The sequence below is a fragment of the Apteryx mantelli genome, chromosome 2 (assembly GCF_036417845.1).
Source record: "Apteryx mantelli isolate bAptMan1 chromosome 2, bAptMan1.hap1, whole genome shotgun sequence".
NCBI lineage: Eukaryota > Metazoa > Chordata > Aves > Apterygiformes > Apterygidae > Apteryx > Apteryx mantelli.
The window spans coordinates 48,217,742-48,289,830 of record NC_089979.1 but is presented as its reverse complement, the minus strand read 5'-3'; the positions used below and the strand labels follow the sequence as shown (position 1 = coordinate 48,289,830).

Sequence of the window (72,089 nt, the reverse complement as noted above, 5' to 3'; positions counted from 1 at the left end):
CTTGGCTATTCAGGCTTCATTAAGTGTGTCCCATGGCCTTCAGCCACGTGATGATTTTAGAAAGTCAGCTGTAGAAACTGTCTTCTTGCTTAATGGGTAAAACTGGATAATTGTCTGAGCATTTGTAATGGCACTTTCAGGATTTAAAACATTTATTTAGAAATAATGACAGAAGGTATTTGGTTTGTACTTGGAGAGAGTAGATGATACATTCTTCCTAATATCCACCTATAGTTTCTAGTCTTACAAGAAATTAAGTCAAAGATTGAATAGATGCAATATAGGGGGAAATCATGTTTTCTTGATAAAGTTAAGTAACTAGCATAAGACTGGAGAAGGACTCTGCTTTTCATATATTTATTGTTTGGGTAGTAGGAGCTTGTCTCTTTCCTTCCCTCTTCTTAATCACTCACATATTAATAACTAAAAAATAGTTCAGATAATTCTTTGATATCTTCCCTGATCCAATGCTTGTCTTTTATAGAAGCCAGTATGAAATATATATAGACATATGTGCATGTTAGGGTATGATTTACCATCTCCTTTACAGGAATATCACCACTTTAAGTATTGACTCAATTTGATTTTGATCTTCTTATAATATTAGGCCAGCAATGGTAGGAACACCTAATAAATGCCTTCTTTCCATTATAAGAGCCTTACTTTCCTCACAAGATATTAGATTTAAGGTGGAGACTGTCATGTAATGCCTGTGGGTTTTGAGTGGGAGACCCACAGACATAAAGAAACAATCCATAAAATATATAAATAACAGTTATGTTTATCTTTTAGCTAAGTGGGAATAATAAGGCTGTGTGTGAATATGCTATCCTTTTCCTCTTTTGAAATGTGACCTTTGATCTTTGGTAACTACTCCCACATAAACACCACAGTGCAAACATGTCGCAGAGAATGGTGTAAAGTTTCTCCCTCCTAGTGCTTTGATGCCTATAAAGCCCCTTATTTGCCTGCACAAATATTTTTTGCATGTTACAGGCATTTGCTCTGGCACGTATATTGCATATTTTCTGTAGCAATTTGGCTCCTGTATTTCATTAATTATGTTTTAGCGAGGCTATTCAGAGCTTATTTGGGTCCTATCCAGCACACCAGCACAGGGAAAAGGAAATAAATAGTTTTTTGCTCCTGATGCTTTTTACAACAGGGATTGCAGACTCTATATGATGTACCACTGAGCAAGTGGGCAGCACAAAATGGGCAAGGTTGAGAAATAGCTACCAGCATGACAGCAAGTGAAAACTGATATTGTTTTTTTCTTTACTGTAGTGACACAAAAACAAGGCAGGGAATCACAACTCTAGCCATGGAGTCATAGTGTCCTTTGGGGCTTGATCCACCAAAGCAGAGCTGCCAGGTAACAACTGAGTATGCCATCTGCACATATTAGTTAAGAAAGTTGTCCAGTGTCCTCTAGGCAGATCATTACATATCAAATTATTTAGCCCTGTCCAGGGGTAACTGATAGTTGCAGTTATGTATCAAACCACTAATCTCAAAACTTTTTATACCACGTCGCTGGGTGTGGTCATGGGGGTCCACCAAGTTTCTCAGCATCCACTCGTCTGGGCAGACCTCAGGGCCTTATTGTGATCACCTGTCCAGCACAGACTCCTGACTGGTACAGGTTTATGGATATGGGACTTCCTAGCCCAGCCAGATTAAGCTGGACCCGGTTCCCAAATACTTGCTTGTTCTCAGAGCCTTAATCTCAAAGGCTTTAAGGCCTGTATAGCTCCTCTTTTAAAGGGCAGACTTGATTTGGAGAAAGCAGGTACATTTTTAATAAGGATTAAAAACTCATCTATCTTTATTTTATCAAGCATAAGCATGATAGACATATCCAGACAAAACAACAGCCACCTACATGTACCTCTATCCCTTAATTGCTGGGCAGCTGCTGGACTGAGGTCCGAGGTGATGTAAAGCTCTTTCCTCTCCCTCTATAACGACCTTTCTCCCGAAACATAGAGTCCTGGCCCACTCCAGCAGCAGACATTGTGCTCTTTCTCATCCCTAGTTGTCAGTGAGACACCATCAACATAACCACCATCCACCCCCTTTAAAAATGAATGACACTCCTGCCTCAGCCTTCTCAGAAACCTCCCTCAAGGAAATCCACTGTTTGGTTTCCTCCCCCTTGCTAGGGTTCACACTAGAGAAATGCATGTATCCCATACAGAGGCCAAATCATTAAGGGCAAATAAAAACATTAGCAGAATGTAAAGAAAAATATATAATTTACCCCCAGGAAAAGTATAGACAAAGGAGCCACACATGAACCGGGTAGCCATGTTGCTTAATGTAACTAACTTGGAAAACCGTCAGATGGGCACAGCATTGAAGCATGAGAAGATCAGAACCGTTTAAAAAATTGTCAAGTATATGGAATGCAAGAAGTGATTTAATTTCAATCTAATTAAATTTTCTGGAGGTTCTGTATTGGAAATTCAGATTTATTTTAGTTTCAGTGGAAAAGAAAAAGCATTATGTCAGTTTTACTAAGAAAGACACTCCCTAATTTATCATACCATAACCAAATTAAGCTTGAGAACTACTAATCGGTAGGTGTCTATTATACAACAAAGCATTAGCCTTAGCATGTACAATGCCTTAGGCATTCAACAAGGCATATACTGGAAATAAGAATTCCTTTGTCATTTGGCCAGGAAAGCAATTATCTTCATAGTTCATGATTTGTATAATAATCAGGTAAAATAAGGTGTGTCATCTGCAGAAGCTCATGAAAAATTAACGTTCTGGTTCTTATTTACCAGCTTTAACTTCTTAAATATTTGCAAAGTTCCTGAAAACCCTAAGTTTGTGTTCATATAGCCCACAGTTTCTCTTTTTGCATTAGCTTTTTTCCTCCTCTTCCCTGCCAAATACATAATTTTAAAAGAAAATCAGAAATCTCGAGTCATATTTGAAGACTTCAGTGTTCAAAATTCCTCACAGTTTGATTTTCTGTCTCTAATGTCATGTATGCACAAGTGAGCTATACATGCCCATATATTTACTCATTACATCAGTGGCTCCTTGTTAGCATTTCCATATGAGTTTGACAAACATTTCAGGTCAGATCTCTGAGCCACGGATGGCCAGTGAGCTACAGCTCACCTGAAGGTACCCTCAGGAGGCACTGTGTCCTGGAGAGAGCTCTCTGCTGCCTCTTCCCCTCCCTCCTTTCCCTTTTCCCAGAGGAAGAAGTGATGTATGTGCTGTGGACAACATCAGTAGCAAATTGTGTCATACTGTTATGCTGTTTTATATGTTGTTTATTTAGAGTTATTTACACTAAATAATGTATATGCTATTATAAAAACTATTTATTTAGTGTTTACTTAATTCCCACCCATCTCAGTGGTGTTACCAGGATGCAATTTACAATATTCCACATGTATGTGAGCCCAAAGTCAGGTAGTTCATATCTAGCTTCCTTACTTAGCATGCACTACAAATTAGTCCAGCCTTATGCTGCTAGATAATATCAATAAAAGCCTTCACTGATGATATGACAACAAGTGACAGCAACTCCTTCTATACAGTTTTTAAGTGAGTAGGTTTTATTGAATAAAAAAATACTATTAATTAATATAAAGTAACTAATAGTCTGTTATCAAATTTCAGATCACTATCCATATGACTTCTTCACAAGACTTTGTATTTTAAACATCGAGAATTGCAGGTGGTCATCAAAATCCACAGTAACAACCTACATTGTCACTATGAAACCTCCTGACAGCAGTGATTAAATCTGTCTTAAGCATCCACCGCTCACAAGTCTCACCTCACTCACAAGACCCAAATAGTTAAAAACAAGTTAATGATATCACAATCATGTATTCAAAATTCTTGTTGATTTCAAATAATATTATTTATCTAACCCAAGACTGTGTTTGATTGGATGGAACCCTGATCTGATGAATCAAGCTAGTCTCATGCACCTTTTCTTAAAATTTCAGGCAACTTCATTGTCCAAGCTGCTGTCACTTAAAAAACAAAACAAAACAAAAAAAGTTTTGACAAAATCATGAGGAATCTTTTTGAACGTGTTTTCCAGAGGACTTCAACAAATTAGTATTCTCGCCAAAAACTCAGCTGTAGCATGGTGAAGTGAGTGTGTACATAAACGTATGTGTAAAAATGGGAGGGAGATTAAGTAAGAGTTCTTTTGTATGATATAATTGAACTAAAAAAAAAGAATATAAAGATACATTGGTCTTCTCAAAAAGTGTCATCCAAAGTTCAGTAATATGGTATTTTTCCAATTATACAATGCATAGATCTCTAACTTTGGGAATCTGAGAAGAAATGAATTCATCCGTAGGTAGGAAGGGATCTTTGTGGTCTTCTAATCTGATACAAATACAAAGGGAAAAATCAAGCCCTGAATCAGAATGACCTGAAAAAGTGTAATTTAATTTATTACAACGTTATTTTTACTCTGTTAAAAATATATATATATGTATACACAAACCTTTCTCACTGATGTCAGAAGTCTTAAATGCATTGACATTTCGACACAGATTCTGTCTTCTCAAAAGGCTGAATCCTGTGAAGTCACATAACACAGAAATGGTTTCTGTTTTCCTATTCATGGGTGTTATAACCACCTAATAAAGTTAAGTGGCTAAAATATTGTTTTTGCGGAGGGAAAGAGATACTTGCCTGCCTGCCTTAAAGAGGAAGCCAGGCTTTGGTGGTCTGTGGCCTTACAAGAGCATCCTGTCCAATGACCCAGTCAGTGTGTCTCTGTCCAGGGTAGCCCTTAATAAGTGGACATGTTATTTTATGGCAGGTGTAGTTAGTGGACTGAACACAGTATTAAAAACTCAGCCTTCCTGGTCCCGGTAAGGGCTTATATAATCACTCATATATATTTCTCTTTCCTCTAATAAAGTATCTGCATCCTGAAACAAGCATAATGATACCTTCCTCACAAGAGTATTTAATTAATTGATGTTTGTAATATTATTTGAAGACGAAAAGCTCTTCAGATGTCCTCTTGTGTGAAATTGCTACTCATTTCTGAGTCAGGTGGAAATTGTATTATCTTCTGGAAGAATTTTTACTGAGTAAGAATCTTATCTTTTACTGTTAAATTCAAATATCCATGGAAATTGACTGTTCATTTATCTCTTGAAAACTCTCTATGTGACAGATGCTAGTACTTTTCAACACTATCAAGACTTTTCTAAGAGCTAGATATAGAAGGACCTGTGCAGTGAGGAGAAAAAATGCAGTGTTTCAAAGGAGCAGAGGCAGGCAGAACCAGTATCCCCACAATCTCTACTGCTAGGGAAAAAAAAAATCTATTTAAATAAACTACTGAAAACTACTTTAATAAATGCGATGTTACTACTGAGAAATAAGGTTAGTGTTTTATATAGAATTCTTGCTCAAATAATTGAGCAAGGCTCCTGAATCGTCCAATTAAAAAAATCTGGAACAAAACATTAAACAGATCCAGAGCACTGCAACAGGAAGCGGGACTGTCTTTTCTACTTTAGCCTTAAGTTGATGCCCATGACAGACAGTTTTTGTCTCTATAAAGTGCCATTGTTTTCCTTGCTAATCCTTTTAGCTATGACAAAGATAGATGATTGTAATAACTGGGTTTTTTTGGTTTTTTTGGGGGACACACTGGAGCAGTCTTGATCACAGTTGATGAGTTATAAGCAAATAAAGATATAGCCTGTCCTTAAAAAAGGTCTCTAAAAGATATACCTTTTAACCTATAATGACACTTGATGCATTCTTAAAGGACTTCTGTTGTTGTTGTTGTATGTAGTGTAATGCTTCACATTTCTTGGTGATGTTCAGAATATATGTTATTTAGTAGGTTTGCTTTTTATGAAGGTAGGAGTTTCAGTAGGCTCTATGCTATTTTGTTTTTTGCCCATTCATAGAAATTAGTTTTAATGAAAGCTCAGTGTGAGCTAAAGTTTATGGAAACTCCTATTCGCTTCTGGGAAAGAAAGCTATGTTAATGTGTAATCTGCAGTTGGTCAAATATCTCATAAAACCTGTGAAATTGTTTCAGATGCTGTAGTGTGTCACACAAAATAGCTGAGCTTAGGTAGTGTCTTCTGTAAAATGTCTACAAGCCGAAAGGCAAACCTGTTAGACAACTTTCTAAGGTGGGGACTTTTTGTGAATAATTAGCCTTGAGCAATGAAACTCTGGAGCCACACCTGGTTTGAATCTTTGATCTGTCTTTATACAGCTAGAACCACGTTATAGAATTTGTGCATTATCCTGATGTTGCAGGCGATAAAATCATTACTATTGCATACATACTGCAGCAAATATACGTGTGCATGTATATATAATATATATATATAGCATGTATATGTTATATATACATATGTTAAACTCACCATTTAATTATGTTGAAAATGTAATGTTTCCCCATTGTTCATTTTAGTGTGGCTTAATCGCTTTTTTGATTTGTTATTTTTTCCATGTTCCATCTAAAAGATGAAACTCAGTGACACATTCTTTCTTGATAGCATCAGTTATAAGAACGATATGTACAATAATCAGTGTGCTGACAATGCAAAGTCTTTACATGACCTATTTAGTAGGTACACTTTTATCAAAGACTGTAAAATGTAGTAAAAGTTAATTCACTACTTACAACATTTGTATATTAGTTTGATTTTTGCACATCATATCCTTTTTAGACAGATCTTACTAAATAAGTGAAAGGGTCAAATAGTCTCATGTATCTAATGCAGCCCCATATGGTCTTCACCGGACAGTCTATAGGAAGCGTGAACTGAATGATAATCAGTTTCTCCTGTGCTTTAATTCTTGATGCATTTCCAGCTCTATCTGTGGCCTTGGGCAAACTTCTCTGTCTATCCTATACATACAAGAAGAATTATAATAATATAGAATTAATTAGTTATGTGTTTGTCATTCTGAAGATTATTAGCTTGATTTTTCTCTTGTTTACACCAGTGCAATACCTTAATTGAATGAATTTGTGACTATGTAATTTAGAGAAAATCAAACCCAGTTCCTCCTAACTTGTTTCTGCCCTCATATTTAACGTTGCAGTAGACCTCTTGTATCATTAGGTTCTGCAAATACACTCTGGATATGCCCATGTTGTTAGGAAAATTGTCAAGAATAAAAGATTTTGCTTCCTCCATCCTGTGTAGCAATAATTAATTCTGCTATTTAAAAATAAGAATTACATGCTAACTATCTATTAAAACTCTAGAACAAGTAGAAAAATTATTCTGGCCATCACACAAAATCATTAGAAACGGGGTCTCCTTGCCCACAGAACACAGAAGTTCACCAGACCATTGTGCATTCAGCTAACAAAATAGGCCCATTTCTGTGGAAACACCCTCTCTAGTGCTAAAATTTTACTATCCACAGTTCTTCAGTAACATCAATATATATCTGCATGTCACTGTAGGCTGTTGAACCTGCTTCAGTCATACTCCTCACATGAATATTCAGATTTATTGAATTGGTGCAGTTGATATCAATAAGAAGTTACCATGTCATTAGTGGTTAAATCAGTAGCCAAATATCTGTGAACTGCAATTCTTCCATATCTTTTAGAGTGCTGAAGGAGTCAGGCTTACTTGCATACCTAAAGAGAAATTCAAGAGGAGGACACTTTTATCTCATTTTGCTTTCAATATTGGCATATTCAAAGAACAAGACTTTTTACACATTCTGACACATTTTTGAAATTACTATTTTATTATTTTAAACATAAAATGTATAAGAGTTAGAATAATTTAGGATAGAAAATATTACTACCCTTCTATATTATTCAGAAGTTTTAGCAAAATAAATGCTTTATAAGCAGATAGAAACAGCTTTTTAGCTACATTTCTTGAGTATTTTATAATGACCATATTATAATGCATTTGATAAAAATACCAATCTATTTTTTATTACAAGCATAATTAAAGAGTCATATACTCCTATTATATATATTTATATATATATTTATAAATTTTATATATATATATAAACCACAAATATGCTCTATTTATGTGTGTATCTTCACTTAAGCTTCTATGAAGCTGTTTCAGAAACCCAGCTTGGTTTATTCTCTGACATCAGATACAGGAAATTCCATTTTAAGCCCGGGCTAAATGTCTAAAAAGGGATCAAGAGATAATGCTCCTTTAACTTGTTAAGTTTCACCTTTATTTAATAGATCCAACTCAATTGTTTTGTCCATTTGTATCTCAAAAAAAGAAAGCACATTACTAAGGATGAAACTGATCTTCTGATCCCATGGATGCAGAGAGGTCCTGAATTTCCCTATTTTCAAGTCTTTCTCTATTTTCAAAACACAAAAAGTTATGAATCATTCTCATTGCAGCCCTCCTGAGCCAAAGGCACTCCTGGTTCAGGGATATCCCCATCTCCCTCTGCCTGAAGGCTGAGCTGGCTCCTTTTTACCCCATGGCTAATTACAGAGGCCCTTCATGCTGCAGGTGAGCAATCAGTCACTTCCCTTCTGTACCTGGCTGAATATCCAAGTCCTCAAGCTTGAGCTCAGATCTGAACTGATTTAGACCATGATGCTGTTCAGTGAAGTACAGTCTAATCATTTTATTCACCTCTTCCAGCAGACAGAAGATAAAAGTGTGGGAGAATCAACATCACCACATTAGATACATTTGACCTGCGCAGTTTTACAGCTCCAGCAGCCTGATACTTTTAGTTTCTCATTACCTGGGCTTGTTTTTTATGATCAAACTCACAGCTGGTTCTCTGAGAAAGTCTGATGAATCTCACACCTGAGTGAAGCTTTCGTCAGAACTTCACACAGCATTTTTCACCAACAATGTTTACAATGCTGTGGTTTCCACTGAAGACTGAGAAAACAAATGGGCAATAAATTTTTTAGGAGCCTTGCAAAGTAGGGGAATGTGGTTTGTGTCTGGCTACATGCTGTCTTTCATGTTGAGATATCAAATAACAAGCTCAGTATATGGTTTCTTCTTAAAACCTACGCAAAATACTTCTGGTAAGCTTTTAGAGTGCTGAAATCCACTTCAGTTAGCTTTTTACTTTGGGGCTTATATATTCAAGCACTCTAAAATTTGCTAACTGAGTTGGTGGCAACAGAATCAGAGGCCTGACTAATACGTCAATATATAGCTTAGAGCTAGTGTGCTAGTTAGTCTCCTAATTACTCTTATTTCCACTCAAACTACACTTTTTTTTTTTAATTCTTCTGATCATTCTGTGGGTACAGTGGGCTTCCCTCTATGTCAACTATGGTTTTTAAAAGCTGTGGATCTATGATTAATTTTTCACTTGCATGCTCATGAATCACAACTTTTTCCTTTCTTGCTCATTTGCCCTGCTCTGCTAAACCTCCAGCCTGTGAACTTTTACTTCAGAATGACAACGCTCTCTGACACGAACCCTGAGCAAAACACAATTCACAGTTCTTTACTGGTCTGAGAATGAGGATGGCTGTCAGCAAAAAAAAATATATATATATATATATATATATAAAAGTGGGAAAAGATAAGAAACTTCTCTGATCAGAACACAGGAACAAGACAACAGACCACATAAGAATTTCTTCAACCTCAGATTTCCCATAGAGTCAGCAAAATTGGGCCAGCATCAGCTACTGTAATTCACGGCTGAGTGCATTAACTTAAACCAACATCGGTTTTGGTTTAAGTTAATATGCTGGGCTGTGAACGGCAGTGGTTGAGGAACTGGTTCCCATTCACCTGTGCGGCCTGGCTGCGTGGAGGCAACTACTAGTAAAAAGGTGGGGCAGACATCTCTACTGCTATCTTTCTAAAATGTCTTGTCATTTATTTTAGTATTAGATTCTTGTAATTATAGAACTATCAAACATTAGAAAGCACAACAGGATTGAGAAAACCCAGGAAAAGAAGATTAAGCTTTCATACTTCAATGCAAACTTTACTTTTCATTCCAAATAAAGTAGAACTAATTAAACTGCCTCTTTGTCCCAGCTGGTTTCTCTGTCCATAACATTTGAAATAAAATTCACTTAAGAAGGCTGTGATTGCTCATAATTTGCTGTGGTTAACTAGGTTACACTTCAAAGCTCTTCTTTACCTTTTTTCCTTTGCTCAGTGTTAAGATCAGTTTTTTAAACAAATTACACAGATGATTTCTAGGCTGTGCTCAAAATGTTGGCTTTTTACCATTCATAGGATGCTCAAATTACACCTGTGTGGTATTAAAAACAGATCAAGCATGCCCGGGATGAAAGATTTTAAGTTCATGCAATGTTTTCTTTCCTTATGTGGTATAACCTTCAGACAATAACAGTGCACTGTTCATCTAAGTTAGCTGAAATAAGAAATAACTTTTGTTTGATTTGTTTGAAAATGCATCTTTTGTGGTTTTGGATTTTCTATGCAAATGCGCAACATGTATGCAATATATGTTTGTATACACATAAAAACAATTATTATTATAGTCTTAAGGGCTATTGCACTGGTAGTCATGTGACCATCATAAAAATACTGCTTTTATTACTGAGCAAGAATCACTTCTTCTGGAAGTATTTCTGTGTAGTCAGGCAAATTAAAGGTCTTTGCTGTTAATATTATTTTACTACAACTGATAATGTAAACAGAATATCTATTAATGCTCCTTCCACCCCATTCCCCAGGGTAGACACAGTCTTCATGTTTTCACTGAAGTACATGTCTTTCACATCCGGCTTCAGGCAACACAGACTTATCCTATCCCAACTGAGGTGCAGACAGCAAGGTTCAGAGCATTTTAGCTGCTCTGTGACCTAATGGTTTTATTAGTCCTATGACAACTAAAACTCTACATAAAATATGTACAGGGATAGGTATTCTGTAGTGACAGCTGGAAAAAAACAGAGCACTTGGCAAAACAGGAGACAGGATGTTTCTCTTGTCAGTACTACTCCAACTTTGCAAAAATTAAAATTCATATGAATAATAATCAAAGCATTTAACTGTTTTTGAAGACTGGGTATTTTGTGTAAGAATATTATGCTAGTCATTCAGGCAGCATATGAAATTACAGTGTTTCTACAAATGCAAAGTTGATAGCACTGTGGCTCTTTGTGAAGTTTTGCATTGTGCATATCATTTACAAGGGTGCTTTTTTCCTGATAGATCTAATGTGACCATCAAATTCTCTGGGCTTTTCGTCTTCCAAGATAAATGGAATGTGACTTCAATTTGCTGTCAGTAATAAAAAAAAATCTGAAAAATAAAATTTATATTACCTAAATAGGTAACAACATGTTAAAACGAGCTCACAATTGCAGTGTTTTGTGTAGCTTTTTTCACTACTTCATACACTGTTTTAAGGTATAATAATAGTAACCTTTGATCATTTAGAGTAGCTATCTCCTCTTTTTATCTGTAGTACCTTTTCAAATTCATTCTTGCTGTTGTATGAGAGATTCAGTGATCAACCTACTTATACAAAACCTTTAAAATATTGAACTGAGTGGTGAAGCCTACATTTACTGCAGGAAATCTATCAGTCTCTTTAAGTCTAATATTTGCTTCCTGTCAGATATTTGAAAGATAAGGTATGTTTGTCTAAATCTGTTTTTAGTGTTTGTCTGGTTACCACCCAGCAGTATTTCAGTGCTTACCTGTTTGTATATTTTTTGTCCATCTTTAACTACAATTGTTTCTCAGCTCAGTCTCATGGGACAGTTTTGATACTCACGGTAGTATCTCTTTTAGCTCCAATCATACTAATAAACAAAACATTATTCTCCAAGTGTCACAGCACATTCTCTACAAGTTGAAGCCAAAAATGGCTGATGGCACAATCATTATTAAAGCTTTGCAAGGCGTGACTGATCTTAGGAAATAATACACTGTTAAAAAGGTTGTATCATAAATATAATACTTCATTTAACTCTGTTTATGGTCAAAGAAGTTGTTTTATTTTTATTTTTAATTTAATTTTTATTTTAATTTTTATTTTTAAAATGACTTCTGGGAAAGAGTAAATTACATCTGAAATTTCACTAACACGTTCCATATGAGAAATATTAGCTATTTTTGTCCTTACTTTAGTATAGCTGTCTGGCTTAATGCCTATCAAACAATTTTGAGCCAGCCAGGAGCACGGTTGTTCACACTTACTTTATAAGCGTGATCACATTGTATGTCATTGCCCATAACAGTCTTTCAGACAGGAAATGCTTTGAAGGGTAAAAAAAGGAAGATGCCTCCAAAACAATTTAACTCCATTTGCAATTTCCAAAAATATTTTGATGGACAGCCAAATGCTACAGTTATTACTCAGTCAAAATGCCCTTTAAAATGAAGAACTCTGGCTTATGTAGTCATTTTTGCCCATGAAAAGTGTGCAGAAAACAAGTGCAGTTATAAAGACTTGTAATATGAAATATATAATTGCTACTTCTCACTTTATAAATGATTGTGCAAGGAAAGATGTAGTAGAGAATTACTACTTAATGGCACCATCTGTAAGCAACTGTGAATACAGTGGGCCTTGTTTCCTAATCATTGCACCTTTTTACGTCTGCATAATACTGCTGATTTTAATGAAGAAGATCTTGATAGCATTGATAGTAATGAAGTGAACTGAGAAACAATCCTACTAACTATTCCTCAAAAATATTAATATGCATGATGAAACACTTTGGGTTGCATTCCAGTCAAATAGAGAGTAACTTGTCAAGACTATTTTCTGGTATTTTCTTGGGCTGCTTTATTCAATCAAAGCTGAACAACAGGCAGTATCTCGTCCTCTGTCTGTAGGCCACAGGGATATATACAGTCTCTGAAGTTCTCTAGAACTCACTGATACATTTCTCCATATTTTACCACATTTACACTTCCAAAACCACATCAAACCTGAAGAAGACAGCTTGTCCTTTTCCTTTGATTACTTTTTCCTGGTGTGTTTATCTACTTTCAGATAACCAGTCTCAAAGTCCATGTAAAATCAGACTCAGATCTGAAACACTCTGATGTCCTTTGTGCAGTACAATGAAATCCAGGAGGAATGATTTAACAAACCAAAACTACCTTTAGCCAGTTTTGACCACCCTTACTCTATTTTTGTGAAAAGCCAAATGAAAACAATATTCTGTAAATGAATCACGTTAAACAGCAAATGTATTCCACCTTCAGAGAACTGCGGAGAGTAAAAGCTTTCTTACCAGTTTAGGCTTTCTTTTCAATCTTTCTTCTTCATTTTCGGAGGCATATAGGTGTGTTGTTCTCTTAAACAAGGCTAATAGTTACTGGAAAGGCTAAGGAATGCTCTGATCCCTATTAGTGGGATGATAAGAAAACCAAGCTGTCACATGCATCATGATATACAAATGTTAGTAGTGATTTATCAACATGGTTTCCACGTGCTCAAGCCACATTAACACATGCAAACACAAAATACACATTCATTTGTTATTTCTAGAAAACTTGTACTTGTGCAAACAAATTCTACTCAGCCTAACAACAGTAGGTTCAGCTCAATATTATTCAGTAATATACGTAGTTTATAAAATTTAAAGGAGCAAGTAAGGAGCAAGGTGGAAACCTGGGGGCATTATTATGTCAAAATATACTGCTTCTAGATAAAAATACTTAGCTTCATAAATATGAGATGGAGAATGACTATGTGACAAATCTGCAAATAGGCTCTAACAGTTCTTGAGAATCACAAGCTGACTTGCATCCAGTGTTTCCAACTACTGCAGAAAAACAACTGACAGGAACAATAAAAATATCATTATCCTGATAATCCTGACATATAAATAGAAGCACTGTCTGTAAAACATTCAAACCAGTTTTCTGACCCCCTAATCTCCGATAAGGCTTCATCTGACGTGAGTCATTTGTAAGATGCCTACAGGAGAGCTACAACAATGATCAAAGGCTTAAGAAGCTTGGTATCACTTGGCCTAAAGCTTAGGGTAGGGAGGAGAAGACTAAAAGAAGGCTCTGTAACCACGTTCAAAGCTGCTGCAGGAAGACAGGAGTAGGGGGGGGAGGTAACTTAAGATAAATGAAAGGATCTTTGGGAAGATCCCTGTGTAGAGGTAAGATGGTCTGAGACAAAACAGAGGGAGACCTTTTCCCATGCCATTTAAGAACATCCCACAGCCCCTCAAAGAGGGCAGTGTGCCTGCCTAGCTTTCTTTCCTTACCTTCACCATCCCGGACCACTTCTCCCATCACTTCTCTCCCAGAGAGGCAAAGCTCTCCGAAAGTGCAGTGACCCCTCTCAGATCCCCTCACTGTGCTCAGCCCTCTGCTCCAGGAACAACCAAGCCCTCACAGCCCTCCCCACTGCCAGCCCTTTTCCCTGTCCTGCTCCTGCACCTGGCGCAGCCACCACCACGGGACTGCATTTTGCATATATTTCCCAAAAGCCCTGAACTAGCTCTGTGTGAAGGCCCTCAAGGACTTCACAACTGGCAAAAAAATGAAGCTTCGTATTACCCATAGGACACTGTAACTTGCAAGCATGTTTTAGGGGAAGTCTAAAGTATTATAGAAACATTAACTACTTTAGCACTCACAACAGCTTTTCGAATACAGTTATACAGTCAGTTCATTTTTAGAAGGAGAAACGGTGTGTCTTCCCACACTTCTTCGATCACAAAAGTAATTGATGTCAAGGGAAAGAATAAAACATTGGCACTCCTGGGTCTTGGTTTTTGGCTATGGCTTCTAAACTGATGACAGGAAATTCATCTGTCTATAAAAAAGAAATATTTTCTTATTTGGTAGACTTATACTCAGTCCATACTTTTATAAATCTGAAAGCAGATCTGGAATTCATATAAAAAAGAGATTTATTTAAAGCACCTCTACATTTGGACTGATTTCAGCGTTAACTGTTTCTACCAATTTATGTCTATATTAAGATTATCTGTTCACAATAAATTATTTTGTCCCACATAAAAATGCAATTTAATTCTTTATTTTTTGAATTCATCACCCTTTTTTTTTAAATAAACAAAAACAGGCCCCATGTTTCTATTGGATGCTGATTGAACGGCAGTTCATCCACACACACTCTGAGATTCATAAACTTAAATGTACCATTTCACCTTCCTGCCATATCCTTTTGTTTATTTAGCATTGGCTTAACTAGCAAGACTTACTTACTAAAATATAGAATTTGACTGAATTTTGCATTTTGCAGTTTGAATGAATTTTATTAGCTTTCTAATAGACATATTGTGTCTTTAAAGAAGTGTGCAAAATGTGGGGTTTTTTTCTTTTTTTTTTTCTGGCGAATGCAAGAATGAGTATTTCCTCACATTTTAAATGCAGTACTCATTTCAGTTATGACTGCAAATATCTAAGCTTTAAACTTGAATTGCCATACAAAATGAAATCTCTAACAATATCCTTTATTCTTCGTTCTAATGTTTTTATTTATAGTGAACGTGATTGTTCCTGTTCTTGCAAAGGGAGAGAGAAGGAACTAAAAAAGAAGAAATATTTGTATTCCAAAGATGATGGACTGGAGATGGCATTGCATCAGGGAACCCTTGATGCATGAGATATTGCGTATGTTGACAATATTGGGACTGCGAAATCATGTTGTTCAAGTAATTGACTGTACTCTATGGGACAAGACGAATATTGGAGGTCCAATGCCTTTTGCAGTTTCTTAGTGGATATTAATGAAATTAGTCATAGTCTCTGATTTCATTACAAATTGATTAACAAGGTGTTTATAACAAGCAGTCTGGCTTAAATTCTGGTTTTTTCTGCCTTCTTTTTGTGTTTCAGGATATTACTCATTTTATGAATTTGCTCTGAATGTATCCCAGCATAGATGAACTTTTTATTCATGCAAATGATATTGAAAGTAGAAACAGAAGTAAATTCTTTATTTGTATCTAAATTAGGGAATTAATGGGTTTCACTTTTTTTTTTTAACTTAGGTATCTTTCTTTCTAAACCCACTAGAGTAGTTGGATCAGAATATAAATATTTTTAGGGGAAAATACTTTAACACTGACCTCTTGTTTCAGTTCTGATTTGGAGAGTACCTTGCGTGGATCCTTTACTTTCTGTTGGACATAGAAATTAGCCCTTCCCACAGTAAAATTATTATTATTGCATGTAACTGTGAAACCAGAGGGCCTTATTCAATGAGTCAGTTCATATTCAAGCTTATTAGCACAACTTTCAAATTCTTAATAGAAATGAAGAAAGATTCTTATTTATAAAAATGCACATAACTTTTGGTTTTGGAGTTTTTCTGGGTTGTCTTGTTGCTTTTGTCATTATCATACTCTTCCTGTGGATTATCATATAAAATACAGTGACTTAGAAAAGTGCGATCAATCAAAATTTTCTTTTGGTTTTGGTGAAGGCAAAAAAATTGACCAGTAGTTAAAAAATGTTTCACTCTTTTAGAAGATACTGAAATGAAAATTGTTATTATTCCACAGGCCTTACAACTGATCTGAATTTCGCTGCCATTTTCACCCTCATTCACACTATTTTTCTTTATTTTTTGCATGCAAAAGGAAAGAAAAATAGTGTTATACCTGAGATGTAATACTGCTGTAACAGAAGTTGAGGTCAAATGATAAAGGAAAGGGCAATATTTGAAAATGTATACTGCAACCCTTTTGCTTCAGATTCCAAAGGGCACGTATTTGATGGTAAGGCTGCATGCATGTATTTACTTCAGCAAGACTATTTCCTTGCTGTTGAAACTAACTCTCCAAACAGATATCTGTCTCAGTTTCCTATCAAGGCAAAGTGGTTGATGGCTGACTGCATCCTCTCTTTTCTGGATCCAGTCCAATTACTACTGAAGCTGTTAGAAAAAAATCCCTCTGGCTTGAGCAAGAAGTTAAATTGGGCTCTCTTGGGTTTGTGTTATAGCCTTGGGCAAGACACAAGCCCTCTGTCCCATAATTAATTTATCTGTATTCTACCTTCCAATATTATAGCAAGCCAAGTTAATACTGCATTTAGAGTGTGTAATTCTTTATGTTGTATTTCAGGCAGTTCAAAACAAAGTCATATTTTAGCTACCTATATATAATTATGAACTGAGATCATCAGATGTTAGAAGTAGATTAAATCTGTAGGGTACACAAGAATATTATAGAGCTGTTTTTTTTTTCTTTTTTTCTTTTTTTCTATCAGATAAGTGACTTTCTGTTTAAGGTATTATCTGGAATATAGACTACATAAGATGGGGACTGTCTAACAAAGAATATTATTGTTTTCATGATTTTTGCATGTTATTTTATATAATTTTTCCCTTATGGTAGTAACTTTAAAGTTATGATACACTAATGTCATTATACTATGTTATCCAAAAAAGTAAAAGTAAGGAAGGATGGATGCTATTTCTAATATGAGAAAAAAATAGCCTTCATAATCTGAAAGGCTTTTTTATGTCATATACACATTTTTAGGCAGGAAATTTTAATTTTTCTAAGCAAACTTATATGAAAACTACACAATAAAATGTATACATACATGTTTTTATTTCAAATGAAACATAGTTTAAAGGGCAGCAAAAGATCTGGGAAATTTTGATTGGAAACACATTTTGAAAATACAAAAAAATATTCTACATGGTTTTCTAAGTCAATATACACAGTCCCTAATGGACACTGAAGGAAGTTTTATTCACCAGTCATCAGCTAAGGCAGTAGGTAAAATGCAAAAAAATGAGTAATAAATTAGACTTTCTCACATTCGGAACCGCAAGACCATTTTTTCTGTGCTTTAACAGAGCGTTTAAATACAAGCTTAACCTGCTTCTTAACACAACACTTTCATCCTTAGAGTTGAGCACATCCTTGCATCCTCAGCAAGTTAGAAACCAAACATTTAGTAAAAGTTTTTGAATGTCTCTCCTCTGCATATATAGGCCATGAAAGGTGCCTCACACACAAACCCGGACTTCTTTAGGAGCCGTCCATGAAAGGGTGAAGTGTCCCTGAATGGTTAGAAGAAGAGGTCTTCTCTCCTGAGAGAGAGGAGTGAAGGGACGCAAAGGTTAGGCTCACTGACTGTAGTGTGTCTCCAGGCTCTCTGCCTCCACACCAGCTCTATGAAGAATGCAGGCTTTACCTCCTACATAGCTGGAATAATATGCATTTACTATTATACTTCTTGGGAGACATGGTTTTGCATTAAAGCTGGCCAAGAACTTTCTGACAAAGGTAGTGGCAAAAAAGGCTGATTTGTCAACTCTGAAACTCTGGACGGGAACTGAAATCTAAATGCCAATTTTAATATCCAACAAGGTTTTTCTTCCTTCAGAACATCATTTATCAGCAGGGAGTTTCTCATTAGAATAAGGTTTGCAGGCCAGCTGTTAGACTGTTGATCAGGGTCTTTAGCAGGGTGTTACAAACCCAAGCTGAAGCTATACCCCACAAAATCAGATCATAGAGTCAGGCTAGCTGACCAGTAAGTATTTAATCATTTTTACAATGTGTACCAGGTTTGATAGGTTAGAAGGATATGAGAAAACTAGTAAAGGAAACATTTAAATTTTGTTCCAAAACATGCATGGTAAGTACCATAACCAATCCATGGGATTATTTAATGTGGGGAATTGTGTGAGATTCATCTAACTAAATACATGTTTACAATACAGACACAAACATGTGAGCTTATTTATTTTTATTTTTTTTCTTTTTAATAGTCAGTAGAGATCTAGCTAATAGTTGATGGATATGTCTCATCCTAAACTAGATGCTACTTGTGGTCAGATGAATTGTGCCCTGTATGGCATTGATTGTTTTTATTCTATTTCAACTGACCATAAAAGGTGACTAGGTGACACCTAGGTTATATATAGACATCTACATCACAGACACCAAAAGTCAGATAAATTAATTCTGGCCCTTGTGATACTGTTAACAGAGTTTTATAGCAGACTCATTCATATGTTAATCAGATCTAATAAAAGATCTTGAGCAAGGCATAGTCCAAAATAGCCAGCTGATTAGGTTACTTTCCCGGAATATGAAAGACTTTGTGACAAATCTCTGTTTTTAATTATTCAGAGAAAGGGCTGAAGCTGGGATATTTTACATCCTATCAAAGTATATTAACTATGGAGCTACTCACTATTCTTATGTGAATGGTGTTTAAACCTTTGGAAGATCCCCTTTTCATTCTAGTGCACTACAGGATTTATTCTGAATATTTTAAAGGGATGAAAAAAACATCTTTTGTTCATTTATGTTCCTTTTTTTTTTTTTTTTTTTTTTTGCTACAGGTCATGCTTCTAAGGCACATTTGAACCTAACCCTTTTAATCCATCTGGTAGAATATAAACAGAGAGCAGGTGTAATTTAAAAGGGGAGTCAACCTACTTTAATTTACATTTTCCTATAGCTTTTTGCTATCTGCTTAACATGGCACACCCTTATTTGGTCCCTTGGCACATTAACTGAACCAGCCTTAAATTGCCTCAGAATTTCTTAGCCTTAGACCATGAAAGCTAAATTCAGAGATGATCTGTCAGATGAACAGGGAATCCAGTGTGGATCTAAGGTGGTTTAAAAGTGTTTATCTAAGTGAATTAGATAAACTTAGATTGCTTCTAGAGTTATTGCTCTATCACAACTGCAGTTATTTTAAATTTACATAAAACTTAACTCCTGAAGGTGGCAGTATCATAAGTAAATCTATATATAGCCTTCAATGCAAAAAAAAAAAAAAATAATAATAATAACCATGATATTATAAGTGTTAATTTAACAGTAGTGTCACATATGACTTAAGAGCATGGATAAGTGAGAATAATTCTGTATTGGCATTTGGTTAGAGATTTTCACTGAGTATTTGCAGTGCTTTTTTCATGAGTCATAAAATTTAAAAAGAATATCCTTTCCCTTAGACGCCTTTTAGCATTTCATGCTATTGATCCCCATGAATTATTATAAGCATTACATACCAAAAATGGTAAATTTTGGAACATTTTTGGCCTGATTCCTTGTTTTGCAAAGGTCATTTTATATAACACAGGCATTATTAAAATAGTCACAATATAAATGTAGTCTATCTACTTTAAAGTCCACTTCAGAGTGCTATTCTTCATAGTTGCTAGTTGTGTCTGCGTAGGCTGATCACAGAAAAGAGGGGGATAAGAGCTGCTCTGTTTCACCTGTCCATATCCCATTTAGGGATGCCCATTTAGGCATAAATCACCTTGAGAAATCTTTCTAAAATCTGGTATTTCTACATAAGCAAAGTTTTTTAAAATTGTCTATGGTAGCAAATAATTGAGACAATATTGTAATCAAAGGGAGAAAAATATTCCATTAAGCTTAATAATTATGGAATAAACCTTTAATTTACCTAGACTGAAAACAGAGAGAGCAAAGAAGATGTACAGGTCACTCCTGCAAAGTTCCTGTGACAGCCAGAAAGAATCTCACTCTGCCCCCAGAAGAATGTAGCCTTTCTCCTCCCCTACCTCTTTGGAGAAAGCAAGCTTTTCGGAGAGGGTAAGCGCAGCCTTTCACACTTGGGTAAGCAGGGTGAACCACCACGTAGGGTGGCATAGCTACAGAATGGTAAAGGCAGTATGTAGGCACATTCCTCAGTGCTTCTGGAACGGAGAATTTGCATCATTCCTTAATAATGGCTACACCTAAATGTTGCAAACTAGCCCTTAGTTCTGCCTACCTATTATCTAGAACACGTAGCACGTTATCCAGTTCAACAGGACTCTCTCCCACCCACTGTAACGCGGGCCTCTGCTTGTCAGGTTCCTGGAGCAGAAACCTCCAGATTAATATTTTATATTTTGCACTTGTTCAGCTCACAAGAGTGGCCTGGCTTCCCTGCATCACTCTCCCTGCATTCTGCTTTCTCAGAGGTACCTTGTAACTGGCCAGCTCCATAAAACACATACTATTTAATCAGAAAAAAGCATTTGAGAGAAAAAGTGTTTTAAAATGTTGAAATAGCACTAATAATAATACTTAGCTTACCTGCTTGTCACGTTTTCCACATAGAAATCCTTTAGAAGGTTTGCCTCTGTCTTGCTCAGTCTTACATCTGTCAGCGATCAGGCAGGTAAAATGCCTTTTCTCTCATGTCAGAACTGAGATTCTCTGCATTTTCAAGTCCTCTGCCTTCTGAAGCTTCCTAAACCTGACCAAACTAGTTTAAGCTAGTTCCACAGGGCAATACTTCAAAAGGATTTTTTTCTGCTTAATTTTAGTATTAGGATTTACCCTCATTGGTTTTAGTTCCTACAGCAAGCATTCCTTAGTTTACCTGATAAGCCAGGAAGACTTTAACTAACGACTCTGTAAAAATGTGCATATAACCTCAGTGAAGTCAGGGCAGCTGCTACTGAATATTGCAGATAACAGATATACGATTGTAGATATACAATAGCTGCAAAATTAGCAAAGATAAAGTGACACTAGCGCTGACAGTCTGTTATTTTTGTTGGGGAGTTCCTGATGCAACTTCTTTAGAATTTCACTCCAAAAATATTTTTATCAGTTGGTTCTGGCAAAAATGCAGATGTCAGAGGTCTACTGCATTGCCTCTGGCCCCACTTCCCTCAAGGGAGAACTAGCTCGTCACTGGTGTGGTTGCATTATAGTCAGTATTATAACTGTGGCTTCCTTTTCACCTGGGCCGCTTGCACTCCAAACTTGCTTGTAGTCTGAGACTGAGACAAGAAGACATGTCAGAGTGTATTGCAAAAAAACCCTGAAATGGCTGAGTGGTATTACCTGAGGTAATGGAAGGCGTTACTTACCTGCCATTCTGAACAATCTACAAAATAACTGATAATAATTACAGCAAGATTAAAAAATATATATATAACAAAGGACAAAAGTTAGACTGGGTGGAAATGAGGCCTGTGACTCCCTGCTGTTTCTGAAATAAGCTTAGTCTTTTAGAAGAGTCCTGAGTATAAAAGGCTGTATAAGCAGAATCACGTCCACCTAAGGCAAGGTCACATAGAGCCATCTCTCTAAAATGCCATTCTTCCTGTACATCCTTCTTGCAAGGGCAGTTTGTCTTTACATCTCTTTCCTATCTCTATGTGCAGTCATCTCCGGTGACTGCCAGACAAAGAAGGCAGGAATCCCAGCTCTTTATGCCTCCTTCCACTCCTTTTTCTCTAAAGAGTAATACTTTCAGAAATCTTTTTGTCCAGTTTCTACCTCTTGCTGTGATGCAGGCTATGACTATATAACCAGGAATACTTTGCAGAGCATTCAGATATAGCTGAATGATAAGAAAGGGCCACCTCATTCCCTCCTCCACTAAAGTTCTTCCAGTGACTGATTTCAAACCTTGTATTTTTAAGTTAATTTAAAGTTTTGTCTTTTTTATACATGCCACATGAAAGTATATCACATATTTTGACGAATGGAAATGAATCTGTAATTGGGGGAGAAAAAAGAAAAAAGCCAATGCAATTGCAGACTGAGAGCCTTGGAGCCTTGCCAGCATTCCTAGGTTAAAGACATCCAGGAGTGTTTTATAAAATTGTAGCCAGAAATTTGCAAGATCTTTTAGTTAAGCAGTTAAGAGTAAAAGGTTTTACCGTTACATCTGGTTGCTGTGCATCCAGAAAATATCAACAATATTGTTCGGACAATATGAAGGTGGCCGGAATTCATCACAGAGATTTTCTCCAGTTAAAATTATAAACAACACCTGGTGCACAAAGGCATTAGAAGTACAATGCAGCCATCATATTGAAAACCTCTTTAATGTAAAACATGTCTGTGCTTGATGATCTAATGCAAGTAAATAGGTATTTTCAATTTGTAAATATTTAATTTTATTAACATAGAAAGACCAATGTGTGTTGCACAGGGATTGATATGTTGTAAAGCATGTTGGTGTTTCTGCTTTTATGGATTTTTCTCAGAGAAATCCTCCAAATGGTGCATTTCAATTGTTTCTGAATCTCAGATTAGTAAATAGACATCAGGATTTCATGGGAACGAAGAGCTTCAGAAAATTATTTTTAAATCAGTGTTACTTGGCTTGGGAGTTTACTTTGGCTTCTGTTCAAGCAGAAAAATCCAAAAGAGCAAATTACACCTCCACGCCCAGTTAGAAAGTCTGCAGGTATTAAGTTGTTTGTTGAGTAGAGTCATTGCGTTAGTAATTTTAGCTGTGTTTGTTCTTTGTGGAAGGCAACAGGCTCTTCCAGATAGTTTCAAAATATGGCAGGGCAAAACTTGATCTTATTAAAACTAAGTTTCTGCTTGAATTGTTGTTTCTTACTTTGCAGATTTCCTCTATTCTTTTCAGCCAAAATGATTGCTAACATATCTTTCCCTGTGAAATATTTTTTACAAATGTCTATCTGAAATTATATTAAAATCTTTGCTTTAGGGAAAGCAAACAAAATCACAATGTTCACAGCAGACCCTTTTGCCTCATGGGCCTGTCTTCTGGTGGGTGTTATTTTATATTTATCTCAATTTGAAAAAAATGTACCTCTCTTGCAGAAAAATTCTTCTACCTTGTTTTTTTTCAATGAAACACTTGCACATAGTCAGTATATCTGGTAAATGCTTTGCAAGCTTCCTTAGTCTTTTGAATAGAAAATTTCAGGATTATTTAAAGACGTAGCTCAGTTTTGAAGAGCTATCTACCTGGTCAGAAATGTTTATCTTTGGGCAGAGATTTGGTTTCAGAAGGCAAAGATGGCCAAATGATTATAGCAATAATCATATATTTCATTTTGTCCTTTGCTGGTATACTAGGAAAATGCTCTTGAAATTTCAGAATGAATGAAAAGGTCTAGAGCAAGCCTCTTTCCTCTGTAAGAGCAATGAAATGTTCCACCAGTTTGACTAGTTTCACTAAAGCTGAACACTTACTCCAGTTCACCAAGGCATAACTGAAGGTAGAGTTTAGCCCAGAGCATGATACCCATACAATCTACACACCCAGCTTGTTCCTCTGACACAGGGAAACTGCTCATATGAGGAAGAAAGCAACATCTGGTTTTGCACAGGGAAACTTGCTTAATCCTTGCCATATTAAACCAGAATGCAGCCCAGAGGAAGTCTGTTATGGAGGTGTCTGCAGTCCCTAGCAGAGGACTCCAGTGCGATGTGGTGCTCTCAGCCTCTCATATATTAGGGTGTCTGCAGACAACTGGCATAACTTTGTAAAAGGTATAGCTGTGGCAATTGGACATGCAGGAGTTGCAGGCACATCTCTCAAAAACTTCCTTTGCCTTGCTTACCACTGCAAGCTGCTGTGCAGACATAGTGAATCCTAGTGCTCTCTCAGGAGCTCAACTGTCCCTCCGGCACCGTGACTACTGCCGACACTGGCTAGTGCAGTCTGAATTACGCCAGCTCTCAGAGATGGCTCCTCCTTCTCATGCCCATGTCTCCAAGCATGCTCAAAGCCAGCATATTTTAACTCGCATGTGTTTTCTAGACCAAAAAAGGTTCAGATACTATTGCTGTGTATTGTATGATTAATTTCCGAGATTAAGAGGTGTGAATGCTTCTTTGTCGGCTGAATTTGTAATCTGCAAATGATAGGATACATTTTCTTTTGTCTTCTCATCCTCTGTGGAATTTCTCATCAATTCAGCTGCAGCATAGACACTATAGCTCGTTTTACAAGCTATGCAGAAATGGGTTGGTAACATATCCAAATACAGCATAAGCCTTGAGGCTTCTTTTCCAGCCAGCTGCTAAAGCTTTGAAACTATCATGTGTTTAAGACACTGAAAAGATGGAGGAGCATAAGTCTGGTGGAATGTGTGGTATTCATTTATCTGAAAGTTTACATGTGCTTCTTGACAAATCAGTGTTACAAAGTGAGATCCTAGACTCCTGTAAGAGATAAAAGAAGCTGAAAAGGAGTAAGAGATTTTGCAGTTATGTAAGCTGCTTGAATTCTTGAGACCACTGAGCAAAATTTTGGTCTTTCATTGAACATACTTTCAGGGATGAACAATTTATCTTGTACGTTGCCAGATTGCATCCTGCTGGTGCTTGACTCTAGAATTATTTATAATAATCACTGTAGAAAAGGATAGTATTTTCCCTTTAGTGGATAGGTTGAGCACTGAAGCAGAAATTTGATTAGATGACTGACCCTGTGTCACAGAGGAAGTATGACAGGAGAGGGAACTGAACCACATGTACAGCCTAACCATAGAGCCATTTTTCTTTCTTTTTAGGAGTCTCCTTCAGCTTTGTTTTAAGTGTCCACAAAGATCTATAGATCTGACACAAAGATCTATAGATCATGTCCTGTAGACAAGACAGGAATGACCAAACTGCAACTAATGCTCTATGTAAACAGCCTTTTTTGCAAGTTATTCAAGAGTTCAGAGCTATTTATTTATTTGTTTGTTTGCTTGTTTACTTTCAATTTATCCAAAATAATAGCATGGTATATTCATTTATCTGTATGTATATCTGTATCTATATGTCACTGCAAAGGCTGTTGAAGAATTTATTTAAACAACCTAAAGACAAAGTTTAGAGCTGGACCTGCCATGCAAGTCGCCTAAGCTATACAGCACTGTTTCTACGGTCACACTCTGTGGATTAACTTTTATAGTTAGATACTATAACTAAGGAGGAATATCAGTACAGTGTTTTTCTTCAGAGGGAATGATGGGAAAGCCACACAGGATGGAAAGCCACATAGGATAGAAAGCTGACTCACTTCAGGCCTGATGGTCTGAATTGCTAAGTGGTGTCATCCTGTCTTCCCTCTGTAGTCACCAAGAAGAGACAAAGCAACTCCAGGGATCAATTGCTCTCCAGGGTCCAATTCAGATCTTGGGCTCTTTGATTCATCTGCTGCAGCTGACTTCTTCTCTACTGACTGTACAGAAGTCCTAGGGAGACTGTGCTCCTATTTTATTTACCTGAGCTAGGTGCCTAAAGATAGATAAACTAAAGATTCTTCCAGATTAGTCACAAGACTTCTAACATATTTTTTCCTCTTTTCCTCTTTTGTCCTGGAGAGTAAGTTACATGACATTTGTATTTAAAATCTGTATTCCCTCCTGCATATGAGAAAGGCAGATACAGGCTGGGGTTAATATCCTTTTCTCATAGAAATAAGTTTTATTTTTTTATTATTCTCATGAACTGCATCAAGCCTTCATCCCAAATGTGTTGGGAATGATTCTGTGCCACCTGGGTCCTTGCCTCACTAGCCATAATCTTGGTGCATCTACAGCTAGAGTTTCTGGCCTTACAGATGGCTCAAGTTTAGAGGATTGAAAGACACAAAACCCCTCCTCCTCCTCAGATATCCTTATTGCCTTTTTGGCTATGTTCTCCTGAGAGGAGTAAATAACAAGTAGTCCCAGTACTCCTAAAGGTTGTTCTCCTGGCAAAAGATTGCATGAGGGAGATCGGAGAAGGGAGAGCAAATCAGGTTGTGACCTGGCGTGTGTGGAAGTGTGGAGCGTAGAGAGGAAATGGCACAGGACTCGGGTACGGAGTCTAATGTCCCCTCTCCAATCACACTTACAAAGACCACCAGAAACTGGAAATTTTCAAATGGTTGTTGCCCACTTCTCTCCTTTCAAAATCTGATGATGGTAGTATGTAATTAGCCATCTATATATTTAAATCTATTTGGGTAGTTCAGTTGCAAAGAGAATGAAAACAGGGAGCTCTTGATGGTGACCACTCTTGCATACAAAGACTAAGGAAAAGGTCTTGCTACTGGGGACATCTTCTTCCAGGAGAGAAAGACAGCTAAAACTGATGAAGAGCTGTTGGTGCTGCCATGGTGATAGGGAGCAGAGAGGTCCATAAGCATTTTACATGTGCCATAATTATGTACACAAGAAGAAGATTTTGATATAGAGGGCTCCTTAACTTCAGTTTAAGTTTGGTAAACAAAGGCACAACAAGACTCGGAATCTGTATTCTAGAGAAACACAGCTGTAAACATCGTGAAATTTTTTCAGGAGGAAGTTTAATAAATATTAAACAAATAATTAGGGGATGTGATGTAATCTCCAGCACTCAAAGGCTTTAATACAAGACAAAATATGTTTCTGAATTATGTACTCTGTTTCTAATGGATGGCAAATATAATTATTATAATGGTCCCCTCTAGCCTTAAAATCTATGAATCACTTGCTTTTGCGCAGCAACTTAACACAGCGGGCTGAGGGGAGAAGGAGTTTATTGCACCAACTGGCACTGCTGTACATAAAACCACACCCCAAAGGAAAGGTGGTTGAGAGGAAATTGGTGCAGTAGGTTAATGAAAGGCAACAGTGACCAATACAAATAGAGGATTCATCTATACTGCCATCTGTACTAGTACCCTATACAGTGGCAGGAGGACAAGGAGAGGCATCTGTGCAATCACAGCTGAGGATGAAACCCAGGACTTAGGAAAGCTTCCACTGACGCTGATGATTCAAGCCTTTTGTTTTGTTTGATATGTCTGTGCAGAGGCACTAGACCCAGTACCACCATTCTTGCAGGGTCCAGAAAAACATATCAAAAGAAAAAGAAGCTTACAGGTGCAAACTCAGCTCACCACAGTCACCACAAATTATTTATTTGCAGATTCCTCAAACTTTTCCAGATGGCTTCTTGCTATATGAAAACTGGTTGAACCTTCAATGCATACCTTTCTGAGGTAAAGAATCAGATCTGAAACCATTTAGAAGAATGTGAAGGTTTTAATGACCTTTCATCCAATCATTTCCAATTTCTCATAAAATTTTAAGGTTTTAAAATGTCAAAGTTTCTTTCCAGCAAATCAAATCTCAGGATTGTGCCAACAGGTATAAATGCAACACATATTATTTTCCAGCCATTTCTAGTGATCAGCAACAAAGTAGACCAGAAATAGTGTCCATCATGGGGGCTGGATTTTTTTTTTTTTTGGAAGGATTGGCTTTTTATTCATGATAAATCATGACTGAATTTTAACAGGCTTCTTAGAAAAAATATTCACAGAGACCCTGTTTCAGCTCCTGACTTATGAATTTGGTATAAACTGAAAGAACTATGTTCAGTGGAGAGACTGGCTGCCTGCTTTTTGCTTTCTTAACAATTTTTCTACCAAAGTACTGGCTGTGTCACTGTCTTTCTCAGCATTTTCCTAAATACAGTTGTACCAGTAGACTAAGGTTAATTTATTACCCTTATTTTAGCTTTTTTTTTTTTTTTGACAACTGTTAAGAAAAAAGATATTAGGTATTTTGAAAGTTCCGTGTATTTTACACACAAATAACCAATAAAGTTCATCACACCCAAAGCTCTCCTATAAGCTTATTTGAGACATCTAATCCTGTTATCCAAAATCTTCAGCCCCCTTTATTTTAAAATAGTTTTTTTTTCTTATACATTCTTCAGATTTCTCATTTTGTTTGTTGCTCCTTTCAAGTCTGAAATGACTGAGCAATCACTAAGAGGAAAAAAAAACAAAATTTTCTTTCTAATAAAGTCTCTGTGGCACATCTCACAAAAGTTTTCTTGCTTTCACTCTTGTTATTACTATTATTAATACCATTACTAGTAATACAAAACATTTATATAGCACTGTAATTTTTATAAACCTGACTAAAACCAGATTCTCTTTCCCAAGAGGCTTACTATTAATTAACAAAAATATAAGCACAATTAAACTCAGACCAAAGTCCAAGGGAGAGAGGGCAAAGAGAATGTGTATTGTCAACAGAGTGGCATAGTCTTGCATAAGGGCTATGCAGTGTGTCTTGCATACCTTCTCGGAGCTGCACTCTTTTGACCTGAAGTCAGTGCTTCACTGAAGCGTTCTTATGGTTCATATATCTTTCTAAAGCTAGTTTGGCAGATTTGCATTTCTCCAGTGCGCAGCTGAAAGAGTGGAAGAAACATTCTGTTTAGCCTGGAGTTCTGCTTATCACCTCGGATGTGAGGTACAGAAACTGTTTATCAGTTTCTTGAGTGACTGGTTGTTTTCTTAGGCGTGTGCCTACACTCAGTGCGCTGTAAAGCCCCACCTCTCCATTCTCACCACTCTCATTCTCCATGTAATTATATGTGCACTGTCATACTCTTGAGAAACCAAGTGGATAACTTACTAATATCATGACAACTTTTTTTTGTTGTTGTTGTTTGATGCATCAATTTTACATATAACAATGACTAAGACATTTGCGTTTTTAATCTTTGCTTCTTCTGACAACATCCCTTATTCATCGTAGTCACAAAGTCATAAACTGTCGAAATGATTTATTTTTTCAGAACAAACTGCTAATGTGGAACACAATATTTGAAAAATTATCCTTGATTTTAATATCCGTTTTTTTTTTCTTGTTGGCTTCACTTTCTTACTTTTTGTCTTTGAACTTCTAAATTGCTTTAAAACTATTTGGGTTTCTTTGTATACAAGGATGGAAATCTGTGGGTCAGTGATGCTTTCTTTAATTGTTTAAGAAAGGCAGTTTTCTCTCAAGGTCTGAGTTAAGTACATTCCTAGCTGAGAGATGTATGTGGGGGGGTGGGGAGGAAATAACTTCATGTGAATTCAGTCAAACTGTAGACAATTTAGTTTTGTCTGAAGTTACTACAGGTGTTTCAGCATCATTTGGCAAAAAATGAGGTGTTCATACATACAAGTTGTATTCATTAATTCATGAATGTATATTCAAGTATTCTCTCATGTTTCATGCATGCATTAGGTATCCAAAATGATTGGGACTAGCAACTGAAAATAACTTAGGTATCTTCCATAGCTGTGAGGGAGCTGTCATCAGACAGGACCCTAGAAGCATGTCCTGGGGCTGTGGAGGTCTGAGGGGTGAAGGTCCCCCATTGCGTGCACTAGGGAAGAAGCAACCACGATGACAAGATCTTCCCTCCTGAGAGATGTTCCTGAGACATTACGGGGCTCAGCACTGGTCCCTACAAGTGCATACTGCCACTGCAGGTGCACAGCAGGGCGGACACCAATAAAAAAAGATCAATTTTAGATTTTTCTGGATCAAGTCTGAACCATTTTAACCAAAATTTCCTGCAAACAAAATTAGAATAATATATATCTGCTGGTTTAAAAGGGTTTTCTAGAGGTGTTTTTTCCATATAAACCTCCAGAAAGGGGAAAATAGCAAAAAAAAAGAAAATAGTAGACATGGAGATTACACTCTTGTAGATTTGCAAGGATACCTAGAATTAATATTGAAGTGGTTTAAAGTAAGCATGACTTAAAAATTTTAATTTGCCCTTTAAATAACATACACAGGATGAGTGGTCATCAATTTTTGTAGTCCCACTGACTGCAAATTTTTGTAGACCCTTCATTAGAGCTATATTGCTCTACTGTTATAATTCTTCATAAAATATTAAGGGCAATTCTGTGCTGTCAGGGATGGCTCTTTCCTATCTCTGTCTTCTATGAGTTTGTAGTTCAGAATTACATGAAAAGATGCATTTTTTTCCTCATAATAGAATGTAATTTACAAATTCATGTCTACATCTTTCCTCTGTAATACTACATACATTGAAATCTTCCAAGGGAAAAAAAGGAAAGAGAAAAAAAACAATTTTTTTTTCATGTTGAGGGAAAATCATAGGTTTTATTATGTGAATGAAAACCTCTTTAAAAGTGCAAAAGTGCAATGTGCTCAGAAGTGGCAATAAATGAAATATTAGAAAATAAAGTTAAAATACAGCAGATAGATTTTATCTATTGAACAAATTATTAGACAACTGGAATGAATAAAGTTGTGAAATTGCAAAATTTCAGGAGAACATGTGGGAAAGTAGTTACCATTCATGGTTCAAAGCATTAGGTGACCCAAAGAGCAACCACAGGCAGCTGCTGCCCATTTTCAAGGAAGGGGTCACCAGGATATCTGTTGCAGCAGACTCTGATGACCTTGCCTGTGCCTGTGAACCAGAGCACAGCTCTGGGGCTCCAGGCTGAGTGAGCACAGCGGAGCAATTCCCTGAGGTGCTATGAAAGGGGACAGTTCTCCCCTCACTTTCAGCTGTTTTGTACTGTGAATCTCTAAGGGGAGAGAAAGCTTCGTGGATTTAGGGTGATTGAGGATGGCTTCCAAATCAACAGAAACCTGCAGCTGCATTCCCTATCACTTTGATGCCCCAGAATCTGAATCCAGGAGGTCAGAGTGCTTTCAGTTCCCATCTGATGCTTGTGAGTGAAGGAACTGAGGCAAGAAAAATGTCTCATCTTGTGTGCAACCTACTGTCACTGAGAGCATTTGAAGATGTGGCTGCTGCGGCTGGTGGTATCTGGGAAAACTGATAATAGATAACAAAGACCTATGAGTTTTAAGAGGCATAGTAAAAGATATATTAATTAAACTGTAGAACAATAGGAAGAGAAACTTTGCAGAGGGACGAAGCCTTTCTTCCATACTATGGTGACCAAAATTAGAAAATTATTAGATTTGAGATTCAAGTATGAAGAAATAAAAAAGGTATGATTTTGAAACGCGAGAAATACCCAGATATAACACAGAAATTTATGGAAAACCTAAATCTCTGTATTGTGTATGCAGTTAATGGAAATTAATAGACAAATGTGTATGTAAGAAGTATTTAAAAAGGGAAGCTTCAATAAATGCCGAAGTGGCTATTTGCTTGCACAGAATCACACTTGCACATGTAATCCCAGCAATTGCTTCCTTCTAATTAGACTTGTAATAGGTACCCAACCCAGTCTAGATGTTCTTCAGCAACTTGTCTGAGATGTCTGTGGGCCATATTGCAACAGAAGCTGACACAGGAACAATGGAGCAACACACAGTAAGCTTGGCCATAATTAAGTGACCAATACAGGGGCCTGCCGCATTTTCAGTTCATGTTCAATTTGGAACCCAGGCCGAGATTAACCCCAGCTGCCTAACTAAGCACCCACCCAAATAAGGCACCAAAGTAAGAAGCATAAAGTTAGAATTACAGTCACATCAACTTTCTAAATAGAAAGAGCCATCCCTTGGAGACTCATCTTTGAGTTGTCTTGAGGAGGTGACACCCTACAGAGTAGAATATATATATCTGTGATGATTAAATTGGTCAAGTGAAACAAATCTGGGCTTTGGAGGGATGGAAAGAAAGGCTGGTCCACAGAGCGGGCCTGATAGACTATGGGAAACAGACTGTATCATGCCAAAAGCAGGCAGACAAAACAAACATACTAAATGCTACTTTGTCTGCGGTGATCCAGGTCAGGCCTTGTGGGGATTTATTTCTTGGATTTAGGGCTGTGAGAAATCTCCATCATTTGTTTTTTCAACAGAGGGTTTGCAAGGCCTAGCATGGGTGACTATTTCTGATCTTCTGGTACAGTGTTCAAATGCACCTGAGGCGACCCGGGAGAATAAAATAAAAACATGATTCACGTAATTTGGGACTCTGTCTTCATGGATCTGTATTCAAGGCACCTGTAGAGGCCCTTCTTGCTCTCCTGGATTAGATATATTAGGGAAACCCATTTCACCTACAGAAGCATATTTCCTCTCATGGGACCTGTTTCAAAGTTCAGCTAACTCAAAGACATCCTTTCCTGTGAATTCAATATGCTCTGGGCCAGCCATTTCTCAGAGATGAAAGGCAGAACCCAGAACACTAGGGAGATAAAACCAGCCAGCCCTTATTTCCAGCAACTCACCGTATTTATCCTTAATGGCACATAATGATGCTGTCATTTGCCGAAAAGGTTGAATCTTGATTAAAAGAGATATTTAGTAGTCATTCTTAGAAGGTATGCATTTTATTTTGTTGTGCAAGTCCCTATCATTCAGTAGGGTGCCAGTGAACGACCTGGAGAAGGTGACTAATGAATGACTGCCTGCTGTTTGTCATAACAGAGTGCATTCAGTGAAATAACCAGTCTTCATGTTTAAAACAACAGAAGGAAGAGCTTTTTCACATTGCACATAACTAAATCTGTCGAACTCATTGCCAGACGATGTTTTGGTGGTAAAAAAGTGTTAAAACAATTTAATGGAAGAAAGGTGGATCAAATATGATTAGGCATAGCAATATGCATGCAATTTCCAGCTCATGAAGTTCCTAACCACCAATGACCCCTTTTTGGGAGTTCCTTTCTAGACTTGACTATTATACTAAGTAACTGCTGTTGGCCACTCTCAAAGGTAGGCTATTAGTTAGACTAGAGGAAACTTTGGCCTGATGTCTGTGGCTAGTAATGTGATGTATTCTTATGTCATTATCTTCACTTAACATTTTTATTAGCATGTCTTCCCACAAATTCAGTATAGAAGCATAGAACATGCAAAGACCTTTGACCGGATAAAATGCTTTATAGGCCTTGTCTGAGACATAAGAACAGTTCAGATGTCTACATTACTAATGCTCATATAAAAACAGAAAATAATGATGACACTGCATTAAGATGATGATGTGTAATACATTATCTAAATAAAATGTAAAATATATTAGATTATGCAAAACACTAAAATATATATTTTAGGGTCAAGCCTGGGCATTGGTTTTTTTTAGAAATTAACTAAAAAATAGCTGATATCTTAAAATACTTTCTGGTGGGTGATATGGAAATTTATGATAATTTCACAAAAGCTAGTTATTGAAATGGAGAGAATAGGGGTCACTATGTAGAAATTCAGTATTTGCCATTGGTCATAGATTATTGGAATACCGCAGTTACTCCCTCTTCAAAAGCAAAAGAAAATAAACTTTGTTTTAGCTCAGTCATTTCTGTGTCTAATTACTAATTTTAAATTAAGTATTGTATTAGAGAGATGCTTTTGACTTTACTAGTTATTGTTGCCAATGGTGATATTTTAATGATGATTTCTACTTTCTCACTGCCTCAACATTTAGATGCAAATTAAACCATGAAGATCTACTTAGAAAAAAATTAATGGGTATCCATCTGTACCAAAAGAATTTGGAGGGGCAGGGCAGTCCATCAAGTCATTCTCACTGGAATGATGACTAAGACAGCAAAAAAAAATCCAAGCAAACAGCTACTTCTTCAGGGACCCAGTTCATACTTGAATAAGGCTAGATTTGGAATGCCTCTGTGCCATTAGTCATACAATTCACACAACAATCACTGACTGAGCAGTCAGATTAGACAAGAAACTGCGTGCTTTGCTTGTTGCTCACATACCTGCTCTGTACAGTCAATTCAAAAGAAGGGATCATATTCCCAGTAGTATTGTAACAGCCTAGTTTGTGTGTGGTATAGAAGTATAAATGCTTATTGAACCTCAGCAAAGATAGTAGATGAAGACCACTGACCATTCCCTGCAGCAGAGTGTACAAATCTAGTCATTGCTACCCAAAGCCTGTATCGGGATTTTTGTAATCACCTCCAACAGTGGCATGCTATACTCCACTAATTAGAGTACAGGTTCTAAGGGGTAGAAGGAAACACACTGCATTCCTTTCTCTCATCCATCCTTCCTTTCTCTTTCGCAGGCAGAGGGATTGGTTCTCCTCCCACCATGTATGAAGGCACTATAAGGAGCATCCACCTCATGAAATTTCCTGCTCTCTCTCCTCCAGCTCCACTGTGATGGGAGCTGGAGGACAGAGTCTCTGTCTGTCTCCATGCACATCTGGCTGGCCTCTGGAAACAGATGGCCAGAGTGGCATAGAGGCTGAGAGGAGGATATTCTCAAATGATGCTAAAAAGAGAGGCAGGATAAGGGAATTGTTGCTCCAAATATCCTAACTAGGAATTTCATTGCTAATCAAAATCATAAACAGGTCAGTGTGTGTGCATGAAGTGCTAAGTTTAACAAACAATGTGTCTTATGCCAGGCAGTGGATATTAGAAGAGGACAAACTAGTCAAAATGCCATGCTTTTTAAAACCCACAGGTGGAAAACCTTGAGATGTCTCCTCTAAGCTGTTATCCAGTGTTAACTCTCCTGTGAGGCAAAACATGACAGTGCCATTGTGGGTGTCTGGCTTTTAGTGCCACCCCTACCACAGAGATCTCCTCAGATTCATTGTTTTCATCAGTTCCTGCCTTCAGAACCCTGTTGTCTGCCCATCCTCAGCAGCAGCTTTTGGGGGGAAGGATCTGAATGCAAAAGTTCTACAGAGTGTTTGAAATAGCATAGTCATCCAAAAAAAGGGAATTTTGCTTGAGTCAAGATGGAAATGTGACTTTCAATCACATTCTCTCTGGCAAGAGTAGAAAAAAGTTAAAGGTAAAACTAGAATGGGAACACTACATTCCACTAGTTTATCCGCCTTTGGATACTGAAAGCAGTAAGACTGGAGAGCAATGTAACACAGCTCAGTGATTAGACAGTATGGGTGTTTTAGTACAATATCTATACTTAGACTAAGATAGTAAGGTTGCTTGTGTGAGTTTAAACATACATTCCAGGCCCATTTGAGGCTGATCATGTGCTTGAGAATGTATAAATATATATATGTATATATATCGATAAAACCCAAATATCCTCTCATTGTTCAGCTTTCCAAGCTTATTCACAGACCTTAGCTTTGCTGTTTACTTCACCACTTCTTAAAAGGTATGTGTCCTTGCACGTTCTCCACCTGTGAAAACAGAACTTCAGCAAGGTGTGTGAGGTCATCCAGAAAACAACTCAGTTTGAGGTAAGACGGGAATTTTTAGCTGCAACTGATATCAGAAGGCCAAATGCACATACTTTGGAGTCTTACTAGCATCAACATTACAGAGATGTGAAATGTGAGTGTTTTTTCTTTTTTTGTTAAATTTTGCAATTTATTGTCTCAACTGAGTACCCCACGTTTTTGGAAGCCAGAGAGTCCGTGATCTTATTCCTATAGCCTAGAAAAAGTTCTCCTTACCAGGTGCAAAAGATTAGCAAGCTGAGGAAGGCACGCTGAGAAACAGTGGAGAAGGGCTTCAGAAATAATTACTATATAACTTTGTTCCTTTTGCTATGGCATGCTTCTGCTCTCACATAAACTTGACATTGGCTTATCTGAAGCCAAACCTGATGAAAGTGACACTTAACTTTGTAGCATATAAGGCAGACTCTCCTTTAAGTCATGTAAATGTAGGGGTTCATGCTTTAGATGCCAGGCCAAGTTTGGGGTTTTATTTTTTTTATTTATTTTTTTTTTTTGGGGGGGGTGGTTTAGTGGCTGCTGAAGTTAGACTCTTAAAATCATCTTAATCTTTTGAAGTGGTGCTCTTAACCAACTCAGTTTTCTAATTAGCAGGCCTGATTTTTAACAGCACTGGTCTGGTGATGCTTGAAAGTCATGCCACTTGCCTAGATGCTTGGATATGACTTTACAGGCCAAGCATTTAGCAAAGAATCTTAGAAATATTGGTCAAAGTTGAGGCTTCACTTGTCACAGAATCAGTCTCTGGTAGCTCCAGATTGCTGCTGGAGCTTCTAGAGAGTTTTGGCTTTTTTTCTCTCTTAAGTGTAAGATTATGGTTGTTCTTTGCCCCAGCATGGACGTTCTCTTCCTTATCTGTAAGCTGGATAGCTCATGAGACTCATTGATCAAAACATACAGTAAGAACAGATTTTCTAAACATGTATTGATGTTTCACTCTTAGGCAGGTGAAAGGCCTAATCTAAAATGTAGGACATATTTCAAAAATTAGGACTGAATTTTGTTTATCTGTACTGGCTTAACCAGCCCTACTGTTCCCCAAACCTAGTTTTAACTTCCCTCACACACACATATCTATCCTTTTTTTGCTTCTGTGGATACAATATAAGTCTTTGGCATTATTTAAATTCCAGCAGTCGATCTAATTATCACTAATTATCTTTCACATAACACTGATGATTCAAGAAAATGAAATAAATAACTGGGGAACTAATAATGTGAAAACATTTTCAATTTAATATAAATAGTAGATCTTTTTTTTGGTCTAATGAGCTATAATGGCTGCAAGATATCTGGCACCAAATGTGTATAGAAACTTCATTTTAGAGATAAGACCAATGTCTTTTTAAACCGTTGGAAAACAGTATATGGCCTCTGAGGTCTGAGGAGGAAACAAAGGGACGGTATTCCTGATACGCCATTCCTTCCCTGCACCGCTTCTTACTTACTTCTTATGTACATACTATCTCCATGGGACATAATAGCTCTTAAATAATTAGACATAGTTTACAGCACCCATAGAGCTAATTGCTCTCCAATGCTTCAAAAGTCAAATACATGAGTGTCCCCTTTACTCCTGAATCAATTCATCTGTACTGTGAGTTTGCTTTTTTGCCTCCAATTCTATATCAAGATAGAAACTTGGACTGGATTATGTACATAAACTTTGAACTCCTGACAAGTCATTGGCATGGCACAGGAAAGTACATCAGCTTCACTCATGCCCAAAGCGAGCCAGACAAGTTGTCAGCTGAGATAGATTTATAAATTGACCAGTCTTCAGATAAAATGGTTAAGCCAATATATTAGATTAAAAAGACAAAAGTTAATTATACATTGCAAATGATGTTTATAACCATCATGAATATTAAAATGCAGGAATATAAACCACTTATTTTGCACTCGCATAACTTTTGCCTACTGTCTGAATTGAACAGGTTTTCTATCTCCTTTTTAATCAGGACTTTTTATCAGTTTGTTTTATTTACTTAGTAAAATTAAAAAAAACAAAAACAGATTACTGTACAAGCAGCTTTGTTCTTCCCATGCAACAGCTTCAATAGTAACAACATGTGGTGAAACAGCACACAGGTTGTCCCGCTGATCAGTCTAACCTTCTCTTACTAAGACCCTTCCTTGTTCTACTCACCAGCTGATAATGCCTCTCTTCTGTGCTCAGTTCTCCTGTATCCAGGCCACTTGTTTTCATACCTAAACATCTCCTAAACAGCATCTCCAAAATCAGTGTCACACTGTGAAGCTAGTAAAGATTCATAGGACTTTGCTGAATCTCACTGGAAATACAAGATATCCATCTTTCATTAATTTGAAACATAAGTCACTAACCTTATTATTTTCTGGGATACTTAAATAAAACCTGTGTTGAAGTTGCTAAGCATCTCCCTGCTTTTGTTTAATTCTAAAGTAAAAGTCAGGCTAAGCTTTGGTCTAGGATGGATGCATTTAGGAATATTCCCCATGCCAGGAGGCCATTAGTGGTCCCATTACTGGTTGAAAAACTACTGAGCCCTGCCCAGAAGTATGATACTGGGCCTCTCGGTCACTCTCTCTGGTGGAAGCAAGATAGTAGTAAGACACAGTCCATTCCCTACAAACAAATACTCTTGAACCAGAAACAAAAGCAAAATCTACCGTGGACAATCCCAGAAACAACTTCTATGCAGCTGCAGCTGCTGCCGAGACTGAGATTCCCAAAAGGCCAAGGCTAAATGCCGTTGCTTCTTACAGAGGGAGTGGGAGACGTTGCATTGGGGACTTTCTGGATATCTGTGAGGGAAGGCATCAATTGGCAGCAAAACCCAGAAAAGGAAATGAGGGCAGCTGTCACCCCATCTTTAAAGGGATGACCTGTGAGAGTGGCCACAGCATATTAAGTTTGCCACCCTAGCAAAGGTCTCTGATCTTTTCTGCTCCTGCCTGGCTGCTGTTAGTTTTCTATAGCTCATTTAATATTTATTACCCCATTTTTGGTTCCTTCTTTTTAGACACCAAAGATAGTCTAAGTAAACTCAGTGAGAGAAAATAGTCCATTTCTCCTCCTCTCCTCTAAGAGGTACAGTGGCAGAAAGTGAGGTAGCTTGTGATGGTTCTGTAGTAAGTGAGTCCAAATGCATATCCACAGACAGTATGATATGTAAGCTCTCCATAAGTCTTCCAAGTATACTCATATTGAACAACCATTTTCTCTCAGGGCTCTGAGGGCTGGATTAATTCTGCATCTTGAATTAATGCTTCCTCAGGAAATAATAGGAAATAATTTCTGGATTTGAGACAGATGGGAATAGAGGCTATTTGCTTCTAAGACTTTCTTGGCCATCCACCATGTTACTTGAATAAGTCTGAAGAACTATATTGGCCAGCACCTGATATGCTTTCTGATATCACTTCCCATCTGCTCCCACCATGGGGATTTTCCAGTGAGTTTTCTCTCTTGTACCAGAAATACGTGCTCTGTGGCTTCAAACGTGGAGGAAAGACTGCCTGACACAGAAAACAGAAGGGACTGACATGCTTGCACATGGATCTCAGAGTGTGCCTAGGGTGTGCAGCCAGGCCCAGGAGCTGGGACGTGCTCCTATGTTCGTTACAGTAGACAGACAGCAAGAGCGTGATCACCAACTTCAGTAGTGGGACTCATCATCCGGAGTCGTGGGGGGAACTCATGCTGGCTATATAACTTGCCTCTAAGCCTAGACACACTGAACACCCTAGGGTCAGTGAATCTGGCTTCACCAAAAGATAAAATTTGGTAGTTGTATATTAAAGATAAAAGGAAAATTGTACCCCAGATAGGGAAAATAAGAAGGAGCTCAAGAGATGCTAACCAGCTGCAAAAGTAACAGGTCACTGTTTGCCAGGACACCTATAAATCTGAACACTTTTCCATGGCTGTTCGCTTCAAAGGATTGACAGAGAGGGAAAGGATCATCTCAGAGTGAGTAATCGTGGGATTGTATTGCTCTAACCATTCTCATTTCTGCACATCACATTATTCTTCCTCACCCCCTACTCCATGTCATGTTTAATTTTTCTATTTTTGGTGCAAAGCTGTCTTTTTTATTATCTCCTTGGGTTTGCACATCTTCAGAAACTCAGAAATGACATTATGATTATTAGTATCAACAGTTATTAAGAATAACAGTAAGCTGAAATGAATAGGCTGCAAACATCTTCTATTCTGAGGAGGTTTAAAAATTGCCTCTGTCATGATCCTGCCTAATTCAGATTTTAACATCCAATTTCATCCAAGCTGATGGGTCAACAATTGAATGCATGGTGTTGTTAATCAGACTGGTATGAACAGAGAGTTGCTTATCCTAGCAACTTTTTTCGTTAGGGAGAACTTCTTTTGGACTGAAATGGATGTTTAGCAGCCTGAAATAATCCTGACAGGATAAATCTGTACTCTAGAAAAATTTTATCAGCAACCACAGTGATCCTGCTGATATACAAATGAGATTCCCAAAACATATCAAAACATAAAACATATACAATGAACCACAGGCCTGTATATCATAAGCATTGCAAAGTATGTCTGTGCCTTACCTGTCAAGCAATTCCCAAGAACTCCAGCTCCAAAAATGTAAAATAAGGCATATCAGAGGCAAGTACCCTGGCATATGCCATTTGTCACATACCTTAAAATGCAGCAGGTGAGAGAAGGTCCTGCCCCTGATTTGCTGAGTTATTTCAGACAAGTCGTTTCATCTTCCTGTGCCTCAGGTTCCTCATGTTAAAATAGGGATAATGGTGCTGACTTCCTTTTACACTGCTTTGATAGAGCTAATGGTATTTCTCATTTGCCTCATGTTGGGCATACATGTGCTATTAGGAAAACTCTTATGTGACTTTCCATGGAGGTCTGAATATAGCAGTGATAAAATAATTTAAAACTGTGTTCCTGGATGCCTCACAGAAAACAGTTTAGGAAAGTCTGTGGCTGGCTTGTTCTTTCAGAATGTATTGATTTTGGAAAGACAGATTGACTGGGAACTGCTGGAGAAACATGCTTCCTTCCTTTAATCCAGAAGGTAAGGCTACAGCAAAAAAGTTTAATTATTTAAGTGCTTTTACTTCCCACACAGGAGACTTTCACGCAAGGCTAAGTCTGAGAAACTGCTTCAAACTGCAACATTAAGGTGTGTTTTCATGGTTATCTCACGCAGTTCCAAGTCCCTGCTACAGCCCAAAGGGTCTGTCCTACCCACCCTCTGTGTCTGGTTTAGCACCTTCAGCTCTTCCTTCCCACCATCTTGTTCTGGACTCTCAGTATCTCTAAAAAAATGCAGGTTCTTAAACCATCTGGGAAATCTGAAAACTATATGCAGTCTCTTGCACAAGTAAGTATATGCATGCTTCATGCAGTCATGGGATAATAAATAACAAAATTGTATAAATAGTTATACTTAGTTCAGAAAGAAAAATTGTGAAAATATTTAATATAAACTCCTAGACCAAAGAAAGAAACCCCAAAACCACAGAATGAAACTCTCCAAAGAAACCAGACTGAAGTAAAATTAAAAAAAAAGGAGTTAAATTGAAGAATAATAGTAATAAAAGTAAAAGTAATAGAAAAGAAAAACTTTACAAGATGTCATCAATATTATGAAAGTGAGGAATTAAATGAGATAAATTAAAGTGACAGCTACAGTTAAAGAAATCCAAACCTTTTACATTAAAAATTCAGTTAAGGCATCTACATCAGTCTGCTCTGTAACAGTCTAATATAATCATCATGAATTTATGACTAAGCCAGTTCAGAGTTTGTCATCCCAGACTTTACCATACTTCCTTTTAAAGATGCATTTAGGTACTTTCATATGTTTTCCCCTTATAATAGCACTCTTGATTTAAGGTTGTAAGCTTTTGGCCTAAAAACACAGAAACATTAGTGTTAGCCATGTGTGAAAACACCTACAACATGTATCTGATTGAGACTCGTAAGTGTCTGACCGTATCTGGTGATAAACAGAAACAAATATTTTGTGATTTTTGTGAAATTTTTTGTCTTAATTAAATGGTCTACAAAAAGAAAACACTGGAAATTCACTAGCTAGGCTACCGTATTCAGTCTGAAACCCAATTTCTCTGAGTCATTAGCCACTTGGTAACCTCAACAGTCTGCCTGAAGGGAAGGAGCCTCTGGACTTGGTGATCACCCCTCCATGAGCAAGGCTTCTCTGTGCTCGCCAGCCTCCAAATCAGGGTAAATGATGGCACTGGAGTTGTGCCAGCAGCAATTTCTCATGTGCAATTCAGTTCTCTCTTCATCATCAGTGATTACTTCCTGCTTCATCTGTTTACTGTGATGCAAACAAGCAAAAAAAACCCATATAGCTTTTTTCTTTTATAGTCATATCACACTGTAGGATAATATTGTTTCTTCAGCCCCTCTATAGGGAGAACAGGCTTATGGATAACCACAAGAGGAGCCTAAAATCATATTGATTTCATCTTCATGCATTTCACAAATGACAGCTATTATTTGACCAGTTTTGTTCAATGAAGAGCACTAGTTTAGAGATGCAATGAATCACCACATAGTACTGCCAGAATTTTTATCAAGATAAAATTTTCATCACATTTTGCCATCCATATGAGACACAAACAGTTGTACTTAGCCACCTAAAAATTAAAAAAATTGTTGCTGAAAATAAATGCATAGGTGAAGAGTAGTATCCTATTATTGTTATTATTACTGCCATTGTATATATCTTATGCCACTATATATATATATATATTTTTTTTTTTTTTTTTTGAGTATCTCCCTCTCATTGAGCATCTAACAGATTCTGAGAAAAGTTCAACCTTTGTGTTAGCGAGACCTGGCCAGTTCACGGAGTAGGGCAGTCCTAGTACATTATTAAATTTTTTCTCAGAATGTCAAAACTTTCAGAATAGCAAAATTTTCTCAGAATAAAAAAAACCACCTAGATCTGCCATGCTGAATGTATCTGTTTTTATTTAATCATGCCATTATATGTTATTTCTTGTTCTTCTTTACTAGGTCCTGTGAAGCTCTTTTTCACTCCTGCATATTGTGCATCACGGAAAATGTTAAAAGTAATGCCTCCCCAATGTCTTTAAGTAATAAAATACATTATATTTATGGACAGGAAGTAGAGCAGCCATTCTGAGTGCAAATTTATTTGTTTTGAAATTTGGAAAGACATTGGGTATGTGCTACACAGCGAGGACGGCGGCTGACCACCCGGGGACCCTGAGTCGCCGCTGGCCTGGGGCAGGTGCCCTCTTGGACCGGCCCTGCAGCCAAGGCAGGCAGCCTCGAGTCATAACGGGGACTGTGCCAAGAGGGGGTGCAGGACCAAACTTCTTCCCGTGACAGGTGTGTATACATGAGAGTAGACCACATCAAATCATATCCTTATCAAATATACGTGAAGCAGGTTTGAATTCTGTTGCAGGCTTGGTGCTAATGATGCAATCTTAGTGATTTAAGAGCTTAAGGATGATTTTCAAAAATGGCTCAGGAACAGTCTTTTAAAAGTACTGAGACCAACACAATGGCCAAAGGATCCTTGTTGGGGATTTTCTAAAGCACTCAGACAGATTAGTTTCCTCCCTCAAATGGAAATGAATAGGAACTGGACTTTTAACTGGCTTTGCAATATCTGTAAGTGACTGGATGAATTTTTAGACACCAAAATCGGTTTGAAAATCTTACCATGAAGAGAAAAGTGAATTTTTAATTTACTGCATCATATGCCAATTATATTTCAAATTATACAGCTCAGGTTACACAATTATCCAAGGTCCTTTCCTCTGCCATCCTGTAAGATGCTAAAAGGGTTAAGACAAAAAAAAAAAAAAAAAATTCATGTCAAATGGAAAGAAGAAACGAAAAACTCCCAGAGCACAAAATGACAGCTAAGTGAATGCCATTTATTCTGCCAAATTAACCATAATGTTCCCAAAGGTCAGTGGTTTAAGATTTCTTCTTCAAACTAGATCAAACTACTGCAATCTTTATGGTCACTTTTGCTTAGACTAAAATATTTTTTTTAAATATTGATGTGCAAATTATATTTTGGAAGGTTTGAAAATTTGTTTTGAAATCCCATTTCAAATTGCATGTGACAAGTTTTCATGTTGAACTACCATTCTTATTTATCCTTAATGATAATGATTTATCCTTCTTCATAATGCACTATGTCACAGAGAGACATGGTATAATGGCTGGGGTTTTTGTTTACATTTTTCCTTGGACTATTATTATTGTTTGAAACATTTTTTCATCTTTTGTAGATCAAATTAATCTCTATTCTGTTGTAATAAAAAGAATTGAAACAAAAACCTGAAATACTTTGGTCTGTAAAAGAATATGTACATATATAGCTTTCACATACAGTGATTTCTGGATAATGTAAATAAAATTGTTTTTATCAGTCTTCTTTCAAGGATACTCCAAAAATTGTCTACTGACCTGACCTTCCAAAGGTCTGTAGAAAAGAGTTTGAAAACTACTGATTTTGAAGTCTTGTTTGCCATTATATGTATTTCCCCTGCACAGAAAGTACAGACCTAACTCTGAAATGCCAGAATACTGTTCCACTTCAACCCCTGACTATTGCATTAGCAGTTAGGATTATTTTGTGTTTTACTGCAATAATGATAATATAAACATGGTATGAAATGTTAACAAAAATACAAAAAGAAGAAATTAGAAAATCCACAAAATGAAGTAGAACTCCACACCAAACAGCTGAAAAATCTAAACAGAAAAATGTTTTAAACCGGCATCTTTTGGAACATTTGCTTCAGCGACAAGTCTGAAAATGCCTGTCTTTATTCTGAGCTAGCCCAAAAAGCAAATGTCACATCGTCCAGTTTCCCGGAGGAGGGAAAACCCAGATGCGGTGCATTTAGCAGTGCCTGTCGCAGTCTCCCTCGCCTCGCTGGCTCCCTGCCGGGCGTGCTGCGCTCGGCCGCAGAGGCTGGGCGGCAGCGGGCAGGAGCGCGACTGCCTGCAGCAGCCCCAGCCTGGCGCAAGGCAGCGAAGCGCCCATGCCAAGCGGCGGCGCGGCGCGGAGGCGCGCTGCGAAGCTGCTTACCCAGCAGGAGCGCGGCGCCCCGTCCTGCGAGGTGCTGAGTAATCCCAGCGGTGCTGAGCACTCTTTTTTCCGCGTTTGCAGTCAGCCTTGGGAGATGCCCAGCGCCGTGGTGGGCTCAGGCGCCCGCAGGGCAGCGCAGCGCTCGTAGGTGCTGCGGGTGCCCTGCAAGAGCGCAGCGGCTGCGGACGCTTTCGGGGGGGGGCGGAAAGCGCGTTCTCCTCGCCGGCCCAGCGGTACAGCAGACGCGCTCTCCATCCTTTTCTCGCCCGTTGCGGGGCGGCTCGTGCATCCCGAGGATGCCGGGAGGGGGTAATGCCTCCGCTGCAGGACCGAGGGGCCCACTGCTGAGCACAGCGGCGAACGCACTTTGACTCCTCCGTCCCTCCCGTATTTGCGCTTATGCCATCCAAAATTAGGCCAGAAGTGAGCCGTACCTTCCTCCCTTCGCGCCGCTACCTCTAGTTTTGAGCAGCTCAGCAGGGTTCCTATGGCACAGGGTATGCTGCACACAGCTCCCTCTCCGCCGGGTCTGTGAGAGCACAGCAGATAGGAAGGAAAAGGTACGGCACTAGCAGGCTTTGCATTTGATGAAAGCAAAAAGTCACCCTTCTCTGCTTCTGATATTCATGTGGCCTAATGAATAAAATACTCCTTTTCTCCCAAGTTAATATGCTATCTTTTCAGTGACAACGTATTCTGCTCTGAGTACGATACTTCTGTGAACAGTGTACATAGACCTGACTTCTAGCCTGAAAGTAAACAAATGGACATACATTTTAATTCAAACTAATAATTTCTTAAAGCTCATATTCTTTACATTAATTTTCATTAAGCTCTTCTATTATACTTGGTGTAAGGAGAAAACTGGTAATTGATTTCAAAGAAATGATAAGTTACCATTTTAATGATTCCTTATGTTGTGAGTAATTATAATTTGCTCCGTATCTTCCCAGCAAAGCTTGCCTTCTGTTTTTAAAATGTACTCTTTCATATCCAACAAAGGGTTTCAGTGCAATAAGAATTAAGGTGTGTCTCTTAGCTTTTACCTGCAAGCAATAATGATGTTGTCAAGCGCTTCCAGTGAGACCAGCCCAGGTTTTTTGGGTGGGGAAAGACACTCTGTTATACAGCATCTTCAGTGCTTCTCTCAGAGGGAGTGGGAGACACCTTGAAAGGCTGAGTATAAGGACATCTACTGAGTGTCTTTTTAGATAGACACCAGAGTTTGGGGGGGGGGGAGGGAAAAGGAACAGACTTGTAACCATAACTCAGTTGGACTTGTATCTAAGAGATCAGATGCAATGGATTGGCTCCCTCACCGAACAACTGCTTTTCTGTTCCTTTTATTGGTAAGTCCAATTTTAATGCAATATTTGTAAACTCTGAGTTTATTGCAGTTGGATCCTTCTCAGCAGACCACTATATTTCACAGTGTAAACCACCCCCCTCCGAAAAAAAAAAAAATCCTGTGAAAATATGCATAAGGAATAAAGCTCTGCTTATTTTAAATTGTATTTCTGAAGATTCTACACAAAGAATTTAGTTTTTCATTGAATGCTGACAATTGCTTCTTTTGATTATACTATTCTGAAATCTTTTGATATTCAATATATGGCTTTCTATGTTTAAAACATGACTTTTCAGGCAAATGTTGTCTGTGTGTATTACTTAATGAGTCATTTTATTAATAATAATGTTATCATTTATAAAAATCCTAATAACTTGACTCGATATAACTTGGTTCTATGCCTTTATTTTTTTGCTCAGTATAAGGAAGATGAAGAGGAAAAATCTTTCTCTAAAATGTATTTAGCAAGAGCGCCTCAGGGTTGACCAGATCTTTTTGACCAGGCTTTATTCAAAAGAAAAACATGAAATTTAGTGAAGATTTTATCTGAATAAAAATCAGGACTTGGCCCATTACTTCCCATTATAAAGGATCCTCAACTCATTGTGCATTAGTGTCTGAGCTGCCATGTGTTAAGGAAGTAAATACTTCAAACGCTGAAATGAAAGTGTCATTCTTTGAGTTTGTTTTACTTACTCTAAAAGGGAAGTTGTCTATGGTCAAGCAGAATAGTTGTGCAATGTGTTCATCAATGCTGGGAAACTGCCAGAAAGGACTTAAAAGACCTAGGGAGGCCCTTCTACTGCTGCATTCTGTTTCATGCGTGGATTATTTTTACTCATCTGTGCTGCTCCTCTCAAATTATGTAGAGGTCCAAGGCTGTGCAGACTGAAAAGAGTAGAATTTATAGTTATTTCTTTCATGGCTTTTGATTTACACAGAATATTAGTAAGTGTAAATGTTTGTTAACTTCTTGTTGCTGACATCACTAGCAATGTTTGTAGTCAAGGAAAGAGGGTTTGTTGTTATAGAATATGAAATCTTGAGATTTATTTTGAAATGATCATGCACGAATTTAGGTAACAGTTTTGCAGTCAGTAAAGTAGAACTAATCAACACAGGGTGGCTGTGAGACAAATAATGATAAAACTTGGCAAAAGCAAGGTATGGTTCGGATAAGTTTCTGCTTGTTTAGTGCAGCACACTGGTCTTCACTGGGATTGGCATGCTGTGCGTCACACTAACAGTTCTGGATTTTTATATAACATTAGTGACTACTCGTTTTATTCAGTTACCTGGTGATGCATGCTCCTGACATTCTGAAAGTGAGAATAAAGCTGATTGTACTGTATTTAAGATCTGTCCATTCAAAAGAAATTTTACTGCTTAATCTTCTCTTGTCAACACTGGAGCAACTCTCATTCTTTCAGTTTATTATTGTTACAATCGTGAGTGCTTCAGAATGCACGTTTGGTCAGGAAAAAGAGAGATATTGAAAACTTCAATTATATTTTGATGAGTATCTTTTTTTTAACTTTTACTAGAGGAATCAATTGTTGTTCTTCTAATGTGTTTTTCTGCATAACAGTGTTCATGGTGGCTTGTACAGTCTTATGGCATCTTTTAGTGATTTATAGAAAGGTGATGAACAAAGCATAGGGATTAAATACATTATAAATTATGAATACAATTTTATTGCATTCTAAGGAACAGTCTTGATTTTGGGCTTAATTATTCCTTCATGAAAATCACCTGCCTGGTGGATCTGGTTAGTATATAGCTAATAAGCTGTATGAAATAAAATTGCTGTGGAATTATAGATATTTTAGTATACTTTCCAAAAATGAAGTCTTAACCTACCAGAGATTGTGCTCTGAAACTATTAACTTTCTATGTGTATTTCACCATTGGTGGAACTGATTCTGCAACCCTCAGTCACGTGACTTCAAAGGTGTTGTTCTCATGAGTAAGAGAGTTCTGTTTGTGGTACTTGCACAGACACGTTTTATAGAAATAACCTGTTTGATCAGGTATGACTCTTCTCCCGCCAGCCATCATGTGATAGTTAATAATTTTAAATTCACCACATCTCTTATATACACTTTTGTCTGACTACTTTTTCCCATGTGTTATCTACCTTTTTTTTTTTTTTTTCCAGTTGTTAGGCTATGGTTACATCTCCTACTCATAATTTGGTGGACATAAAAATATAAATCCTTTACTTGCATATGCATACAAAACATCTACTAGAATGTAGCCAAGAAACTGCACGCTCTTCTGCAAATGAAGAGTTTACTTGTAGGAACAGAAACCAAAGTAATTCATCATCCAAGAATTATCACCCAAAATTAGGTTCTTAAATTTGTAGTTATATTCTTAAATAAAAAAATGGCCCAAGCAATTGTGCATTTGCAGCTAGAGCATTCTAAGCCATGTTAGATTTTTTTTATTTAGGAGATTTATTCAGGAGACTTAGCATGACTAACTTGAAAAACTCCAATTTGGATGACAATGGTTTACACCCAGTATTGCAATTACCTTTCTGTTCATTTTTCTAATGGTTAAGCTCTGTTACTATATTGGAATTCATTATTCCTGTATGATGTGTCCTATATTATTTAGCTCAGCAAAGTAGAAACAATCGCAGTGAAAGCTTTTCCCAAAGTGGTCAGTTCTTTTAATAAACATTTTAAAATAGATAAAACTTTGGAATTTATTCTTCTGACAGACATGAGCATCATATCTTTCATTTACTTCTGTGGAAATAGCAATAAGTTCTCCATCCCGGGTACAATACAAAATATTGACTCCTGTTGCTAATATGAGAAGCCAGAAACACCTGACTTTTGCAGAGTTAACAAATAAATAGCCAGAAAAATCATCCTGCGTAATTTCCCCTTAAAATTGGAAGAAACACATTCATTAATGGAATGCAAAAAATGAAAAGCACAGGTAAAACTGTATTCTTGTTTTAATTTAAAAGTTACCAAATGGCTTCTTTTTAAAATATGAGGTTGTGTCTTATGTTTCAGCCCTGCTTCTCATTATTTCGTATGCACTAATTTATTATTTTTTTTAATGAGGTACAGAATGCATAAAGGGAAGGGTTCATTATTTCAACCCTTTACTAGTCAGAGTTTTGGCTGAGTAAGACGTGCAGGTCCCAAAATGCTGACACAACCAGAGCTACCATGATGACTAATATAATATGTGCGAGTTCTCAGCCCTCCTCCCATCAAGGTCAATAACAATACTGCTGTTGACTTCAAAGAGAAAGAATCAGATGCAATATGAATAATGCTGGGAAGATGTTAAAGGCGTGTTCAGTCATTTAGATATGAGTAGGTGGAGGAGGGAGGATTCCATAATTGCATATAATATTGCTTGGCAGTCAATTAATGATTAGTTAATTCTTGTTTGCAAATTACTTTGAAGATGCAAAGAACCATACACATCCTATGGGCCTAATTCTGTTCCCAGTTACATCAGAACAAATTCAGAGTAACTCCAGTGTGATGTCAAGATCTCATGTCAGGCACAGGGTTCAGACTCTGTATCATTACAATAAAAGGCAAACTTTCAGATAGACTACTGTGAGAATGACGGTCATGACAAACGTTTCTGTCTGCACCTCTCCCAACCCCTACCAGAAAGAGTCTGCGCAACTAGCTTCTAGCTTCTCTGCAGAGTTTCCATTTTTTTAGGGTCTCTTAGAGACTAGCAGAACAGCAAATCTTGATGTCATTCTAATCAGCCTGCCTACCCCAAGATCCTCAGGATGCATCCAACCCTTTCAGCTCCTGTTGTTTTAACGATGTTTAATCACTGATTCTATGGAGAATACTACATGTAAATACTCAGACACTAGTTTAGAAGTGAACTTTGTACGTTATCTTCAAATATGCCAGAATTAGCTGCTAGGAGATAGACAGTAAAATGTTCTTCTCCACTGGAAATAGCACTAGAAATACAGGGTTTACAAGGTAGTGAGATATTTGAAACTGACAGCTGGAGGGAGAGGGGAAAGCTTTTTGTTTTCTGCTGATGCTGGAGGAGAACTGGAAAACATTAGGTGGGGCGGTAGAGGAAACCCTGTCCCTGGCCATGTTAGACAGATGTCTCTCCAGAATTGTTTGGATTTATCTGGTGAACTAGATAGCCTCTTCTGGTGTTTGTCTGCCCTATTTTCTATAATATAGCAGTAACTGAGATAGACTTACTGAATGCAGACATCAAATTCATCAGATCAACATTCTCGAGTAGTATGACAAATAGTACTGAGGACTCCGGATTCAAAACCATCAAAATTTCTTTAAAGATCTTTCATCAGCAACAGGTAGCAGGAGGGTTTTTCCTTAGCTGGTAGGGGACAAGTGTGGAAACACTGGGCCTTAATTTATGATTCCCAGCAATACTAATGAACAAATTCCTAGCATTCCCTAGTCCTAGTCAATGTAAAATGAATATCCTTTGTTGTTTGAAAACAGAGTTCCCCATTCGTCATCAGTGAAGGCTGAAATCAAGTTTTTTATGAATATTCCTGTCAGAACAGAATTCAAGAATTCCTTACAGATGTAATTCTTATTTCACAGGACTACTACTATTTTCTCAACACTGTAGTTCAGTTATGCATGTTAACTGTGAGAGTGGCATGGCTGGAGGTGAGCTACTAGTTTCCCTGTTAAATATTAGAATAGGCCATAAGATGCAGACAGTAGGTAAGATTCACTAACTTTGCATTAAGAGGCGTATACCATACTTTTCTGGGTCAGCACAATTGCTTACCTGCCAGAAGGGATTTAAGGCTAAGGGTGGAGAGGATTTCACTGTACTTGCCCAAGGAGGCTCTGCTCTGCTGGTGGGATCAGCTGATAAGAAATGCTGAATCAATGCAGTTTCTGGTCAGCTTCATCACTCAGCCTCCCTCGCGAGAGAGTAATCTGCACATTCTGCTCTCCTGTGTTTCCCCAATCTCCAAGGTGGATCGTAAAAGAAGAGGCTTGACGTTCCACTGAGGCGAAACAACTCCCCAGTTGAAATGGAGTCTGATATTGCAGAGATGAGTCATGACTGCACATGAGCTTGAACCCCAATCTGCAGCTGAAGATTTATATAGTCACCAACAAATGCACTCAGATTAAAAGCTGTAATGATGCTTTTAGCATAACCTAAACATATCTGTTTTCTGTCCAAAGACCTAATATGAGTTTGTAATGATTTTCCTGAAGAATACTCTTCTTAATGATTTATGTCAATAACTTGCTCAAAGAAACGAGAAAAAAGAATAGTTATTGCGTGAATAGTCGCGTACCTTTCAAGATATTACATACACTCAAGATACTAGATCCATAGTCTAAACTCCCTCATTCACTAGTTAATTAGAGCAGTCCTTTGTGACTGAGATCTCAGTGAATTTTGATGGGAAGAAGAGATCATCAGAGAAATGGTTTTGTAAATGACAGACAGTGAACATCTTATGACATGTAAGTAAATGAGGAAAAGGCAGGAAGAGAGAAGGAGAGCTGAAGCTGGTGTTTGTTAATCCGTTGTATGGAAAGAGATTGTTTTAACCTGAAGTGGAAGAAAGTCTGTGCCCGTCTTCCAGCCTTGATATAACAACTACATAATAAATTTGAAGTGTGGAAAGTCCCATGAGATAATTTATCACAGAAAAAAATATTGTCACAGAATTTATCCATGTAACATCTGACATAAAATCCATCAGAGAAAACATGTCAGCCAAATCAGTGTGAGTCACTGAACAGTACTGGGAAATAACTGGGACGTGGAAAACTGATAACTACAGCTGTTAGCCACCACTGATGAGAAAGGAGAAACTGCAATTCTTTCCCATATTTTTCATCCTTTATTGTCTGAAGTGGGTAAAGGCAGGTCATAAACCCAAAAGTGATGTTATGGAGTTATGATACATTCACCAAGTGACTTCATCTTCACACATTATTTTGAAATAAGGTTAATAAAACTGTGCTTTCTTTTAAATTGCAGTAGTCAAAAAATTGATAATTCTCCATTATTTTAATTTTAAAGTCACTACACCTTGCATCTGATCCTGCAACATTTATCTACCTACGTCTTCGTTTGCACAGTTAGACCTCAAAACAAAGCCCACTGAACTCCAAAAAAATCTGTCTAGTGACTGCAGTTGGCTTTCCGTCATACATTTAACCTCTAACCTCAGTGGGAATTTACAGGAGAATGTTTTTATTTCTTTTGCCTAAACCATATATTGAAATATTTTGAAATACTCCAGGTCTACCATAACTTTCTAAATAAACCTCTAAAAAATAAAGCAATACTTCTTGTTTACTTTCCTAGACATACCTTTCTTTTTTAGCAAAACTTGCAATCACTTCTCTCTTCAGCTGAATCAGCTGAGACTCTACAACCTAAAAATCTGTGTGAAAGATTTTTTTTTATGTAAATATAACATGAAATTTGCACATGTTCTCAAACTCAAGGTGCCTTGAAAGACATTAATTTTGAATGAATTAACCTTCAAGGAATTAAACATGGGCATGGGGGGGAAAAAATGGCACAGCATTATTTATGGAAATCCTGCAACTACAGCCTAGTTAGGCTGTTGCAATGAACTTGAGGAAAATATGCTGCTCCAGTCCTGCAATATAGCAATGTGTGGCATCTGGGTTTTGCTTACTGCATTTTGCCTTGCATGTTTATATGCCAGTCTCTTATTGTTCTTGCAGGTACTCTTGGATTTCAGCACAGGATTTCATGTGGAGGTAATAAAAAATTCCTTAGAAACTGTTTTTCTGATAAAATGAAATGTAACCATATAAAAATGAAATGGAAAATACTGAACTAAGACATTTTTTAACTTGATGATTGAAAACATATTTAAATATTAAACAGTTGCAGGTAATAACCTGCTCATCCTCTCAAGAGTTCTCCAGAATCTCAACAAATACCTAATACTCAGGAATAATTTAAAAGTATATATGTACAGTCTCAGGCTTGGTACTGAGACTCATGTAAAAAAACATGGTCTATAAAAATCTCTTTTCTACTCCTTAATGTTGGAAATTCTAAATGTATGTATAAATTTAAAATGTATTGAGGTTGCTGGTCATAGTGACATTGGGACTCTATGTCAAAGGTAAAAGAATGGGATGAAAATGGAGTGGCAAGATGGAGAACCTTCAGAAGACAAAAACGTGAATGGATCAAATTTGCTGCAGCTTGTAGAGAAGGAGAAGATAATTCTAAGAGGAATCCAATTGCCAAAGTAAGTAGAAAGCAAAGCAGAAGTGTTGTTCACCAACAAGGAAGCTTTTTGTAAAGACAGGCTGATAAAAGATTTGAGAGTATATTTGCTTAGAGTAGTCAAAGCAAGGAATATAGAACAGAAGAAAGAAGATGCAATATTTCCAGCTCAGCTGAGACACTCTAATAGGATGAACTCATGCGGCTGCTGAGGAGTGACCAAAGGCTTCCTAGAATTTTCAGATCTGTCCACTTTCTGGAAAGCTCCAACACATATTATGTTTATGTGCAGCCGCTGCATATTAGTTCTTTGTATTTTAATATTCTCTTTCACTCTGAGAAACCCCTGAGCACAAGCTCCAAGATGGTGCTTGACTCTTGTGAGGTGATGGAGCACACAGGATGTCCTCCTATCCTTTCCCCACATCTGTATCCTTTCGGAGGTCCAGGCACAGTGTAAGATTCTTGGAAGTTACTCTCCCATAACATCTCCGCTTCACTGCCGGAAGACTTGAAAGAAATATTCAGGGGAGATGCAGCAGTAGATTGACTGGTTTGTGGCACAGCCTTCAATTGGTTCTGCCAATAACCTTGTGATATGTGGTTGGGAGAGAAACTGAAAATTATATAGAATTCTTTAAGGGCAATAGTAATAGGGAAAAAAAAGAAAAAAAACCTTGCAGATGTTCTAAGTGAGCTGGCATAAACTATTATTATCTATTATTGTAGATCCGGTCAGATTGTGAAGAAAACAATCCAATTACATACAGCATCTCTGGAGTTGGAATTGATCGTGCCCCCTACGGAATATTTGTTGTTAACCCAAGAACAGGAGAAATTAATATAACATCAATAGTGGATAGGGAAGTGACCCCAGTATTTGTTGTAAGTATTTTTTTTTCCTTTATAATGATGGCTGCAAGAGGCAAGGCAGGGCAGGGGATCAGAATTAGACAAATGCTCTAATTCATTTGTTTCAGACTGTTGCTTTGTTTCCTTCATTTTTGGTTTTAAAATGAGTAAATCTCTTTATCTAGATACGTTGCTTTGCTAAGCACTCAGTGACGGGTGCAGATTTGGAAACGCCTCTTGAACTTCGAGTCAGAGTTCTGGATATAAATGATAACCCTCCTATATTTGCACAATCTGTATTTACAGGATCTATTGAAGAATGCAGCATGGACAGTAAGTAACTATTTTATGCTTATTACAGTGTAGTATAGTCAGGGGGGTTGCCAGAATACAGTTAATACAAACCTGGGGTGTTTGTTCTACTTCCTCTTAGGCAGTGACATATGTTTCCCAGAGCCACTGCAGGAGGAGGGAGATGTTTCTCAGAGTGCCATTGGAGCGGGGATCTAAGCTTGTGGCCTAAAATTAGACAGTGATGCATTCTTCCCCCTTTTCTCCCACACACGAATGTTTAATGCTCCAGTTCCTAACCTCATCATCATGCAAATTCTTTTAGATGTGAAAACTTAAAATAAATTGGTTCATGTCTTCTCATTAAAAAAAAAAAACCTTATTTCCTGTGACGATATATAAAATACACCTTTTCACATTTGTCCTAATTCAAATATTTGTATTTGTAGCCTGAATAGCCTGGTTGCAGTAGAATATTACTAAATAAACCCTTACTTAAACCACTAAAATGGTTCTTACCACCGAAAGCACTGCAATCAGCACTAGGCTTGTAAGTAACACTGAGGTCAGTAGGGGAATGGCAGGGGAGAGCTCATGTCCTGAATAGAAAGGCAGAGAACTGCCGTGACATGCTGCTGCAAACTCATCCTGCCATGCACACACGTGAAAGCAGGTGGCCCCCTTACAACCCTACCTTCCAGAAATCCCCATCTAACACTGCAAAGATTTCTCATGTGAGTGTCTACAGGCTCAGAACTTAATGTTTTTACGTTACCCCTATGGTGACTTAAAGAGGTTCAGTAAAAATCTGCATTACTACACCTGATCTTAACTTGTACTGCATTTTGAAGTCATTAAAGTTCAGTCATAACCAGCATTACAAACATAAACTTTTTTTTTCTTTGTAGATGTTACTGAAAAGATAGAATCCTGTCATTTTGATGCACCAGGAATTTATCATTGTTTTGAAGAGTCATTTACAGGAACAAAACAGATTTTCTGATTTTTTTTCTTCTTATTATTATTCTTAGACACACTGGTGATGAAAATAATTGCAACAGATGCAGATGAACCTAATCACCTGAATTCTAAAATTGCCTTCAAGATAGAGAGTCAGGAACCTTCAGGTCCACCGATGTTCATTATGAATAAATATACTGGAGAACTTCATCTAGCAAATTATCTTGACAGAGAGGTAAAATTTCCTTTTCCAAAATTAAATAACATGATGTTTTGGTGGCAGGCATGTTGTGACAGTGACAAAAATAAAATAGAAAGAAGGGAGGGTTTTTTTCGTTTTTTTTTAAGGAAGTGATTTTTTTTCTATATGTTACAATAAAATGTCTCAGGGAAATGAATGAATTTGGAAATAATAGCAAGATGTAATTATTTGCAATGTCTAAAATGTACAGATCATTGTAACACACTGATTTCTCTTTCTGTGTTAGCAACATGGTAGCTACACTCTTGTGGTGAAGGCGTCAGACAGGGATGGAGCTGCAGATGGAATTTCATCTCTTTGTAGCTGTAATGTTAAAGTTATTGATGTCAATGACAACTTCCCCACTCTTGCTCAAAGCTCTGTAAGTTTTTAATATCAAAATCAACATCACTGTTTTAAAACCCTGTTCAAAAATCCAATAGATAACAAAGCCCTTACTAACCTGTTGAGCACTTTCTCATTTGAATGCTCCACTGAATTGAAGGGATTGTTTCCCTGAAGCCTGCTCAAAATCATATCTATAGTTTCCACACACAATTCTGATAAGAAACACTTAGATTTTTTTTGTATTCAGAGAACTCAAATCCTGTCATTCATGTGTCCAGACCTGTGCAATGAGGCCCGTTTATGAAGATTAATGCATCTTTATTCAGTCTTTTCTTACAAAAAGCACAAATCCAGTTCCTCTAAGCTGCGTCTACAATCACATGAGGCAACACAGCTCTTCACGTTCGCAACCAGAATTACAATTTACACAGAACACACAATTATTCTTAAATTGGTATTGACTGTGGACAGGATGTCATTCAAAAGATTCCCTGCAGTTAGCTGTGTTTTCTTGACATTATATATTTTAGTGTTTGTTAATAGGTATTTTTCTGTCATTCCAGTTTTCAGCAAGTATTTCAGAAAATTCACTTAGCTCAGAACTGCTACGGATACAAGCTCTGGATGCTGATGAAGAGTTCACAGATAACTGGTTAGCAGAGTTTTTCTTTATATCTGGTAATGAAGATAACTGCTTTGAAATTGTTACAGATCCAGCTACAAATCAAGGAATCCTTAGAGTAATTAAGGTATGGATAAATATTGTGGTTCAACTGTTTAAATAATCATCTTAAAATAATTTAAATCATTAAAAATAATTTTAAAATGATCAACAAAAGTACTGTGACTCAACCATTTAAAACAGCATATTTAATAAAATTAAAGTCCAGGAAATTGTATTTATTTTCTATTTGTCTGTGTTTAATCTTTTAGGAACTGAATTATGAACACATCCAAAGTCACACACTGAGTATTGGTGTCAGAAACCGAGCTGACTTCCACCACTCTGTTGCATCTCAGTACCAAGCTGTTGGAACACCTCTCATAGTAGAAGTAAAAAATGTGATTGAACCACCAAGATTTCATCCATCTTCAATCAGCTTTTCTATATCAGAAAGTACAAGAGAGAGTCATGTTGTTGGAACATACACAGCCATTGATGAGGACACTGGGACTATGGCATCTAATGTCATGTAAGGCTGTATTTTCTCTGCTTAACTCTCCAGATTTAATAATTCTTTTAACTGAGATTTCAGTCAGATGAGAAAAAAGTATTCTCTGTTCCAGCCAACGAAGTAGAAAATGAGGTTATGAAGGATACTTTAAAAGCTACAGAAAAAAATGCTCATACAATAGCAATAGAAAAATATACTCTTCCATACATATTTATGCTATGATTGTTTTAGTTAGCTGACCATATTTTTCTTAGGCTTATGCAAATGAGAATGGTGATGCCATTTTTCTAACAGGCTTATGTAATTCAGAATAAAGTATTTCTAACCTTTTTCATAAATTTTGAAAGGTTTTGTTACAAGTAGTGAATTTGTTAGAAACTTTAAAGAAGCAAGTAGAAAACCCCAATAGTGGGCAATTTTGTGTAATCAGCATAGATGAGGTCACTACCAGCTCATTCGATATTTAAAAAAAATGATTTGGCAACTATTTTTGATGAAATTAATGATAGTTGATTAATGGGACTGTTATTTGTTTCTTAATGTATATAAAACCAAATACATCAATTTTACAAAGGTTTCAAAAATTTTCATAAGATAGAGAAAAATATTAGCAAATACAACTTCAGAATATTATAGGAGGAGCTGTGGATTTAGCTACTGACATTAGCAAGGGTTTTAGTAAAGGTCAGGCCATATTTTACTTTTAGACTATGATATCACTTTCAAAATATAATTCTATGCAGTTGCTTTATTCTTAATTATTATTCTTGTGTGCATAATTACTATTCTGCTGTGCATCTTCTGAAGTCTGCAGGAATTTTGTTTGAACAGGGAAAATGCAATAGGATTTAGCGCAGAGTAAGAAAAATGTTCCCAAGTGACAAATATTATTTACAAAATGATTACGTAGTAGAACACTATAGCATATAGAGTCAATGTTAACTAGATTAATTTATTCCATCCCAATAACTGGGTCTGCCTGATTTGAGCTGTTTCATATTAATAATTCTGAGTATTTTTAATTCACCAAATACAGATATAGTATAGGACGTGATCCAGGTGCCTGGTTCAAAATCAATCCAAACACTGGTGTAATCACACTGAACAAAGTTATTGACCGGGAATCAGCCTATGTAGTCAATGGGCAATACAGAGCAGAGGTCTGGGCTATTACCAGAGGTAAGAAAATAGATTAACTTTTTCTGAAACAAAACTGTCTTAGTTCAGATTTCTCTATTTTTTCCCCTTTTCTAGTTTTCCCACCTGAACTGCATTGTTTAAAATATCTATATTCCCTCCTGATTACAAGTACCTTCTCTTTACAGGTTATCCTCGACATACTGCTACTGGTACTGTCGTGCTTTTAATACAAGACGTCAATGATAATTGTCCAATTATTAATACAGAAATAAGGAAAGTATGTATGCATTCTCCATCAGTGATTATCACAGCAAAGGATATGGATAGTTATCGGTATGGCCCCCCCTTTACATTCAGCATACATGGTGAACCTCAAACTACATGGATTATCAGATCGATAAATGGTAAATTAAACTATGTTTTATAACAGAGTGAATCATAGCAATAAACTCTTATCTAAAATAATCGATTAGGATAACCTAAGTTACTAGGATCTATACTAACCTCACTTAAACATGATTTTACACTCATATGAATCCAAGGAATAAAATGGAATTGTTTTGGATTTGTACTTATATATTAATCATATTAGAATCATTAGATGTATTTTGTCTAGTTGTCATCTTTTAAAGGAAACTAAGCATATGCTGATAAAAATAGAGCAGCAAAACTTTATTTTACTAGAGTGTAACTATAATAAGCCTTGGTCTAAAGCTAAAGAGGTAATTCAAAAGGAAAAATTTGATATTTTTTCTCTGTATACTATCTAAAAAATTCTAAGCGTGTGACAAAACTCTCAAATTTATTTATTAGAGTAAAAATATCCACTAAGTTCTTAGTCTGAAGAGCTTTCCTTTTACGAGAGAAGGATATAAAAATGTCAAATAAAGATTACAGCTATTATAATTTATGTGCTTGCTTGTAATTTTAAGAAAAAAGGTTTAGCCTTTGCCTAGTGGAGCTTTTCTAATTCACTTTGATAAGACTTAATTAACTAAATGAATTAATCAAATCTCTTATATTACTAAATGTCAGAAGTTGCATAACTTGTTGTATGCACAGAAGACTAGATTACACGGTAACTATTGCAATTATAATTACTCTTGCATGTCCTATTTGTCCTAAACAGATGCAAATATGTAACTTCAAATATTTTAAAACTATGGAAAAAACTTTTGAAAAAAACATAAACATGTAATCACGTAACATAGCTAACATAGCTATCATGTAACCTCCCTGTGAGAGAACAGGAAATGTGTGTAACTTGCAATTTTAATGTTCCCCACTGTCGGAATAAAAATCAAGAAATGCCACCATAGATATAAAAAAGTGCATTTGCCCCTTTATATTTCTCAGGTTCAAAACTGATAACTAAACTGATCTGGCTCAGGTTTTCCAAAACAACAAAAAAAAGCAGCATAGACTAAGACTATAAACTTCTGCCTTATGGCTGAAACTTACTTCTAGTAACTGAAGATCTTAAAATGAGAAGACTTACTCTTCACTCCACACTATGAACATTATTCACAAAAACTATAGACTTGTATTTAAAGTCACTACCTTAATCTAAATAATTCTCTCCTGTTTTCTCCCAAAGCTTCCTCTGCAGAACTAGTGGGTCAGAACATTGACTTTTTCTTGTATAAGATCTACGTCAACATTAGAGATAACCAAGGCCGAAGCTGCTCACGACCATATATAATTCCACTGCAAGCTTGTCGGTGTGATAGTCGCAATTACTGCACCAGTGGGGCCACAAAAATAATTATCATTGGTGGTGGTGGCAGTGGCAGTGCTGGTGGCGGCGGTGGTGGCAGCGGCGGTGGTGGTGGCGGTGGTGGAGGTGGCGGTGGTGGTGGTGGTGGTGGAGGAAGCCAAGGTGAAATAGTTCAAGGAACAGACCAACAGGGCAACACCGGTGAGAGTGGAGTTGAAGGAGGTGACAGTGCTACGACTGACGGAGGTGAAGCTGGGAGCAATTACAATGGTGAAGGTTATGACGGTGGAGAGAGTGGTCAAGCTTATGATGGAACAGGAAGTTATGGCAGAGACGCTCAGTCTTCTACCACACTTAGTGCTGCTGCCATTGGCCTGATGTTTCTTGGTGGATTAATATTTGTTCGTAAGTATAAAATTAGGAAAACTGTTTTATTAAATTTCTAAGATATATATATTTTTTACTCTTTTGAAATAAATAGACTTGTTGCTTTGTTAAACTGGGAATTCCATGGGCACTTTGCAGAGTAAGAAATGCTTTTTAAATTAAAAGAATATATATATGTGTGTATAAAGTTTATATTTTATACATACATACAAACACACATATATATATACATAAATAAATATTATACACACTTCATTCAGAAACAATTATTTCCTTCCTAAGACTTACAGTTTTTTTTTTTTTTTCCTAAAGTGTTATCCAGTTCTGATAAGAATCAGTGATAATTCAGGCAGGGTCAAAAGTTTGGTAGAAGACTCAGAAGATTCTGAGCAAGAGCTGGCACTATTGACTTTACAACCTATGTGTAGCAATTTGCTGTACATTAGTTACATTACTTAAAAGAAATGGGCAATTATCAGCTCCAAGTTGGGTACAAAAAGAAATAAAAAGAACAAGATTACTTTGAAGTCAAAGCCAAATTTCAGTGGTACAAAACTAAAACTTTTTAAATTTTAAATCTTTCAGCAGCTTCTGTCAACCATTACATTGATTAAAAATGAGTAGGGTTTGTGATAACAAGATCAGAACAGATCATTCATTTTCATGTCCTATTATTTCTCAAGAAATACAAGTTTCAGGGAGAAGAATGAGTCAAGTCAGACTTTATGATGAGCACTGATGTATGCAGCATATAAATTTCAGCAATTACTTCTCAGACCAGCACAATCAGACACGATCGTTTGTCTTTCATGACCAGGGCAACCAGCCACCAAGATCTGCCCAGTACAGAAATACTGACCACAACAACCAGAGGAACATGTTTTCTCCCCTAATTTGAGGGGATTTGGGTTGGTTTGGTTTGGGCTTGGGGTTTGTTTTTTGAAGCTAAAAAAAAAAAAAGCAAGTTTTCAAGCTGTTTTGTTTCTTCTCAGTTTGGTGAATGTTACAGGACAGACCACCTTTTGGCCTTTGGAAATCTCTTCTCCCAATCAGTAGCCTCCAGAGTAAATATGTTCTTAGTTTTGCAGTGTGAGGAAGCACTTTGTATACTTTATAGCCTTTTGTTTTTTCTCTTCAGTTCACTATGAGTTTCAGATGCTCTGGCATCTGAAATCTGGTACTCTCTTGTAGGCTCTTGTAGGGAACTGTCTCTCTACACTCACTCTGCAGTGATACTAGGTTACTAAATTAGCCATCTAGGCTAAGGGTATAAAGCCTGCCAGAATGCCTGTCTCAGCTCCTTCCTAAAATGAGCAATGATTTTGATGTCAGCACTTAAAGTATTCAGCAATTCCAAGCACTGAATTCTTGAGAGAACTAAGCATAATATAGCACCCTGGGAAACCTGACTCACTGTATTTAATCATTTGTTAAAACTGTGGTTTGGGGTTTGACGCTATTGTTTTTCATATCAACTATATATGATGTGAAAAATGCAACTGGAGCCTAAGCCAAAGATCACTGTAGCCAGATGGAAATCCTTCTATTGATTCTCATAAGTTTATATCATTGACATGTATTTCTTTTCATTTTACAATAAGTAAAGAGAAAAATGTATGCTTATATATCAAGAACAAATATCACTGAATGCTATATATAGCAGAACTGGTTCTGTTTGTTTCATTTTCGTATATCTGCAACTTAAATTCATCCGGCTGAGATAGATCAAAGTCTGTTCCCAGCTGTATAGGCATAAATTTGGAGTAACAGACCTACTCCACCCCACTTTTGCTCTGCTATAACTAAAGGCAGAAATTATTGCAATTATCCAAATACGTACTTTTTCAAAAGCAACTAATGATTTGAAAAGCCAGATTTGTAGGCTGCTTGGTTTAAAACATTTTAAGACATGTTTTTGAAAGTTCTTGAGTACCTACTCTCTGGGAAATACAGCTATTCCTGCGAAGAAGAGATGGCCTAAATCCCTGTTTCCTGTTTCTTTCCTGTTAAGTGATTCCAATCTTGATGTCAATGAGCGACTGTTGTGGCTGTGGACCTGGAGCTGCAGGTGGAGTTGGGACTGGATTTGAACCTGTACCTGAATGCACAGAAGGGGCAATTCATCCATGGGGAATAGAAGGTGCACAGCCTGAAGACAGGGTCAGTACATCCCGTGTTTCTAAAACCCGCATTCATTTATATTTACAGCATAGCTTGCATCTTGTCTAGAAGCAAGACAATGACTGTAGCACTGTGCCATTTTTAAAAGAAGCCTGGCATTGTCTAGCATTGCCAAGCAGGTATGAAAGGTGATTCTTAATTAACATTTGGAGATGGAGTTTATGTTTGGTGTTACTGCTCCCTGAGCTGAGACACAGTAACTAGCAAGCTTTTTCAATGCAAGATAAAACAAGATAACACAAACCATCTCCACTGATCACTTTTACCTTGACAATGAAACAGACTTGGATGGAGTCTTCTTACAGGGGTGGTCATCAACAACTGACCAGAGCAATAGTTAATGGTTTAGTGGTAATTCCTTAACATATTTGGTCTTCATATGGGAATGTCAAAGTTCAATGTTCAAGAAGTCAAAATATTGTTTTCCAGGATGTCTCACACATTCTTGCCCCAACAACAGCTGCTGGAGGTGAATTTGGTGAACCCTCTGGTAAGCAGAACCTAAGATTTTCTTTGTTCACTATAATAAAGCTATCTTTCAGCACTTAACATCTTCTGGTTCAAGGAGTACTTCAGTTTCTAAGCTAGAACCCAACCCTTCCGATCTTACCTGTGCAGATAGTCAAACTGAGGTTAGTTGGACTTCCCAGCATGAATAAAGGGTCTGAGGTTTGAACCTGGACAGATTCATCTCTGCAAACTGCATTTATTTCGAAATATTTGCCAAGGCTTTCAAATTTCAGGCAATTTTACTTTATCGTTCCAGCTAGTAAATTAAGATTCTTTTCAAGACACCAGTTTAAGCAGAAATCAATCTCAAGGCCAGAACAACAAAAATTTTCTTTCATAACTCAGTGATGAAAGGTCAGTTCTTTCCACTTTCCAAGCTCTGCTTAGGACAAGGGAGAACGAGGAGCCAGGTAATTACTCCCCAGTTTTGCACCACCTTAGACAGAGAGCTGGCACACACTATAATAAATTTATGCTCCTGATAAGGTCCTCCCAGGAATTCAATGGCCATAGAAATGGCCACAGTGCCACTTTCTCTTTTCCCCATTCATTACACCACAACAGGAAGTAAGGATGTTGGCTCAGAATCCGTTTTCACTAAGCTTATGACAGGAAGAAATGTCACAGTGCCAGACAATTTCTCTGATGATTTTTGTATAGGCACAAATGTTCTTATCCTTAAGATAAAACCAAAAGATAACAAAACATTTGGGGCATAAATGTGAATTAAGTCTTTGTTTCCAGGGAAGTTATGCTGGCATGACAAACTGAAAAATTTAAGACTGATATCTGTGATTTACTTTATTTCCACTTTTATCTCTCCTGCTATGGCAAGAGCCTCTGGTTTGAATTCTATTAGCTGAGACTAACAAGGTTAAATGAGAAAAAGTGATAGAATATGGCCTACAGTTCTTAATACAATCATATTCAAGACTACTGTATGCAATTATTTTATTATATTACACATTGATATTTAAGACCACTCATTCATTATTATCATATATGAAAAATTCTGGAGAAGATAATATCCTGTGAGTATAATTTTATAATTTATTGTAAAGGATATTTTCATTCTGTATTATAAACACTGGAGGTTATTATGATCAGCTGCTGTTTCCCCAAATCCCCTGGCTTCTTAACAACTGAGAAATGTGAAAGGGATTACAAGGCCATTTCTTTTGCTGAAGAGTTTAAGGCAACACTCTCAACCCTAGTGTGATCATAAATATACATTTCTGTATTTGCATAAATATCCATAAGCATTATCTGATATTCTAATATAAATCCCATGACAGCATATAACCAGACAGAGGAATCTCTCCAGCCAATTACGCAAGTGAATTGTTGATTTTCTAAAGCATATATACAAGTGCATGCCTAGCCTCATGCATAAAATCAATTAAATCTCTACGAATACGCACTTAATTTTTGTTGCAGTTTCAGTGTTTAGCACATATGTGTGAATCTGTGAACAAAATTAGTCTAAAATACCTTCAGAAGCTTATTGGGGTCATTATATTATTGGTAAAACAACCAGAAAATTCTTTGTAAATATCACAGAATATAGGAGAGAGAACTTTTTTTTTTTTCCATTTTCAGAAATATATACAAACACATATGGAGGAGGAGGAGTAGTAGCTTCTGGTGTTGAAGACACTACAGCAGTTGGCTATGGTACTGGTACTGGTTATGGAACAGCTGGAGGAATTTCTGGAACAGGAGAAGCAAAGGGATCATGTGGAGGAACGATAAAAGAGTATCGAGAAGGAGGGGTGAATATGGCCTTCCTAGACAACTACTTCTCAGAGGTAACCGACCCATCTTCTTTGTATTGTATCTGTGAGTCCACTGGTAGATTCTCCTCTCCAGGTTACATAGTGAAAATCCAAAATAACTCCACTGAAATTGAAACTTACATGACATAGAACTGGTGTGAGAAACAAACAGACTGTACTAATATGAAAAAAAACATATTAATAATACTGCTTTTCAGCTGTTGGCATAACACATTTGATAAGCAAAATTAGTAGCAAGTTATTAAATTATTTCAGCTTAGTAAGTGACCATCAAAATTATGTTTGCCACCTTTTTCAGTGTATAAATAGATAATAACATTGAGAATATTCCTTACTTGAAATTGTTCACAAATTGAACTGTCTAGAGATTGCTTAATGAAGGGATTTTAACTTTCAAGGAACTGTGAATATGCGTTCCCTTTCTTCTGTTTTTTCATTGCTTTTTCTGTCCAGAAAAAAGATGAAAACTGCAAATGACACAAATAGTTTTGTAATTGTCAAAACATTAATTAGCCTTTACATATAAGATAAAAAAAATGCTATGGCATTTGCATGATTAATGGATTAATGGGATAAATTTTCATGATTAGCAAGTACCGTGAAGCATAAATACTATAACTGCATATGTCATCAAAACATCAATTAATCTTTAAGGACCACTGTATTTCAAAATCTAAAAAAAGATGCAGTGGTGGAGGGGGCAGAGCAGTCCTGAACACAGATTTCTTCCAGACTGGGATCTCCCTGCCTGGACTGGGAGCACTATATATTAATCACCTGCCCAGATCCACCCATCCCAAATCAGTGATCCCCATCCTGCTCAGAACTGGTTCCCCTCTGAGCCTCTCAGGCTTGCCAAACCTTCCCCACTGCACCCAACCCTCAGAGCCATCCTTTCCATCCTGGGACCTCAGCTGTTCCCCTCACCTCCCAGCTTCGCTGTTCCTCCTACCACTGTGTCCAGATATTGCTGCCCAAAGCTTGCATTCCCCCTTTCCCTTCCACTCTCTCCCTTTACCCCACAGTCACGCCTGTTATTGACAGCCAGGTACCGCACTATTCCTTGGCTGTCTTGGCCGGTTGTATTCATGCTGTCCCCAGGCTCTCCCTCTATGGCCCTGCTCTGATGGCAATTTCCGAATCTGAACAAAGGTTTAATTTTATCAAAATCTCCGTTTGGAGATCCTGAAGACAAAAAAAGTAGGACACTTCCAGGAAAATTATTGCCCAAATGTTAAACAAAAACTCAAGACTTTGCAGTGCTTGTTTTAAACTAAATTTGAGATACTAAGTGTTTTCAAAAGAAGGAATAAAAGATCAGTAACATTTGAATAGGGCTTACTTCAAGGTCACAAAGATGTTGCTGATTTTTTTTAATCCTTTTAGTTGATGTTGTCTTACAAGTCTGCTAGGCCTGGCCATGATTAGAGAAACCTCGCTAGGGATAGAGTTAAAAACCTGAAGAAAAGTAATTCTCTTCTATTTTTTTTTTCTGTTTTTCCAAACTACAGAAAGCATTTGTGTACGCAGATGAAGATGAAGGTCGTCCAGCAAATGACTGTCTATTAATATATGATCACGAAGGAGTAGGTACTCCTGTTGGCTCTGTGGGTTGCTGCAGTTTTATCGGAGAAGATACAGATGAAACGTATTTGGATACATTAGGACCAAAATTTAAGACCCTGGCAGAGATCTGTCTGGGCAAAGAAATTGAAACTTTTTCTGAGGTTAATCTGCCTTGGCCATCTGGTAGCGCTACCTTTCCCAACCCCGAAAGTGATATAAATCTTCCGCCACCTGGAACCACCATTATTGTCAACGGAGGTGCACCAATGCCTCCCCCAGTTGGTACTACAATTGTTACCGAAAACACCTATACGTCTGAGTCTACCTTGCAGTCCCCAAGGCCAGTGTCTGATCCTTTGCTCCATGGCAATGTGATGGTGACTGAGACCTACACATCCGGCCCACCCTCCCTTAGTGTTGACCCTCTGCGTGCATCAAACATTGTTGTAACCGAAAGGGTTGTCGGGCCGGCGTCCGCCTCCGATTTGCGTGGCATGCTAGATATCCCTGATCTCACGGAGGGGTCCAACGTCATCGTCACGGAAAGAGTGATCGCACCCAACTCGCGGCTCCCGGCCTCCTTGAGCATTCCTGACCTCGTAGACGGGTCGAACATGGTGGTGACGGAAAGGGTGATCAGACCGGCCACCGGGATGCCCGGCAGCTTAATCAACATCCCCGCCGAGCTGTCCAGCGCCCACAACATGGTGGTCACAGAGAGAGTAGTGTCGGGGGCTGCAATGAGCGGCATGGGCGGGGCTGGCATGGGCGGGGCTGGCATGGGTGGAGCCGGCATGGGTGGAGCTGGCATGGGTGTGGCCAGCATGGGCGGGGCCAGCATGGGCGGGGCCAGCATGGGCGGGATGAGTAGCGCGGCCCAGATTTTGAATGCCGACTGCCACCTCAGCCAGCCCATGGGCATGGCCTCCCCTGGCACCTCGCGGCGGAGGGTGACGAAGTACAGCACTGTGCAGTACTCCAGCCAGTGAGCCAGCCCCCCGCGGCCCTTCCTCCGGCCCAAACCGCGGCTCGCCAGGGCATTTGTTACCCGCAGCCAACCGAGGATATTGTTATTATTTATAACTAGCAAATAACGGCAAAATTTCGGGGATTCTTACTTGAGGAGGATTCTCATGAGGGTACCCAGTTTCAAAGCCAAACGCAGAACCTGATCAGGGAGGGGAAAGTCCAGGCTAGCTTTAAATATCTTTTTTCTCTTCAGGTAGCAGTAAAAGTGTGCAAACAGATAATTAGGTTTTTGGAGAAAGCTCTGATTACCAGACAAAGCAGTGAGAGGGGATCCTTGCACACATGCAGGGTTGGCATGAACGAACATCACATGAAACAGCGTTAAAACACTGTGTTGCTGAGCGATCTCCCATGAGAATAAGATTTGGGTTAATGGTTCCTTACTGACAAGACAGGAAAAGAACACAATTAATAATTAGTCAACACATGACTAAATCAGCACTTTCAAATGCATCATTTTACATTGCATGCAATTAAATGTGCTTTATCAAATGGTGCTTTAAATAATTTCTGCTACCCCCAGCAATAGTTATAAATAATAATCATACAAATACCATACATTTTCATAGTTTTCTCAGTAAAAAGTTCTCAGTAAAACAAGTACTTCATCAGAACTGTCATGTTGTTACAACCACAGGGAAGTTTGACTAGTAATTCACTGCAGCTGGTGCTGTAGAATTGAACCTGATACCCATGAAGCTGTTTGCCTCATCTTTTCTCCATTACTGTTACTACCATAGCTAAATCTAAAAGGACTGCAGTGAAAACCAGATATTTTTGCCAAACCATGACTATCATTCAAGTCTCCAATGTCTAGGTATATTATAAGGACTATAATGTACCATATGGGTTTTATTTTCTAATAGTGGCAAGAAAACAATGCCTTAGAAGCTTTGTGCTGTGGGGAGGCAATAGCAAATATAATAGGGATATTGGTAGCTGAACTCCTTCATGAAAAGCAAAAACACTTGGGAATGATACAAATTTGCTAATACACAATGCAGAGGATTGTTATTTCATATGTCAACGTATTTTGCATTGATATTTTGAAGGTTTATTTTAAAGTATTAATTGAATAAGTCATTATGATTCTACAATCTTTATTAAATCTGGCATTTATTTTCCCATAAAAACAGCTCTGCTGGACTCTGTTATTCTTGTAATGCCTTAACATGCTTTAGAATATGAGCTGAAGGAACAAAATACTGAAATATAGTATCTATCTCCTTTTATTTCTGTACTATATGTATAATATACAAACACTGCTGCAGTGTAAATACAATAGTTATATGGAAGGATTGGCTTTTTTTGCTAGATCACAAAATCAGTACTTCTTTTCCCTCACATGAAGAGTTGTTTGTGGACTTCCCACTTGATCAAATGGAATAGAAACTTCTAGCTCTATATCCAGATTAACTCATTTCAGAAGAACTGGATGACAAGTTCTGAAGTCTGATGTCAGGAAAAGACTTTTTTTTAAAAAAAAAGAGGCTCTCAGAAATGTGACTAGATCCACTGTCAGAGACAGCCTGCAGTGCCTTTTGAGTCAATGGTACAGCCATTGACATCAGTGCTCCCCAGAAGTTATTACCAAATCCAAGGCTACCTCAAGAAAGGGTCCGTTCACGGCTTCAAGCCTTTTATGAAACAATTAAGAGTGCTAGATACTCCCCCCGTAATACTGAAGCATTGCTACTTTTTACTTCATCCTGTAGTCTTGAATATCTTAAGTAGTTTTGTTGATTTCAGTGGAGTTATTCTCTTCTATATGTTATATACAACTGTAAGTATGGTTTCTGGAATCATTCTTTAAGGAAGGAAAATAGGTACTAATATACAAAGGTGAAATCTTTTATGTCTGGGTAATACATGCTGAAATTTGGTAAAATGCTGACAAGCTCCCTTTCATTTTACTAACTACCTATCTACATTAAAAAGCGAATATTTGAAATATTTATGGCTCACTGTACATTTAGAAAGCCTCTGCAATATAGCCAAAGCCCATTAGAGATTTTTTTAATGTAAAAAAAATAAAATGAAGTTTTGTGTAAATATTTTCATAATCATCTTATGCAAATCAGGAATATTTTTCCTTGCTGTGCTCCTAGGTTATAAAAGTAGACTTCAGGAGCACATTCTGAATTCTTTGTTACCCTCTTGAACAAGAATGTTGTGTGATGTATGAGTGTTTGAACTAACTCTGGTTTCTTGCATGTCTAGAAATAGAAAGGGAAACAAATAATATAAAAAAAAATCAAAAGCAGAACTACTTTCGTTATGTGGGGTTGTTACTTTGTTAGGGCTTTTACCAACTCTTTTTAAAGAACAATAGCTTGTTATTTAATGAAATGTCTTGAAAGATTTCTAGCGTTTTTTTAATACTGGTTTCTCACTTGTCAAACAGGAATCACAATATTATCTCTCAGTGCATTTCCAGTGCATTTATGAATAACAATTTCAATTCTTTTGTAATTGATACAAACTTTCTTAAAATTGTTTTCCTAGTGAGATAGGCACATTTTTAGGTTACTACAAATTGCAGAACAAAAATATATCTGAAGATGTGAACAAATACTCAGTTCAATACAAATTCTGTGCAAAATCTTTTTCTAGCTTTATTATTAAAAAAGTAGCATATAGTTTAATCCTGACTAACAGATACTAGTTTAGTTTCTTTTTCTTCATTTGTGATTTAGAAGCCCATTTGCTGTCCAGCTTTAATTATGTTGTTGAATAATGAAGCATCAATGATTTTGAGGAGAGAGAGTTGATTTTGAATAGTGCTATAACCATTCAAGCAAAAAACCTCCTATTAAAGTGTGGACAGCTTGCAACATTGAGTCTATGGCTTTCTTTTTTTACTTGGGTTTTGTAGAGCAGGATCCTAGACTTTTACACAGGCTTATCCAGATCTTTGCAGCATAAACAGTATATTGCCTTTGAAGTAAATAGTGTTACAAGCTGAGGATCTCATTAGGTTATTATCTTGGGAGCAGCGTCTGAATTTGAAATGCAGGCTTTTATTCTTTTTACACAGTCCTGGTTTTGTGGTAATAAATATGTAATAAATAAAATTTTAACTATTGTGAGCAGGACCAACGACCTGCAATATGAACAGACCACACAATTTAAGCAAAAATCCAAAAGTCTATGGTTTTGCTTGAATTAACATAGCTACATAATTTGAATGCTCCTCACTACTCAGTAACCAAATGCATCATTTTCATTCTATTTAAAACATAATTAATATTACAGTTTTACTTGTGTTTTCCTAAATAGAAATATTAGAGTTTCACTTGTAATAATTTCTGAATGGCATTGAAACAATACAATAAATGATCATTTGGAACATCATGTTTTGAGTAGAATGCCTCATACTTTTTTTTTTTTTTTCATTTATCAGTGGAAATGTAGTTACCTTAAAACTGCAAGTTTGTGCAGGAAAATTTCAGCTTTATTTTTCTTTCGGAAATAAAATTCAAACAAAATGTGTTGATTTAAAAAGTCAGGGCATCCCAGGCTGAAATTGCTTCATGTGTCAAAATGACTCAAGATATATTGTTGCAGCTAAATGCAGCAATAATATGTGTCAGGTGTCATGAGAGTTATAGTACAATTTCCTCAAGTTATCATTCTTCTCTATATTGTTCTCTCTCACTAGACTGCCTTTTCTATGATGCACTTCTGTCCTTATACTCTGAAATAGTGCTTCAGAGGAGCTATAGTTTAGTCCAGGAGCACAAGCCAGAGAGAAGAGAAAGAGACATTTGAAGAATGATATTTGGGCGGTGCTAGCATCTCAGGTACATGCAGTGCGCTGTTGAGTTGAACCGAGCAAAAACAAATTGTTTCTAAAAAGAAAAACAGTATATTTTGACAGCTCTGAATCAAATTTCCTTCTAAGCTCCCAGGCCACTATTCATGATAATAATGAATTTTGTACAGAGATTTTTCAAAGGGGTTTATTTGAACTCAGTATAATACTGATTTTTTTTTTTAAGAGACATATATATTCTAAGTCTATTTTATCATTTTATTTGGCCTTAATATTTTGACAACCTTTCCACCCATACTTCATACAGCATGACTTTTGGCACTTGCACATACCTCAAATAATGATTTAAAGATCTTGACAGGAAATTCAGTTAGTAAAAATCATTGTTCATCTTCCAATGTATAGCAATGATATCATAATCAGTCTGGTAACATTGCCAATACATTGCATTACAAGGAAGATAAACTTTCACTTATTTTTCATGTATTCAGAAGATTCTTAATGTAGAGCTAAAGCAAAAGTCTGTTAAATAAAATCATTTGTTATGCCCAAGCAACTTTTATTGAAATCTATGGGAGTTGCACATACAAGTAAAAAAATGGGTCAGTAAAGTTCTTCCATATTCCAAAGGCACAGAAATTTTACAAAAAGGAGAACAATGATAAAAGTACAATTTGTGACAGGTTTCAATACATTTTTAAACATGTCATATTTTCTGGTTCACATAAGCAGTTAAGTATCACCTTGTAATTCAGGACACAGCACAATAAGGTGTGAAATGGAACAGTCATGAAAAGCTAATTTAGGACACAAAAGGTGTTTCACTGACATCCATCATGTATCCTGACTTTCAATATTCATTACACA

At 37.2% G+C, this 72,089-nt stretch overlaps 1 protein-coding gene and 1 long non-coding RNA gene across 2 annotated transcripts; one reads left to right on the top strand and one right to left on the bottom strand.

Annotated features, from left to right (window-relative positions):
* Positions 1-4,224: 4,224 nt before the first annotated feature.
* Positions 4,225-13,314, bottom strand: LOC136991379 (uncharacterized). The gene is made up of 5 exons (XR_010883577.1): positions 13,199-13,314; positions 7,541-7,636; positions 4,690-4,788; positions 4,499-4,573; positions 4,225-4,377 (listed from the first exon to the last, which is right to left on the bottom strand). It is a non-coding gene; the product is annotated as an uncharacterized lncRNA (long non-coding RNA).
* A 32,651-nt stretch (positions 13,315-45,965) lies between these two features.
* Positions 45,966-67,407, top strand: LOC106484608 (desmoglein-4-like). The gene is made up of 17 exons (XM_067292347.1): positions 45,966-46,013; positions 52,738-52,773; positions 53,148-53,276; positions 53,984-54,139; positions 54,292-54,439; positions 55,429-55,592; positions 55,846-55,980; positions 56,510-56,695; positions 56,880-57,139; positions 58,158-58,300; positions 58,447-58,665; positions 59,859-60,383; positions 62,377-62,525; positions 62,976-63,036; positions 64,656-64,864; positions 66,364-67,163; positions 67,239-67,407. The coding sequence occupies exons 1-17, from the start codon at positions 45,966-45,968 to the stop codon at positions 67,405-67,407; spliced, it is 3,537 nt and encodes a 1,178-aa protein (XP_067148448.1).
* The last annotated feature ends 4,682 nt before the right edge of the window (positions 67,408-72,089 follow it).

Bases quoted from the DNA above. Each gene is read 5' to 3' on its own strand.
- LOC106484608 (XM_067292347.1), top strand. From the start codon at position 45,966: ATGGATTGGCTCCCTCACCGAACAACTGCTTTTCTGTTCCTTTTATTG. The intron at 54,140-54,291 runs GTAAGTATTTTT...CTCTTTATCTAG, and splicing joins AAGTGACCCCAGTATTTGTT to ATACGTTGCTTTGCTAAGCA. The intron at 64,865-66,363 runs GTAACCGACCCA...TCCAAACTACAG, and splicing joins TAGACAACTACTTCTCAGAG to AAAGCATTTGTGTACGCAGA.